General features: G+C 39.5%; 3 protein-coding genes across 6 annotated transcripts; 2 read left to right on the top strand and 1 right to left on the bottom strand.

The window, feature by feature from the left end:
• Window positions 1-5,112: 5,112 nt before the first annotated feature.
• Window positions 5,113-34,293, top strand: POLB (DNA polymerase beta). 4 transcript variants are annotated; one of them, XM_063079881.1, is made up of 15 exons: window positions 5,113-5,322; window positions 5,593-5,680; window positions 10,762-10,828; window positions 14,001-14,075; window positions 14,693-14,751; window positions 16,961-17,010; window positions 19,096-19,147; window positions 20,941-20,995; window positions 21,098-21,170; window positions 23,658-23,728; window positions 24,430-24,516; window positions 30,047-30,111; window positions 30,596-30,735; window positions 31,745-31,868; window positions 34,207-34,293. In XM_063079881.1, exons 1-14 carry the CDS (start codon window positions 5,262-5,264, stop codon window positions 31,837-31,839), a joined length of 1,038 nt encoding a protein of 345 aa, XP_062935951.1. In that variant the 5' UTR covers window positions 5,113-5,261; the 3' UTR covers window positions 31,840-31,868; window positions 34,207-34,293. The 4 variants fall into 4 exon arrangements, with proteins under 4 accessions (XP_062935951.1, XP_062935949.1, XP_062935952.1 ...); XM_063079879.1 differs by lacking the exon at window positions 34,207-34,293 and having other exon boundaries at window positions 31,745-31,989; XM_063079882.1 differs by lacking the exon at window positions 34,207-34,293 and having other exon boundaries at window positions 5,593-5,650; window positions 31,745-31,989.
• Window positions 33,286-36,310, bottom strand: DKK4 (dickkopf WNT signaling pathway inhibitor 4). Its single transcript, XM_063080077.1, has 4 exons — window positions 36,182-36,310; window positions 34,945-35,095; window positions 34,353-34,505; window positions 33,286-33,536 (listed from the first exon to the last, which is right to left on the bottom strand). Exons 1-4 carry the CDS (start codon window positions 36,308-36,310, stop codon window positions 33,286-33,288), a joined length of 684 nt encoding a protein of 227 aa, XP_062936147.1.
• A 12,288-nt stretch (window positions 36,311-48,598) lies between these two features.
• VDAC3 (voltage dependent anion channel 3) lies at window positions 48,599-60,678 on the top strand. The gene is made up of 10 exons (XM_063079125.1): window positions 48,599-48,806; window positions 50,965-51,033; window positions 51,843-51,892; window positions 52,831-52,833; window positions 54,804-54,956; window positions 55,880-55,932; window positions 57,094-57,321; window positions 58,644-58,794; window positions 59,651-59,708; window positions 60,143-60,678. The coding sequence occupies exons 2-10, from the start codon at window positions 50,967-50,969 to the stop codon at window positions 60,232-60,234; spliced, it is 855 nt and encodes a 284-aa protein (XP_062935195.1). The 5' UTR covers window positions 48,599-48,806; window positions 50,965-50,966; the 3' UTR covers window positions 60,235-60,678.
• Window positions 60,679-60,948: the final 270 nt, after the last annotated feature.

Genomic DNA, 60,948 nt, shown 5'->3' on the forward strand with positions numbered 1-60,948 from the left:
GAGGGCACACTCTGGTCTCGTCTTCTTATTAAGGACTGTGGTGTAAGAAATATAACCAGTCTTTGTCCCTGTTTCCTGGCACAGAGTTCCTAAAGTGCTTGGAATTTCCTGAGTGATAGGACTGTCTTTATTTATAAGGAGTACCTTTTGATGACAACACTTGAGTTTATGCTAATAAGGGGACTTAGGATGGGGACCCTAGATAGCCTCAAGATGTGGCTGGTCACCAGAAAGACCAAAAGATTAGAGAGTTGGAATTCTTTTTTACAGGGCATGCTCAGCTCCTGGCTGAGACTCCCTAAAATTGGTATCAAACTCATAGGTACAGCTGCCTGCCCCCAGACAAAAGCGAACCACTGAAAAGTCAAAAGTTGGTGAAAATGGAAGTCAGCTTTTATTCAGGAATACCAGTGATATGAAGAGAGATGGTAGGGTAACCCATCTCTTCGGTAAACCCGAAGGACAAAGGCCAGACTAAAACCATCTCCCCAGGAAACCTGAAAGAGAACGGCCAGGCTAAAGCCATCTCAAAGACTCAGGTTTACTGAGGGGTTTTTTAAGTGGGGGGTGAAGGGATGGAATGTGGGAAATGAACAGCAGGAGAGAGGGGCACATGAGCTACAGGGGGTCCATTTCTATGAGTCAGGAACAAGGTCTCACCAAGGCCTTGTCTGGTTTCTGTTCTCATCTTCGCTGTTATCTCAGGGCCCTGCAAGATTTTGATTCACTCCAGAGTAGAATCAACTCTTCTGCAAAGTCTTTTGAGTAGTTTCGCTTTGGAGAGATGTGGTTGACTTGGCTGGTAGCCAAAGTCAGCTTCTAGTCATTTGGCTTTGACCACTTCTCAAAATTCTACAAGTCTCAGAGAACTGTTAGCTTTTCAGCCTTGTTTTCCAATTTAGCAAGAAAGATTAGAAAGTCACGGGGTGGGAAGAAAGAGTGTAGAGAAGAAAAAATGTTCTTTTTAAAATCCTCTCCCCCACCATCCCAATGCAGCCCAGGAGGTTTTAGGTCCCAACATGGCTTTAGTCCTGCTCACTCCAACAATTTCAGTCCCACCCACTGACCTCTGGGAAGGCAATTGTGGGGAAGAAGTGCAGGAGATTAAGATTTATAAAAACTCTTGAATAACAAGATTTGACAAGCTTCTGGGATGGTGAACACAGGGAGGTGCTGGGTGTGTGGTGCACTGGAGAGGATATGGGAAGCTCTGTGGCCTTACCCCCATACCTTGTCCTATGCATCACTTCCACTTGGGTGTTCCTGAGTTGCAGCCTTTTAATAAACTGGTAAGCATAAGTGTTTTGCTGAGTTCTGAGAGGCCCCCCTCCCCTGCTTTTTTTTGGAGGCTGGCTGGTAATGGATCAGGACACCTTGACCTTCATGATATCAACAACACACTCTAACCAACTGAGCTAACTAGCCAGCCCCTGAGAGCCCTTGTAGCAAACTATCAAACCTGAGGAGAGTGTTGTGAAAACCTCCAATTTAAAACCTGCATCTGAAGTGGGGGTCAGTTTTGTGGGACAGAGCCCTTAACCTGTGGGGTCTACACTAACTCACAGTAGTTAATGTCAGAATTGAATTCAATTGTAGGACATTTGGTGTCTGCAGAAAATTGGAGAATGGTATGGTGTGGAAAACCTACATATTTGGTATCAGAAGTCTTAGGAGCAAAGGAACATTTTTCCTTTTAAGGACAATAGTCGCATGAAGGCAGCCCCACCCTCATGAACTTGTCTAAACTTAACTGCTTCCCAAGGGCCCCACCTCCAAATACCATCACATTGGGGGTTAGGACTTTAACATATTGATTTTGGGGGACACAAATTTCTAGTCCATAGCATTTATATATTGAGATAATCATGTGATGTATTTTCTTTTCTCTCGTTTATGTAAGAAATTGCATTGTTAGATTTTTCTGATGTTAAACTGTTCTTGTATTGTTAGGATTAAATCTACTTGCACATGGTAGTTTGTTTTTAAATTTAGTTAGCTAATATTTTACTTGAGATTTTTGTATTTATTTTTATATCTGAAATGGGTCCATACTTTTCCATTGGCACTTGAAATGTGTATTTATGAATTTGAAGGAAAATATTGACTTTCCAAGGTTGATGTTCTTGGTTTTAACTATTGTCTTTATATTCATGGCTCACAAGTCTGTACTTCTATCCCTGAACTTCCAATCTGCATATCTACCTGTGGCAAACATATCTAAACACCTCAGAAACCACTGAATGTGTTATCACCCCCCTCCCCCAAACCTGTTACATCTATATTTTTATTTCAAGTAATAGCATTGCTATCCACTAAGTCCTATAAGACAGAAGCTGGTGATCATGCTAGACTCTTCCATCTTCCTCTCTCCTATAACCCCAAACCTGCCTATTTTTCACCTCCTAATTTAAAAAAAAAAAAACTTTTTTCCCTTTCTCATGCTTTTTTGCCTTAGTTTCTTAAATAGTCTCCCTGCTTTTAACACCTCCCACCTAACAAAAAGTCATCCTCTACAGTGCTGTTAGAGTGATTTTACTAACAGAAAATTGGGAAATGTCACTAGGCTGTGTAAAACCTTCCGGCAAGTCTACATCACCCAGAGACTAAAATCTAGTCTCCATAGTCTGGCATACTTGTGTTCTAACCTTATATTTTACCAACCTCTATGCAATACTCTACTTTCCCTATATTCACCATGTGTTTCTTCTTTACGGAAAGCCTTTTACTCTCTTCATCCAATTTGATCCTTGTTCATCCTCATTAATGGCTCTTCCTGTTTTCTTGGCTGATTCCTTGACATCTACCTGACCTCTAAACTAGCGGGAGCTCCCTGGAGTTTTTCTTTTCTCTAACCTATCCTCCCAAAGTGAATTAATTCTGCCTCATGGCTTTAAGTACCATATAGATGCTGCTGATTTCAAATTTATACCTCTAGCCCAGACCTTCCACCATAGACCAGAATAATATATCCAGTTGCCTCTTCAACATGGTCAACTGGATGAGTGAGGAAAATAGAATAGTTTAGTCAGGCCCCACTCACCTCAGGTCTGGTTGGGGGTGGTGCAGTACATTCTTTGTAAACAAGTTGTATGTAGGAGGACTTAGTGCCATGTACCTTTTTTTAGTTTGTTGCTATTCTGGTGTGTTTCAGAGTTTGTGAAGCAGTGACTGGCCCACAGAGAGCTTGTGTTTAAAAATAGAGCATGTTTACTTTGCTGGCAGCTGCTCAGTTATTCTTTGGACTTTGCTGGTAGCAGCTCAGTGACTGAGTTTCTCTTTGGACTGCCTAGCTCTTAACCATGTGTGTGCTGAATAAAGACTACTCTTTCTTCAACTAAGGCTCCAAGGACCTTTTTTTTTTCTGGTTACCTAGCTTGTAGAACTGCATGTGAAGGGTCAGTGACCCAGTCTGGAAAATGGGCTTGAGGGGTCTGTGATGTATAATAGACATCTCATATTCCAAAATTGGTCCCCACAGTGTTCCCATCTCCAAAAATGGCAACTCTGTTCTTCTAGTTACTCAGTTAAATAACCATGGATTCACCCCTGACTTCTCTCTTTCTCTCATACCCCCATCCAAATCATTAGTGCCTTCTGTTGGCTCAGCTTTGAAAATATACCCAGAATCTGAATAACTTCTTACTATCTCCTTCAGCACCACCCTGGCCCAAGCCACCATCACCTCTTGCCAGGATTATTGCAATGGCCCTAACTTGTCTCTCTGCTCATGCTATATCCTTGCTCCCCTACATCAGCCAGAATAATTCTCTTAACAGCATTTTTTTGTTTTGTTTTGTGGCACAGGCCAGTAAAGGGATCTGAACCCTTGACCTTGGTGTTGTAAGCACCATGCCCTACCGACTGAGCTAACCCACCAGCACTGAATAACTCTTCTAAACATAAGTCAGATCAAGTCACTTGTCTGCTCAAAACCTTCCAAGGGTTCCCCCTCACTCACGCTGAACTGAGGTCCTCACGATGGCCTGCGGGGACCCCACCCTGGCACTGCCTCCCGCCACCTCTCCACCCTGTCCTCTGCGCTCTCTCTCCTCACGCGCCACCCGCACCCCTTCCCTGCTCATCCGCACACCAAGAAGCTCATTTAGATGTCGGTTCTGTCCCGTTATCCTGACCAAAATGAAGCAGATTTTCCAGAGCTCACCGCCTTGGGAGGAGCCTCATGGCCGCAGATGACACCTTCTCTGGGAAATGAACCGTGAACCGCACAAGGACCAGCTGCTTTGCTGCTGCAAGTGTGAAGAGCTGCAGCCGCAAGTTTCTGCCTCCAGCTGCACAGCTGTGCTCTCAGCCCTCAGGAGGGAATTTGTAACCGAGACAGAGTAAGGCAGGCCTGTGAACCAAACTGACTCCATTTTCCTTGCAGAGGACACTTTGTTACTTTCCCACTCCTCAGTCATGAGACACCCAGGGCACGTGATTACCCCATGGCCACCCTGATAAAATAAACTGAAATAAGAGGGGAATAGATATTCACTGAGTTGCAAGCAGATTGTAAATTTCTCAGATATAGGTCATCATATTACCAACGTTCCATTGATCATTATCTAGGTCAAATATTTTTCCCTTTCTTGTGGTCTTTTCATCACTTTGGCCCCTACCACAAAAGGCAGGGGAATTAAAAATAAAATATCTTTTGACATTGGTGGGCAGATGCGCTAAAAAGTTTTGTATGGCATGGTTCCCCTCCACCCCAGCTCCCGCCAGTGGCTGGCCAATAAGGAGATCTGAACCCTCGACCTTCGCATATTTCATTCCAGGCTCCTGCAGCACCTTAGCACAGAGCTCCACTGCAGTGTGGACTGCACTGTATTCTTACAGAAAGTTTGACAGTAAATATTTCACACAAAATCGGACTCCTGTTTTCCTCCTCTAGAGACAGGATTCCAAACAAACACTGGGAAAACAGATACAATCTCTTAGATGAAGAATCCAGGTCTTCCCATAATAACCTCATTCGGGTGTAACTCCCAGGCGCCCACTTCCAGCCTGCCTCTTGCAGGTTCTGGCCGCACCCCCAAGTGCCGCGGGAGCCCCGCCCCGGCCCCGCCCCGTCTCGTGACGTCACCACGCGCGCCCGGCGCCGCGCCTCCTGTCAAAGGCAGCCATTGTGTGCCGGTCGCGCCGGCCTGGCTGGGGCTGGGCTGTTCCCGCCCCTCTGCAAATCCTGGTGGCTCCTTCAAGCTAGCAGAGGGACCGGTCTCGGGTTCCGAACACTCTGGGGTCGTCGGGTGCAGGCCACCATGAGCAAACGGAAGGCGCCGCAGGAGACTCTCAACGGGGGAATCACCGACATGCTCACGGGTGAGCACCGGGCCTCGCCCCGCCGGCTTTCTTCTCCTTTCCTTCCACCCCCTTGCCTGCCCTTCTTCCTTCGCCCAGTGGGTGGGATCGTCTCCCTTGGGGACGTTCCGCTGGGCCGGTGGCCGATGGTCATCCTGCCGGGGACTCGTGGGTCACCGCTCGGGCTCCCTTTGGTATGGCCCGTGGAGGCTGCCACCTCCTCTTCCAGGAAACACTTCTTGTTTGTCTGCTCGTGGCTCTTGCTCACCGAGTCTCTCGTTGCCTTTTCAGAACTCGCGAACTTTGAGAAGAACGTGAGCCAGGCTATCCACAAGTACAATGCTTACAGGTGGGACAGCTCAGCACTTTCTGGAAGCATGTGCGTTCTGGGACGCCCCGAATTAGTGTGGCAATTAGCAAAGCTGAGGGTCCAGTGGATACTTGGGCCATCTACAGCAGAGCAAAAAAGCATGAACTGAGGGTGGTACCTTGTTCAATATTTCTGGAAGAATTTGATCCTCTCTGTAGGATCAATCAGATAATTCTGGTTGAAAACAGACGTAGCCTGATACGTGTTTTTCCCATCACTAAATGTGAACTACTGAAATGCATTGTGATTTTAAGCCATAATGAAAGACAGCAGATGACATACTGTGAAATAGATGTGGTTGAAGGAATGACATCTTTCCATCTGGTTGATCTGTGTCTGATCCTGTCGCCTTTGTGGGATCTTACCTTGTCCATCTCACTAGGGGCCTGAGCCATTACACATCCGCCTGTTTCTGCTCCTTAGCCTGTAAACCTGTCTAAGTCCCTCAGCTCTTAAAAACAAAAACAAAATAATCTTATCTTCCCTCTAGCTAGCACCTTATCTCTTTCCTCAAGTTACAGTTAGTCTTCTTGAATAGTCTGTGTTCCTTGCCTGGACTTCCTTGTCCCTAGTCATTCCTTATCCTGTTGCAATGTAATTCCCATCCTACCGTTTCTCTGAAAATGCTGTCGCCTACAGCTCATCTTATTGGACTCTTGGTGACATTCACCACTAGCTTATTCCATGAAAGTTTTTCCCTTGACTTCGGTGATGGCACTCCCTTATGTTCTTTCATCTCTTCTTCTAACCTTTTAAAGTTGGGAGTTCCCAGAAGTCTGCCTTTAGCCCTCTTTCTCACTTTCATACTTTCCCTGGCAATCTTACCACTTACGTCAGTGACTTCAAATCTGTGTCTCACTGGGATTTTCTCCAAATTTTTACCCCTGTATTCCCTTGATTTCTACTCAGCTCCCTTCCCACTCAACATAACTCAAAACTGATTATGCTCCCTCCTATGTAAAGTAATTGTGCTATCATGTATACATTTGATAATCTAGAAATCATAGAGATATTCAATCCTATATTCTATTTGGGTCACAGCAGTCTTCAGAGACGAAGTGTTTAGTCTTGAAGAAGTTCATCGATGACAAGTGAGAGGAGGGTCAATCTAGACAAAGGCATCGAGACATGAAGGGTATATCATTTTCTAGAAGTCAGTAATTATGTTTGCTTAAGGGCATATGGTCTGAGTGTGAAATAAGTCTGGAATACTCCTGCCTACCCCACATACATTTCTCTTTTATTTATTTATTTTTGTTTATCTTTAATTGTACATGTTTATGGGGCACAGTGTGTTGTTTCAATACATGCACGTATTGTATAATGATCCCCTTTGGGTAGTTAGCATATCCATTGTGGAATATACTTACATTTATAAAGCAAATATATTTCACAGGGCCTAGTTTCTTGTAGTTTCACGTTTAGCCTAACTTCTTAAAAGTACATATAAAATGTTAACCTTATAAAAGACAGGAAATTTTTCCCCAGGCTAGTCTCTTGTAAGATAAAGAATTGCAGCACAGCAAGGTTGCTGGCTAAAGGACAGACAGGTTACTGATTGATATGTAAAGATACTGGGAAATTGCTGTAAGGAGAGAGAATGTTTGCTAAGATCAAGCTTTTGTTGGTGGATTGACTTAACTTCTTGCAAATTGCATTATGGAATATCACCTTGCTTGTTTTACTGAATGTTACCAGCCTATATTGTTAAACTATAACCCCACCCATGTTCTCTTCCTGTAACTTCCTGGTCTGGAGAATAAATGTGGGAAGAGAACCCCAATTCGTGGTTAATTTCCCAAATGGGAGGAATGCCTCTCTCTTGAGAGTTCCGGGAGATTAACCCCTTCAGGGCTTCTCACTGCTCAGAAGAGATGGGCTTTGAGTAATCCTTTGCAGCTCTGTCACCCAGGGGAAGAGAGGTGACAAATCTGTGGGAGGCAAAGCAACCATCCATCACCTAAACATTTATCATTTCTTTGGGGCGATAACATTCAACATCTTTCCTAGCTATTTTGAACCCTATTCTTAGCTGTAGTCACACTAGAATACCGGAACTTATTCTTCCTATCTAACTAACTTTGTACCTGTTGACCAACCTCTTTTGCTCTCCTCCTCCCTCCTCCCCTCCCCATCCTCTGGTAGCCACCATTCTATTCTCTATTTCTATGAGAATCATTTTTTTTTAGGTTCCACGAGTGAGATCATGTGGTATTTATCTTTCTCTGCCTGGCTTATTTCACTTAACATAATGGTCTCCAGTTCCATCCATGTTGCTGCAAATGACAGGATTTTTTTCTTTTGTATAGCTGAATAGTATTCCATTCTGGACACATACCACTTTTTTTTTTATCCATCTGTTTGTTGAGTTAGGATCATTCGATCTCTTGGCTATTGTGAATATTGCTGTAGTGAACATGGGGGTGCAGGTGTCTCTTCAATATTCTGATTTCATTTCCTTTGTATACATACCCAGTAGCAGGATTGCTGGGTCATAAGGTAGTTCTATTTTTAGGTTTGTTTTTTTTTTTGGTGGCTGCCTGGTACTAGGATCCGAACCCTTGACCTTGGTGTTATGACACTGCTCTAACGGAGTGAGCTAACCTGGCCAGCCCTCTATTTTTAGTCTTTTGAGTAACCTTCACACTGTTTTCCATAATGGCTGCACTAATTTACATTCCCACCAACAGTATATGAGAGTTCCCTTTTCTCCACATCCTCACCAGCATTTGTTGCTTTCTCTCTTTTTGATAATAGCCATTCTAATTAGAATGATTAGTTATTTCATCGCGACTTTAATTTGTCTTTCCCTGATGATTCCCTGTGATGTTGAGTGTTTTTTCATATATCTTTACATTTCTCCTGTTAGTGGTCAAAATACGAGGGGTCTTCAAAAAGTATCTGGAAAATGTGTTATGAAAAAAATATACATGGATTTCTATTTTTTTTTTTTTTGCATCAAAATAAATTCATACTAACTTGTTGTAACATGTCCAAACAGGATCTAGTTTGAGGCATTAAGAAGGATAAGACATCAGTTTGTAAAGAGCTCCTATCAGAGCAACGTGAATCCTGCTAAAATTGAATTTAGATAAACAAACATTAAATTTATGGTGAAGTTTGGGTGGAAAATGGAGAAATCATTGATGCTGTACGAAAAGTTTATGGGGACAATGCCCCAAAGAAATCAGCAGTTCACAAATGGAGAACTTGTTTTAAGAAGGGACGAGACGATGTTGAAGATGAAGGCCATCCACATCCACGTCCGCCCACCTGACGGGCTGCAGCAGCGTCAGACCATCCACGTCAGCTTGCCAGGAAAAAGTTAATCGTGTTCCCGCCCTAACCGCAGAGGACTGATGATTAACAGCAGGAGCAACAGCCAGCACTATAGACATCTCAACTGGTTCAGCTGGCACAACTCTGACTGAAAAATGACAGCTGAGCAAACTCTCTGCCCCATGAGTGCCAAAACTGTCACACCCAGATCAGCTGCAGACAAGAGCAGAGCTTTCAATGGAGATTTTAAACAAGTGGCATCAAGATCCTGAAGCCTTTCTCCAAAGAATTGTAACAGGAAATGACACATGGCTTTAGTAGTGTGATCCTGAAGACAAAGCACAGTCAGAGAAATGGCAACCAAGAGGTGGAAGTGGTCCAGTCAAAGCAGAAGCAGGCCAGTCAGGAGCAGAGGTCATGGCAGCAGGTTTGGGGATGATCAAGGCATTTTGCTTGTTGACTCTCTGGAGGGCCAAAGAATGCTAATATCTGCTTATTAGGAGAATGTTTAAAGAAAGCCAAAGCTTTAGCAGAAAGATGCCCAGGAAAGCTTTACCAGAGAGTCTTTCTGCTACAATGATGCTCCTGCTCATTTCTCTTACTGAAGAAGGGCAATTTTGCAAGCGTTTCGATGGGAAACCATTAAGCATTCACCTTACGGTCCTGTTTTGGTTCCTTGTGACTTCTTTTTGCCTAATCTTAAAAAAGCTTTAAAGAGCATCCATTTTTCTTCAGTTAATAATGTAAAAAAGACTGCATTAACATGGTTAAATCCTCAGGACCTTCAGTTCTTTAGGGATGGACTAAACGGCTGGTATCATCACTTACAAAGTGTCTTGAGCTTGATGGAACTTATGTTGAGAAATAAAGTTTATATTTTTCATTTTCATCTTTTAGTTCCATTTTTCCATGAACTTTATGAATTCCCCTTGTATTCTTATGAAAATAGTTTTCTAATCTTGTCACTCTCCCATATAAAATAATTAAATATTTTCTCTACCTTGATAAAGCCCAGATCTATTATGGCATATGAAAGGCCTCTCATGATCCAAGTGTTCTTCTCTTTCAGGCTTTGCCTCAAAGTACCAATTATCAGGAACTACTTGCCTTTCCTGATAGAATCCTCTCCAGGTATAAGCCTGGTATATCTCCTGATTAAGTGTGCTCCTTACCCTGTAACTTGTCCTTTCCAGAGTCATCATCAGTCATATAGTAATAGTGAAGTTGAAATTTGAATCTAAAGGTTTATATGTGTTAGAATAGAATGGAAATCCAAGGTTCCAAAGACTGTCCAGTATTTATGCTTTAAACTTGGCTGAACAATCGCTTTTTATCAGCATCAACTCTAAACTACATTTAGCATTGAAATTATAGACAGGATACTATCAGTGAGCACCTAGGGTGTACCCAGTCTGCCACCAGATTACTGAGCCAGCTGTGTGTGGCTCTGTGATTACAGGCCACTGCTTTGTGCTGAACGGAAATAGGAGCTATTAAAAAAGAAAAGAACTGATATAAGGACGTAAGGGAATGCAGGTTGAAACCATTCTAAGACCCCAAGTGGATGCCTGAAACCATGCATAGTACCAAATACGGTTAAAATCATATTATCTTCAAATGTGAGGATTTTCAAGATACTTTAAAAAGTTAGTGATATAGTAGGTAGTCTGTTCGCTCATCTGAGTTTTAAGTTTTACATGGAAGTGGAAAATTAGTTATTTTGGTAAAAGTGTAAACTGGATATTTGCTTGAATATGTATAAGAAAAATTTAAGGTCTTGCTGGATTTCTGATTTTTTTTTTTTCTTATAGAAAAGCAGCATCTGTTATAGCGAAGTACCCACACAAAATAAAGAGTGGAGCAGAAGCTAAGAAATTGGTAAGTTTAGTGAGCAAGCTGACTGAAAAGTTCACATGTGTACAAATTTGGTGGGTTCCCACAAACTAAACTCACTCCTCTGAAGCTACTATGACTCACGCAGGGGGTTTCTTGGAATAATATTAATGCCGTTTCAAGCACACTTTTTCAAGCTTAAAATGTTTTTATTTGGGGAAGGGTGGATTTTTAAAACTTTAAATATATGCATTTACAATCTTTTTTCTCTTCTTTGACATATATAAATGTACTCACTTTCACATTGAATTTCAGCTTGAGTGTTGGTCTTTAAGAAAAGCGTGATGATGAAGTGGTACTAGCTTATCTGATACTAGCATATCACATAAGTATAGGAACTTATGTGAGATAGTGTTCCCCAAAGAGATGATTAAGCACCTCCTCTATGATGGCATTTAATCCTGTTCTCTATAAAGCAATTTCCATGAAACCCTGTGTGTTGGTAGTGTCACAATTTCTAGAGGATCTCATCTCTTGGTGATTCATAATAATCTCATCAGGAATATCCTGGGAAGGTCTATCTATTGATAGATTGTTCTCTTTCATCTAAATCTCACTAAATGATTAAAGCTTCTCACATTTAAGGACAATATCATGTTTTTGTTAAAGATGCCAAACTGACATAGCTTTGATTAGTCCAAGTCCTGATAGTGATAACTCCTTCTGTTGTTCTTTACCTATTTGTATTTCACAGAAGTCTTCTTGAATTTAAGTATTAATATTTGATTGTCCTTAACTTTCTCATGAGGGCCTTGAGAGTATATTTTCACCTTTCAAAGTCATAACATTACCATAAATCTTGTACATCTTGTGACTGAGTGACAAATTATCCATATTAATCATGTGCCATCTTAACCTTGAATTTGTTTCTCAGTACAAATCATACTGAGTTGTATAGGTTTTAAATCCTTGTGGCCATGAGCAGTTCTCAGCATCAGTATATTTTTCCCAAATAGGCTAGCAAAGAAAGTTAATAAATATGTTAGACTGTAATTCTGAGTTTCTATCTTGGTGAACTGACCCAATGTTAACCTCAGGAATCATTCCTCCTTCCATTCTGTTCCCCTTTTATCACTACTGAACTTCCTTTTTATGTTTATTGTAGATATCCTTCTCATTTATTAGGGAAAGACTTTTGAAAAGTTCTAATACACTTCATCCCAAATCCGAGTTTATGGTGAATCCCTAAAAAGAATACAAAAGTATTCAAAACTCCTTTTGCATAAGACTGGACTTAACATAAAAATCTCATCATTCTTTTTCACTATTATTTAAAGAATCAAGGTCAAGGATTCAAATCGCCTTAAAGGCCAGCCACCAAAACCAAAAAAAAAAAAAAAAAAAATCACAGATCTATCTAGCCCATATGAGTGCTTCTCAGTAATTCTAGAAATCTGAATGTTAGGTATTTAAGATAGCCTGGGTCTAAGTTGCTCCACGTTATGTTATTAAGTAAAATTATTGTAGTACTATATGTAAAGGAAAAAATAATTTCTTTCTTTTTATCTTCTGATATAGGGAATGAGAAGCCTGGACAGTTTCCCTTTCTATCTATTCTACTTCCTAAATCTTTTGTTCATTTCTATCTGGTAATTGCTATTTTCAGAACTTGAATATGCATTCAGTAATTTGAGGACATTTATTAAATAATAAATCAGGAATATGGAAGAGTGAACTTAGGACTAAGAGACTGTAGGAAATAACTGGCATGCATGTTATTATGCATGTTGAATGTTTAAAAAGGACCAGTAAACATGAGAAAAACTTCAACTTCACTAATAATCAAAGTTCCAAACTAAAACAAGATACTATATAGTGCCTGTCAAATAATCAAATATAACATACAATGTGGATGAGGATGTGAAGAGAAGGACCCTTATTTACCACGGATGGAAGCCTTTTTTTTTTTTTGTCTTTTTGTGACCGGTAAGGGGATTGGATTGCAACCCTTGGCGTGGTTTTGCCTGCACTGCGCTCAGCGCCGCTGCGCTCCCAAGCGCTGCACTCTCCCGAGTGCGCCACGGGGCTGGCCCCTGATGGAAGCCTTTCTGAAGGATCTTTGGGAGAATGTTGACAGGATGTATATATCCTTTGACCTAGCAATTCCACTTTGAAGAATTTGTCCTAAGGAATAAGGATTCATTAGTTTACAATATCTGAGCACCTAAACTCCAGACTTTAGGGATAAAACAATGAAAAGACAGGATCTCTGCTCCCTCACAGCTTATATTCTGGAGCCGTGCTGTCCTGTATGGCAACCATGAGCTACATTTGGCTATTGAGTTCTTGAAACATGGCTAGTGTGACTGAAGAATTGAATTTTTAATTTTAATTAATTTAAATTGTCACACGTGGCTAGTGTACCATGTTGGAATGTGCAGTTCTAGAGTTCTCAAAGTGTGGTGTCTAGACCAGCAGCTTCAGCAGCACCTGGAAAGTTACAAATGCACATCTTGGCCTCACACCAGATGTAGAGAACCAGAAGCTCTAGGGTGGGACTTGGCCTTGTGTTTAACGAGTACCCTAGGTGATGCTGATGTATGCAAAAGCTTGAGAACCTCTGATCTAAAGGCAGTTCATGACAGCATTGTTATGGTATCAAATAACTGGAAGCCATCTTAATGTTCACCTGTAAGATATTTGTTAAGTAAATTATTATACATTCATACAGTGATATGCTATGTACCCCGATAGTTTCATTTTTTGATTGCTATGGAAATTTGTTCATGATATATTAAGAAAAAAGTAGGTATATATAAACACACATTCTGTTTATATATATAAGCAGAAAAAAAGTCAAGTAGTAAATAACAAATGTTAGGGGATAAAATTACAGATGATTTTAATTTTCAGGGCAATGAGATTGACAAGTGATTTAATATTCTTTATGAAACTATATTTTTTAAATTTTTTACAACAAAAGTTAATTTTAAATAAACAAGAGACATTTACAATCATTAGGGTTTCTTTTTTTCAATCATTTAAGTATTTTGCCTCTGGGAGAATTCATTTTTCTTGGGGTTCAGTGTTCTGTGTCCCATGAAGACTTGTCATGTGATATTCATTTGTTTTTCATTTCCTACTTTTTACTCTATCTTTTAGTGATTTAGTAAACATTGTATTTGTATGACTTTTATACTTTCAATTTTCTATGTAGCCTGGAGTAGGAACGAAAATTGCTGAAAAGATTGATGAGTTTTTAGCGACTGGGAAATTGCGTAAATTGGAAAAGGTAAAATTTTAACTTATTTGTTTACTTATTTGATTATAGTGTCTGCCTTATGGCAACTATTATTTAGCATTATTGCTAAATAAAAAATAAATATTGGTGATTGATGTCACTCTAGTGAGACTCAAAAGAAAAAGAGATGAGCAGAGTTTATGGCTTTATTTTATTTAGAAAAATTTGAATATTGTTTCTATAAAATATTCACTTATTTTATGTGGCATTTAAGAGACTGTGAACATCTACAATGGAGTTAGCTCCATTTTCAGTACCATTCAGAAAAGAGATTATAAACTTTGACTAAAAGATTGTTATCTTTTAAAATTTTTATGCTTAAACTCTCCCAAACATTTTTATGGTTTTATTTCACCCTAATGATAGTAATTATATCATTTCTGGTCTTGTTAAATAGGTCTTGTAAAAAATTTGGATAAACTAGAGATCATTAGCACTGTTAGCTGCCTGTAAGCACCTAGCTTCTATATGAACATTCCTGTGTGTTATCCACACGTATGTGCGTAAACGGCTCTTTATGTCTCTCAGCATATTGCTGTATTTCCAGTAAGATTGTTTGAGTACTCAAAACATTCCTAAATTATCATTAGACTTTGTTTTTCTTAAAGATTCGGCAGGATGATACGAGTTCATCCATCAATTTCCTGACTCGAGTTAGTGGCATTGGGTAAGAACTATTTTTTAAGCAGACACAGTAGTACGTTGATTTTATTTTTCAGGTCAGCCAACTAAATTATGTGCTGTTTTTCTTCAAAATCTGTACTTTTCCACCTCTGTGCTTTAGCCCATACAATTCACCCTTCCATAGTTTATGTGTCTGAGGCCAGTTCTTCAGATACTGCCTCTACTGTAAAACCCCAGCCAAGGCAGATGTCAGCTCCTTCCTGAAACCAGTTGGATTCCCCAGCCAGAAATAACCTCTCCTTTCTCTTACCTCTACTGCACTTGCTCTGTGTGCTTGTTATTGCCTGCTCCAGATTGTGCCTCTTTTGTTTCTCTGAGCATATTTATCCTAAGCATTCACGCTTTTTTTCATAGCACTTCATGAATTTGGAGCAAGCACTCAAACGTTTTTTAATGAAGGAATCTTTATCTTAAAATTTGAGCTAACACCAAAGCGCGCTTCTTTAACACTGGACAAAGAAAGATTGACATTGAAATAATAAGGCTATAATGCTTTACTTATCTCTTATCTTTATGGAATGGGTCATTCCTTTAGATATATGATGATTGTCCCTTTAAATGGCAGCATTTTCAGTGAAAGTTATTACATACTGAAAATGACAACTTGTATACTGAAAATGACTCCTTGGGGACTCAAGGTCATTATAAAATTTTCATTAGAAGATGTTTGAAGGGCTGGCCAGTTAGCTCAGTTGGTTAGCGCTCAGCCTTATAACACCAGGTATGGGTTCTGATCCCCATACCCCATACTAGCCAGCCACCAAAAAAAAAAAAAAAAAAAAGGTGTTTTAGACAGCATCTATTATATTATTCTCTCTTTCCAGACAAGAAAACAGAAACTTGAATACAGAAAATGAGTAACCATGGCAGAGCCAGGATTAGAACCCACGTCTTCAGTTTTATTTTTTCTATGCCACGTTACCTTCCTAATCTCAGTATCAGTTTCTGTAACATCATGATGTTTGCACAAGGTTACTAAGTTGTATAGGGTTATTTGTCTCAAAACGCAGTGGCCCCAGACTGTTGTGCTTGTGTGTGTGTGTGTGTTTCTTTCTGTTTCATGCTCCCACTTCATTTTGCTGTACAGGGGGAAGAGCGAGGAAATCTGGGTACTGATCCCAGTGCTACCACCAGCTAGATCTGTGACCTGAGCAAGTCAGTTCATCTTTCTAAGATTGTTTCCTTCCCTGTAAAACAAGAGGGAGATTAGGTTAATTTCTAAGGGTCCTTCGGCATCTGCCATTCTATAAGAGCATCTTTAATCATTTTTGATGTCCTGAATTACTTATATAAACATAGCAGTCACAGTGATTTTTTTTTAAACCTAAATCAGATCTTATCACTGCTTTGCTCATTACTCTTCCATTCGTATTATTTTGAGTACTTCCCATTGCACTTAGAATAAAATACAAATTTACCAGCCTGACTTAAAACACATAATAGAGATTGCCCCCTGCATACTTCTCAATGGTGTCTCATAGCCATACTTACCATCACTTATGTCATTCTAGCCATGCAAGTTTTTCTCTTTTCTTGAACAAGACAAGCTCATGCCATCTTTTGGGCCTTTGTATTCATTATTTCCTTTGCCTGAAATACTTTTCACCCTGAATCCCCCAAGACTGGCTCTTTGTCATTCAAATCTCATCTTAAATATCATCTCACCCCTGTGCTTACCATCCAGTTTATAGGAGGACCCAGCCACTCTGTCCTGCCATCCTATTTTATTGCGTCTACCTGACATTTTTCCTGTTTGTATATGTATCTGTTTATTGTTTCTCTACCCGCTGGGATGTAAGTGGGTAAAGACCAGCACTCTTATTTGTCTTACTCCTGCCATATCTTCAGCACCTAGGAAAGTATCTGGCACATAACGGGCTCTCAGTAAACCCTAGTTGAATGAGTGAACAGTTTTCAAGTGCCCATATATATGTCTATACATGGGCATTATGACAGCTAGCTGCTTAGACTTCTTTTTCACGTCCAAGTTTATGGCTGTCTTCCTAATGATTGAAACTTCAAGAATTCTGGCTTTGGATAAAATTGAACATTACCAAGGTAACCATGTAACATTTTAGCAGGTCTTGTTTAACTCTTTTTAGCAGATTTTTGTTTGACAAGACATATTTATAGTTGCTTATTTGTTACAAGGATCCTGAATTTTACCTGATCTTGATAATTCTTTCTTATAGTCCATCTGCTGCGAGGAAGTTTGTAGATGAAGGAATTAAAACATTAGAAGGTAAGTATGACAATAGGTAACTAAATTCAGGTTAAATATGGTCCTGAAGGACTGTTAATACTCTAACAAAAATCGTTCTCGACTGGCTGGTTAGCTCAGTTGGTTAGAGCGCAGTGGTGTAACACCAAAACCAAAATCAAGGGTTTGGATCCCCATACAAGCCAGGTGAAAAAAGAAAAAACAGAAAAGAAAAGAAAAACCTATTCTCAATCTGTAGATACAGATGATAAGATTTTCTTTTTAACTCTGCAGTAGAGAATAGATATAGGATATAGTTTATATTCCCATCTTAAATATTTTTAGGTTTGTAACAGAAAGAAAATCAAGAAGAGTTAAGAAGTGACTTTTTATTTTAAAGGGAATGAAATAGTTACCATTAGCAGATTTTTAGAAGATTTAAATTACTTTTATTTCTTTAATAAAACTTTAGACAACAAAGTCTTACACATCAGACTAAAAGCTAAGATATATATTGAGAAAGATTTTTTAAGATATTTGCAGTGCTTATTGGAAGAATTTTTGCTTTCAAAGAAATGATAAAAATAGAGCCTAAGTCAAGTAATTATAATGTTTTCCTTAAACCTATATCAGTCCTTTAAGTATAATTTATCTCTTCATACTTTTCAAGGGCACATGCTATAATATGAATTCATTACAGTACATCTGTGGCATTTGGGATTTAGTATTTGTGAGTTTTCAACTATTTACAAGCAACCCAAATGGTTAAGTGGACAGGTTTTGGAGACTGATTTGGGTTTGAATCCCTCCTCCACTGCTCTTCAGAAGGGTGGCTTCAGTTCCTCAGCTGCAAAATGGGTATTTCTGCCTCATACGATTTAATGCAATAATGTATGTAAAGCACTTAGCAGAATGTTCGGTATATAATAAGTACTTAAAAATGGCAGCTGATTCTTATGAGGCATAATTAATTAGTAATATTACCAAGTTAAGTATTTGTGTCATTCACATAGCAAGAGAATGAACTTTACATGTGCATTTCAGAGGGAGTTTGTGCTTTTCTGCTTGTGGCGTATACAGTTTTTCTGAGTGAAACGATTGGCTAAAGAGCTCAAGAATTTGTGGGTTTCTCAAAGGTATTTGGTTGCACCTCTTGGTAATGTCAGGGATCTACTGTTCTGGTTTTTATATTATTTCACAATTCACAGATATGTAATATAGCTATTGTTGTCTGTCTATATATGTCTATAAAACAAACAATATTTCCATTTCATTTTTAGTTATATACTTTAGTGTTTTCAGAGTGCACACAACCGTGCGAAATATTAAGTGCTCCATGTATCATAAAGATGTTTATTTTTCTCCATTTTTATCTCCAGAGGGAATTTATACATTTGTAAATATGAGGGTGATTATGCAATTTGCTTTTGAAGCATACTCGTACTTTCCTTGCTGTTCTTTAACAAGGCTTGCTATTGTGTTCATGCCCAGTAAAGGAACACCCAAATGGAGCCAAGTCACTTTTAGACTTAAGACAGGAAGTCGTGACAGTTTTTTTTTTAATTAAAAACGAAAATATCTCTTCTCGGCCTTTTGGCTAAGATCAAGTGTAAAAAATGAAGATAAAACCTCTCAACAGGATTTTTAGCACAATGCCTACAAAAATCAGTACTCAGTACTGATTGAAGGAAGGAGTGAATAAACAAAAGAACATGAATGAAGTAGTTAATTGTAAAACATTCAGAACTGTGGTGACTACTGTTGCTATTAACAGTAAATTAAACAATATTGGTTCTTGTAAGATGGGTTTTTGTAATTGCCAGTGAAATTTGTAGTCTACTATGTTTTATCTTGTTTCATGTAACTGAAATTGAAATTTTGATTTAATAAATAAAAATGATCATGAAATCAACTGTTAGGTTCACTACATTGAAGCGTCACTTTTTTTTTTTTTGGAAGAGTTACTGTAATCTAGTTCTTAATATCTGAAATTTTTTCTGACTTTTGTGTTTTTAAAGTCATTTCAATAAATTTTTCCCCAGGTAGTTCTTTGTGAAAAGGGTCATTGAGTTTAGCATTTTTTCCAAAAAGTATTTAACACTTCAATTTTATTTATTTTCTTTGCAGATCTCAGAAAAAATGAAGATAAATTGAACCATCATCAGCGAATTGGGCTGAAGTAAGACAGCAAGTGTTCTTTTGACACTTGAGATACAAAAGTAAAAAAATTTTTTTTTTTTTTTGACCGGTAAGGGGATCACAACCCTCAGCATAGTGTGGTCTGCACCACACTCAGCCAGTGAGCACACCAGCCATCCCTATATAGGATCCGAACCTGTGGCCTCAGCGCTACCAGCGCCGCACTCTCCCAAGTGAGCCACGGGGCCGGCCCTAAAAATTTTTATAAACATTCTTTCACACACAATAACTCTTTATACTTACTTTAATGCAACCATTTTTCTATTCAGAAATGCTAAGATTTATTGCAGATTCTTGTAGAGTATATGCCTCTGTTTACATGTTTTATTATTGCTTTCTAATTTGTTTACTTGTTTTGAGGATTTCCCTCATTCTCTTGGCTTTAGCAGGGAACTTCCTCTTAAAATACATACAACTGAGTGTATCAGGCAGTGATGCTTATGTTGTACAGAGCTCTGCACTAGGTCTAGGGTAAGGATATATAATAGGTTCTGTGTAGCTGTTAAGGAGTTTATAGTATACCTGAGAAGATAAGACATGAAAATGAAAAACTAAATTTAAAAAAAGGAAAAACTGCAAACACCTAAATAACAGTATAGAAATAACTAGTAGGCATGTTTCTATATCAGCATCAATAATTATTTTGTGTGGCAGATATAATCTGGGAACCCTCATTTCTAAAAATTGATTATTTACAATTACAGTGCATAGCACTATGTATATCCACTCTGGTATTATATAGTCTGGTTGGTGATTCAGTTCTAATAACCTTCTGAACTTTTTATGTTGATGCCTTACCATAAAATTTTTGGAGTTATACTACCATTCCAAAATTTTGAGCCAGAAAGAGACCAGGATGGTTTGGTTCTTACTTTCCTTGTATTTGCATAGTAAATAGGGGTCTTCGACAAACTTGGTTGTTGTGGGAATTGGCTTTGAACAGGCACTTCATTCTCAGACATATGCTTACACATTATTTCTTACTGAGATATTTTCATAATAGTCTTATTGAGATATAATTCATACACCATAGAATTTACTCATTTAAAGTGTACAATTCAATGTCTTTTAGTATATTCACAGAGCTGTAGCAACATCACTACAGTCAGTTTTAGGACATTTTTTGTTATCCCAAAAAGAACTTTGTACCTATCAGCAGTCATTCTCCATTTCCTCCCAGTGCCTTCCTCAGCCCTAGACAACCACTAATCTACTTTCTGTCTCTACAGATTTGCCTGTTCTGAACATTTCATGTAAATGAAATTGTACAGTTTCTGGTCTTTTGTGACTGTCTCCTTTTACTTAGCATATTGTTGATTAGGTTCATCCATGTGTTAGGATAATATTTTAAAATATGATAATTTTGCAGAATTTAAGAGCAGCAAACTATAACCCCTTGACTTGCCAGTAAAGAGCAATCTACTTTGAAAACATGCACTAACTTAAATATATTTATTTACTCTTTTTACATGAATATGAAGCTTATTTACAGATAAGTTTAGATGGAGTCTCTGGAATATTACAAAGGATAACACTTAAGGATTTTGATCTAATAACTCCCTCCCCTCCCCACCCTCCCGCAAATTTTGCTATTGTCTTTTCAACGAATTTTAGTCTTGATTTTTGAGAATGTTCTGCTCGTATGAGGACACTTGTTATGGTAGGCAATTTAATTTTTAAGGAGATTTAAAAAAAAATTTTTTTTTGGTGGCTGGCCAATGAGGAGATTTAAATTTTACAAAAATATTTTGTCTACTTATTCTGTCTTTATAGATATTTTGAGGACTTTGAGAAAAGAATTCCTCGTGAAGAGATGTTACAAATGCAAGTAAGAGTGTGCTGAATTTTATTTTTATTTTTTTATTAGAATTGAGAATGTCACTTGGTGAAAGCCATTTTTGGAATACTGACTTAATTTTTCTTTTATTAGGATATTGTACTAAATGAAGTTAAAAAAGTAGATTCTGAATACATTGCTACGGTCTGTGGCAGTTTCAGAAGAGGTAACATACTTCCTAATCTTGGGTTATTCATGCCTTGATGTTAAAAATTGCCTAATGTAAATGAAAAACTTAGATTTAACAGACATACTTTGTGTTACCTTTTAGACTTACTAAGACCCAGTAGTATTAGCTAAGTTTGTTTATAGATAAGAATATGTATTCATAGCTAGGGGAAATTCATCCTGATTTGATTATAGGATGATACTTTAATGACTAGTTCAGCAAAATTTTTAAATGATTTTAGGCATATTAAAATGCTAATAATGGTTGTATTGGGCTAGATGCTAGTGAAGCTGTGGGTAGTTTTGTTTATTTACTCTTTATTTTCCAAGTTTTCTATGATGGACCTAGGAATAATGTCTCAGAAGCATCAGTTCAAAACCAATTATTACGACAATCAGGTTCTTTAGAAGATCTCCACTAACTATACAAATACAAGGAAAGTGAGAGCCACATGATCCTGTTCTCTTACTGGCTGAAAATATTAACTTTTGAAATTAGAATAGGAAAACTTTATTTAAAACTTTTTAGAATAGGCACCTAGACTGAATCTCTGGCCACCTACGGAGTTTTGCCTGGGAAATAGGTGATGGGCTATTAGAAATACTCCAGGTAGCTTACGTAAGAAGCTAGAGTTGAGGAGAGAGAAGAACTAAATTCATGACTGCTGATAAGTAGAAAGAACATTTGATTGGGGTCAAAAGTCCTGTGTGCTGAGGCCAAATCTACTACCATCATATGATTTCAGGTAAATCTGTCTCCCTTTTGCAAAATGAGACGATTGGAGTTAACCAGTTGTTCAAGTATGTCTGCATCAGAAATACCCAGGAAGTTTTAAAAATATACACACGTTGTTGTACCCTGCTACAAACCTTTAAATAAGAATCTTCTTAGGTGGGAACTTAGATTCTATACTTTTGAAATGTAGATTTTGATGCACAGCAAGTCAAATACATGCTGTGTTGAATATGACAACCTTCCTGGATTTGTATATTTCTATTTTGTTTTTACTTTTATTATAAGTATGTCACATGGTTACATGCTTTAATATAAAAAAAAGTACACACTAAGAAATCTCACTTCTAACCTGACCCTGATTATTCTATCCACTACCCGCCACTGTCTCATTAATAACTACTTTCTTGTGTACCCCGTCAGTGCTTCTGCATGACAGTACAACTCAGTATGAGTACACACTCTTGATTTCCCCATCCCACTCCCTCTCTTTCACAGGGTAACATAACATGTACACAATATTCTACCTTTCTTTTTTCACTTAAAAATATATTCTGGAGCTCTTTCCATATCAGGTAACTTTCTTATTCTTTTTTATAGCTGTATAACATTCCATGTGTATGTACCATACTTTACTTATCCAGTCTCCTATTAATAGATGCTTGGGTTTTTTCTCTTTTTTTGCTCACTTAGTTTTTTTTGTTTGTTTCTTAAGTAGATTAAACACTTTTGGTGGTAGGTGGGTGGTGAAAGACATCCAGCTTTCAGGAAAAAGAAATGAGAAGAAGAGAAGATAATAGGATTTTCTTTGTTTAAATAGCTTCCATGGATGTCCTGAGATCAGTTGACATTCAGTATAGTCTTCTTTGTATTTACATATCTGATAAAAAATTATTGACGTATAGGATGATGATCCAAAGACACTGCAAGATCTCCAGTCACCAAAAGTATGTTTGGCATACTGTACTTATCAAAATGAAGAGAGGAGAGAGACAGGATTATTTTGTGCTGTGTACCAGGCACCATAGTAGGTACTTTTACATATGTTTTTAATTAGTTGTATAATAGTCTATGAAGCAGTTTTTAGTAGATTACAGACAAGAAAACTAGGTCTAGAGGAATGTAGAGTCCTCACTGGCAACACACGAAAAAAAAAAAAAGACATTTAAAATGAAAAAAATAAGTATATAGTAAAAGAAAGATTTAAATAGCTACATATAACTTGCCTGAAGTTGTATAGATCTAAACCAAAACTTAAGTCACTATAAAGTGCTATATTTTTATCTATAATACTGTAATAGTAATTTTTGCCAATATTTATTCAATGAGTTCAATCATAAGAATTGAAGTGAGTTTTCTGATTAATCTTTACAGAGTTAGAGTATATTTGAGATTTTTAGATATATAGTTGTTCATAGGTGTATTTTAAAGTTATTTTTAAATATTGTTTTTATTTATTATTGAGTAATTTCTTAGGTGCATTTTTAACACATTAAATTAACTAGTTATATGCAATGTATATATCTAATGCCAATTACTGTTGTTATCCCAGATACTTCTGTCTACATCAGTATACCTGAATAGCTGGACAGAAAATTGAAATCTTTTAACTAACTGAATATGAAGCACGGTGAAATAGAAAGTTAGGCTGTAAGAAGTAAGGCTCTTCTGTGTGTGTTATCAGCGTGGTTCTGTGTTTGCCTAATGGATATGTTTCTGTGAGAACTTCCTACATGTCCTTTGTCCTCACAGGTGCGGCGTCTAGTGGCGACATGGACGTTCTTCTGACCCATCCAAGCTTTACCTCGGAATCAACCAAACAGGTACCTCAGAATTGATAATCAAGCGTGGTCAGGTCAGTCTTATGCAGCAGGGGATATATCATTTTCTAATGATAGGTGGGTATTTTCATAGTAAGTTTTAATCTTTCTAAAAAGTCAGCTGAAGTGTTTTGTGCTGATTGAATTCTGTGAACGGCAAAGTAAGTTGTTGAAAGGAAAGTTGTTGAACGTATTGTTTTTCCTCCAGGAATTGGGAGGACAGTCTAACATTTGAAAGAGATAAATTTAATAAAAATTTCCAGAGTTATTTACTGTCCATCATAGATATTTTAGAAATACTAAGTATAAGATTCGGGTTTTCATTGAAGAAATGTTTTTCTATTAAAAAATAAAGTATTGAGGAACCTTACTCTATTAGAAAACCCATGAAGGCAAAACATTTTTGATGTTACAATATATATATACCTTTTAAAGATGAAGTAGCTAACTCTTTGATTTAATGAATCATATAAATACACATGATATTTGTTTTAGGATAATGGTGAAAAACAGTGGTTTCTAAAAGTATGTTTCATTTGATAAGATGAATTTTCTGTTAGAGGGGAAAAGTAGTTACTCAGAACATTAATAAAAAAGGGGAGGAGGATTTCTCCATAGATAATCAGAAAATTCATGTTAAGAATGTTTTCTTGTCATAACAGAGAAATTGCTCTTTTTCTTATTTCCTAATTATGATTCTACAGCCAAAGCTGTTACATCAGGTTGTGGAGCAGTTACAAAAGGTCCATTTTATTACAGATACTCTATCAAAGGGTGAAACAAAGTTCATGGTAAGTATCTGTTTAACACATCTAAAAAAATCTTGGAGACTGTTCAGCAGCCATTCTGAGTGTGTGACTTCACTGTAGCTTTGTATTACAGTCAACAAATAGCATATCCGTGAGACCTTAGAGAAAAATAATTAATAGGATGCCTGATTCTCATAGCTGCTCTCAGAATATTTTTAAAGAACTTTCTTTTTTCTTTTTTTTGGCGGCTGCCCAGTTTGGGGGATCTGAACCCTTGACCTTGATGTTACAACACCATGTTCTAACCATCTGAGCTAACCTGCCAGCCCAAGAACTTTTTAAAAATTTCCTTGTTTATAGATAATCTATATCATTGGAATAAATAATTAGGCATAATCTGCTTTTTAAAAATATTCATAATGACCTTGACACACAGTAAGTTTTTCCCTAAAATAGCAAATTTTCATATTCCTTGACTCAGAATTCTTCAATAAATGAGGTTATAGTTGATTGATGAGTACTAATCTATTACAACACCGAAGGAAGAAAAGGAATCAGGATGTAGTAGAACACACACGGGACAGAAAAACTGTGTGGAATGATAGATAAGGAATTTAATAGAGGGGGACACTGGCAGAGATTTCACAGTGAAACCCATCATGAGGAACTGTCAAAATCCTGTAGCCTTCCGAGAGAATTAAGATTTAAAGATTCAAGACAAATGGCAAATGGATTACCATTCATAACAGATTAATAGATGGCCCTGCATAAAAACCAACATGAGGACAAATACAAGTCTAGGATCAGCATTCTTGTTTCTTTCTTGGGTTTACCTTTATTCTTCTGGTTACTTTCCATGCCCTTTTTTTTTTTATTTTTTAAAGTTTTTTATTGAATCATAATTGATTATACATATTTTGGGGGTTCAACGTTGACATATGTTGGTCAAATCAATATTACTAGCATATATATTGTTACAAATTGTATCCATGCCCTTCTTTCCCCAAGATAAATGTCTGAAAGGAAAGAGACTGTGTTTTCACACAGTGAACATGCAAAAATGAGTAAGAGTCTCAATGCAGAGACTTGACAGGAGTTTTAGCCAAAAGTAGAAGATGGTTGAGAAAGATAAGTGAAATATCATGTCACTTAGAAAGTAGAATGGTGGTTGCCCGGGCCTGGGGGAGCGAGAGTCAAACACCAGTTTGCTGGGCGCAGAGCTTCAGTAGAGGAAGATGAAAGCGTTCTGGAGATGGATGGTGGCAATGGCCGCACGACACGTGAGCGCACTTATGCCACGTCACGATTAAAGATAAATAAAACTAAAATGTATAACTACACTCTGCATTTCCCACATGAAAAATAATAAAATGATGCCACAGAGTTGCACACTTACGATCGAGGTGGGAAGCACTATGTCATGTATATTTAACCGCGCACACGTGCTCACAGTCGCGCCACTAGGTTCAGCAGCGTGACTTTAATTGGCTGTGAAAGTGCATTGCCTAAATTGGTTGAACTTTAACAATGTTTTCAAAAGAACTTTGGGAAAGATAAAAATAAAAGTTCTAGTTAGGTGTAGGGAATTAAATCTGTGATTTGTTCTCTTGAATCTGTCAGGTCTTTGAGGTCTTACTCTGTGCCCCAAAGTATATACATCAGATGGTATTTAAAATAGGATTTGTATATGCCCAATGGACATTCTTTTTAAATTTAATTCACTGAAAATGAATGTGAATGAATCTTACATTTAAGGAGCATTCAGTCCGGTAAAATCCTAAAAACAATATGTGCTAGACAAGTTGGATTTTTGCATAGTAGAAAAGTGTCTTCATATGCCTGGGCATATTCTGGGGACCCCTCTGGCCTAAATCTCATGAAAGATACTGGAACTCCTTACTGGAGAAGTGTATTAACTGTTTTCAGACTTAGTGACCAGGAAGATGTTTACAGTACAATACAATACAGTGCAATACAATAGCAGAAGCTTTTTTTTCATAGTTGTAAGTGTTCTGCATGCTCAAAGAGAGATCCAGAGGTAAAACCAACAGAGGCTATAGTAATTCAGCCAGCAATAACATAAGGAAAAATTACAAGCTACTGGCTGTTACAACCTCAGAAGGAAAGTTGGGTAGCCAAGTATGTATGCATGCCAAGAGTTGTCAATAGTGGTGAGATTAAGTTATCCTAGTAGCTGTTCAATCAAAGAAAGAGAAGACCTTTGCCTAGGAAGTGCATGGGCAGCCAAATCCCAGTGACTGCTGGAGGTTAGGCCAGTTCAGACCTTACTGTGTGTGTGATGCGGGAAAGACTAAGGCCACTTGCCCATCCTGGGACAGAGCTGGGGTTGTGGGATACTTTGCCCTGTGTTGCCTTCTCATTCTCCTAGTCGTGTATCTGGCAGCAGATCTACAGGTATTACCAGAAAAGGAATCCCTGAGACCTATTTCCAGAAGGAAACAGGTTAAAAAACAAGAAAGCAGGTTTGTTTCTTTTTAAAGTATAGAGATTCAGATGACAACAAGAGCAAAAAACTAAGCCTTTATATTGTGACATAGGAATCCATCTTTGTTAGTGGTTTTTGATGAAGTCTGGATATTATACATGTGGTTCACAGTCCCCGAAGCTTAAAAAATGCCATGTTAAGCCTGCTGTTTTGACATTTGTGCTCAACATTTTATTTGTGAGGAAAAGAAGCACTCCAGGTCAACTTTCAAATCGATTTATTTTGAAGGCAATGAAAGGTGATTTGTGTCATGATACAGAGGAGTGGTGGGAGTTGATATGTTGCACTGCAGAAGAACAGATTTGGATACAGGAGATATCGGATCCTATTCTGGCTCCGTTACTAATTCGTTGTGTGGCTATAGAGCTAGGGCTGGGTCTGGAGCTCACAGACCCCTCAAACCTGTTCACAGACTAGGTCACAAACCCTTCACACGCCAGGCTGGGTCCCCAGCCCTCTCACGCACCAGCCAGGCTTGGTCACCAGACCCCTCACACACCAGGTCTGTGAGCTAGGTAACCAGCAAACAGGTCCTTGGAAGCCACAGGTTGGAGAGCATGGCTGCGTGGGGTGGACGCCCGAGGCAGCCAGCGCCAGCCAAGTGGTGCCATGAATGCGCACTAACTCCACCCACACATAACTTATTTACAAAGAATGTGCCGCACCACCCCCAACTGGACCCAAGGCGAGGGGGCCTGATCAAGTTATTCTGTTTTCCCAACAGTGGCATTAGGCAAGTTGATTTACTTTTGTAAGGCCTAATTTCCTTATCTGTAAAATGAAAATGTTTGCCCTATGTCAGGGGACTATTATGCAGATCCAATTAAATAATATACATGGAAACTTTGAAGAATTTGTACAGATATTTGATGTACAAATAAGAGTTTGTACAGCTTCAAAGATATTGAATCTTCCAAGAGTTATACAGAGTGCTGCACAAGTATAAGGTATTATCTCTTTGGAAATAGATCAGTAGAGGAAGGTGATCTGGTAAAGATTAGATTGGGAAACAAAAAAAGGGATGGAAAAGAAGAGAAAGTGGTAATATAAAAGGAGAACAGAATGAGGAGAATGAGCACCACTAGGATGAGAAGATGCATTCGGTCAGTCCAGCAAATAGGCGTTAAGCATCCGCTACTTTCCAGGCACTGTCCTAGGAGCTTGGACTGTATCAGTGAATTTAAGTAGAACTTCTGTTTGGGAGTGGTGGGAAGGGACTGATAGTTAACAATGAACATAATAATTAGGTAAATTATATAGTATATTCTGTTAAGATAGTATGTGCTATAAAAGGAAAGGAAGGAGAGCAGGGTATGGAGGAGTCGGGTATGTAGAAGGCAGTATCAAATGGAGTGGTAGAGGCAGCCTCATGGAGAAAATGAGGTTTAGGGAGTTAGCTAAGCAGGTAATGTGGGGAAAGACAGCACCAGGTCAGGAGTCAGAGCAGTGACCCTGAGTGAATAAACATTAGCAGAGAGATTCAAAGAAGGTTTCCAAAGGAGATGGGCTGCTAAATGAATTCACCTATAAAGTGGGAAAAGAAACATTCTCATTCCATAAACCTCCTGTTGCCATAGCCACTGGCTAGTGTGTTTCAAGATATTTTCAAACATGAGTTCCTTTAAGCTAATAGTAATTATACTTTAGAAAATCCAGAGTTATTCAGGATTACCTTGTAAAATCATGGTCTTTAGATAATTGAGGTGTTCTTCCTATGAATATAGTAATATTTGGAAGAAAAAAAGTTTGTCCTGCATTTAACTCTCTATTAGTTTTATACATGATGAATGCCATTCAAATTTTAGTATTTTGTACAACTTTGGCCTTGGGTGATTTTCTCTGAAATCCTATAGTAAGAATTCAAGGGACAATAGGTGATACCTTGACTACCCCGAGGAACTCAACATGAAGCCACCTAATTGAAATGCCAAACAAAACTAATTCACTCAATCTAATAACGAATTTACAATAATACAGAGAAATTCTTTAACATTAGCACTTTAGAAAAAGCACAGGAAGTAGAATTGGCCTTGAGGAAGGGAACGAAGCCCGTCAGATGAAATCCTGTTACATATGTGACAAACTGCAAGGTCACTGCCTGTGGCATCCAGACAGCCATATTCTCAAGGTACTGCCTCCTGGTAATTCCAGATGGAAATCATTTCTGATTCATTCGAAGGTGGAAGTTGAATTGGAACTTGTTAATGCCTAAGAAGGTAGATTTCATATTTTGAAGGTAAACATATTTTATTAATCTTTCACCCATAGGAACAGCTAGAGAAAATACTCATTTTAGATTTTAAGTTTTCTATTTTGCTGAGTGAAAAGGTTTGGCTTTTAATGACATGTGTATTAACTTGACTACTCTGTAGGAACAGAAGCTTGTCACTTGTGTATTTTTCTTAGAACGTGGCATTTGACACTTTAACTTGAAATTTTGTGACATATTATAGCTCTTTTTACATATGTATGGGCTGCTACCCAGTCCAGAATTTTTGCTCATTTTTCTGGAGAGGGAGAAGATGACAAAATGGACTTCGATAATTTTTGTTTGAAAACTATAGAAGTATAATGAAAACACCAGTAGAGAATGATCAGAAAATGATCCTCTGATTTTCTTATCTTTTAAATTTTTCTCATTTTCCTTCTCTCTCCTGATTTCTGAGAGGTTTTTCTCAATTTCAAATTTTTCTACTTCTGCTATCATATTTTTTATTTTGATTTAAACCCTTCCCGAGTGTTCTTTTTCTGTAGTATTCTGCCCTTGTGGATGCAACATCTTCTGCTGTCTGAGAACTGCTGGCAGCTTTTTTGTTTGTTTTCTCCTTCCTACATAATCATTGTTTCTTCCAAGTTGCTCTTTTCTGTTTGTTTGGTCTTTCACATTTGTTGCTTCCTTGATTAATTTCTTGTTTACAATCACATAAAGGCCAGATCCTCACAACCAGAGTCCTTGTTTGCTGTTCATGTAGTTCTTTTTTTTTTTCGGTTCTGTTTAACATTTGATTAAGATTGAGCCTTAAGTTTAAAAACATCCTTAAACATTCTTTAAAATGTCCATTTTAGGGTGTTTGCCAGCTTCCCAGTAAAAATGATGAAAAGGAATACCCACACAGAAGAATCGATGTCAGGTATTACTCAAACTTTGTTGTTGACCAGTTAACTTTTCCCTTCTTGTTTCCTTTTCTTCCCTCTCTCTCCATATCTCAGATATGTCTGGAACCCCTTTTTATTCTTAAAGGCCATATGTTTCTGCCAAGTACAATGTTTAGCCTGAAAATATGTAAAGAATAATTACTGTCTATAGATTCTAATTTATTTTCTCTAGATTTGTATCTCACCATGATGCCTTCTACAGCTCAAAAGTAAGGACAGTTAGTTGTAATAAGTGATAATGCTTTTCATTCCTCTACGCAGAGAAAAGTATACTGAAACCTAAACAAATTGCAAGGTTGGGGTGATTTGAATGGTTCACCGGGTAATGGTCTCCTCTTCAGATTTTTAGACCACCTCGCTTTATTTTAGGTATTTTGTTCCCTACTGATTTTAGGAGTCCTATATTTGCTAAATTTGAAATGTGTAGTAAGAAATTTATCTACTGTTCTTTTTTTTTAGGTTGATACCCAAAGATCAGTATTACTGTGGTGTTCTCTATTTCACCGGGAGTGATATTTTCAATAAGAACATGAGAGCTCACGCCCTAGAACAGGGCTTCACAATCAATGAATACACCATCCGTCCCTTGGGAGTCACTGGTGAGTGTTTGTGTCTGTGTCACGGAATCCCTGTCATCTGGAGAGAAAGTTATTTTGAAAAATTCACAGATATTTTGCCTTAGCAAATGTAGTTTCTCTAAAGAGCCTTTTGGTAACTGTACCAGTTAATTGTTATTTCTTTGTATTATTGGCCTCTAGATAGCAAAAGGGGCTTTGATCCGTGAGGTGCTCTCGGGCCCTCAGTGAAGGCCATTGAGGCAAGAGTGCTTTCTAGTTCTTTCGGAACGGATTAAATCCTTTCTGCCTGTGGTGCTCAGTAAAAAGTCTTAGTGACACAAAGGGTTGTTTTTGCTTTTTAATGTATCTCCAAGATTTGTGAAGAACTCAGGTATCATTGCTTTTAATGCCACACAAAACTGGGTAGCTTTGGCCCCATGCCATTAAAGCTTAAAGAATAAGAATTGCTTAATTTATATATTATGGATCTTATTAACATTTCACAAAGTACTGTTCTCTACTAGGAGAATGAATTTTTTGTCCTGAAAGTATAAGGATAAGCTTTCATCCCTGGTAGACCAGGGCAGTGCGTCTCACATTTCCACATGTACACAAATTGTTTGGCACCCTCACTGAAGTGGATTGTAAGTAGGGCTCCAGAGTCTGCATGTCTACTAAGCTTCCAGTAATATCAACGCTGCTAGTCCAATGGCCACATTTTGAGTTGCAAAGGAACCAATTTGAATATTTTATGTAATACATGATGTCCTCATAATATGTGGACATCCACTAGAGAGGAAAATCATGAATTAGGATCGCTTCAATGGCCCTAGTTGGGATACTCAGGTGCCTTTTTGTAGAACTGGTAATATATGTGACAAAGCTCATGTGGGAGGACAGAGGTGGTCAATGTCTTTGTTTTTAGTGGCTTGGTTACCATTTTCTTTTTTTTTTCTGAAAGTGAGTCCCATACAACTCTAAATCCATAACTTTCTATAACTAAATTCCAAAACTGGTTCTTAAAATAAGTTTCTTTTCTCTTTACTTGCAGGAGTTGCTGGAGAACCTCTGCCAGTGGATAGTGAGAAAGATATCTTTGATTACATACAATGGAAATACCGAGAACCCAAGGATCGTAGTGAATGAGGCCTATCCTTCCTTGCAAGCACGGCCCAGTAGGAGTCTTAATTTATTTCTTAACCTTTGCTATGTAAGGGTTTTTGGTGTTTTTAAATGATTTTTTTCTTCGTCATGCTTTAGCTTGCATTGTAGTCAATAAAACCTCATGTACTATTATTGGATGATGTTCTTATTTTCTTAGAAAGTATGTTTAGTTTAAATTTACGTATTATGTTCATGATCACACTTCACTATGCGTTTAGTAGAAATAAGAGATGAGGTGATAGCAAATCTTTGATGGGAATTTTTATTTTCTCATTTTCTGCCTTGTGCTATAAACCATATTACCCACCTACCTTTCCTCTTATTTACAGATTACAAATTTGTCAATTAAGGTACACTCAGAGGCCTCTGGGAGATGGTTCAATATTTTTTAGAAACTAGGGAACTATATAAATTTAATTTTTTTCTTTGGCTCATATTCAATTTTGTAATATATACTTACAACTTATATAGAAGAACAAGTGTATGGTTTATCTCTTAAATGAAATTGGTAGCACTGGGTTGTAATCCTTTAGAAAGAGCCTCCTTATGCAAAACCACTTTTAATATGCACAAAATATGGCCTCTTAAACTTCAGTCACAAACTTCATTATTTGCCTTAGTTTTCCTCCAAGGTAGTTTTGAAGTAAAAATGACCAAAATATATAAATAAGAACACTCCTTGAAAGCCATAGCTTTCAAATATAAAAATTATATAAATATAAAATGTAAAAATTATGAAATGGTAAGTAAAGCTATTGAAAACAAAATATGTGAAAGTGCTTTGTAACTGGCAGAGGACTATACAAACATAAAATATTATTACCTTTTGAATCATTTATTAACCAAATTATTTTGCAGAGAAATGCATTTCTCTTCCAAAAAATGGAAGAAAATAAACAATAGGATTTTTAAAGGAAAAATATAGTATTTGCTGTGATAATTTCTCCTGGTAAGATTCAAGAATTCATTTACTTTTAACTTCAGATACTACCACTTTTTTTCCGCTAAGATGCTGTCAGGTACCAGCCCTTCACCAGAAATTAAAGATTTGTTTGGATATGGATACATTATTTAGCTTGGCTGCAGTAATCAATGTAGTATATGTATATCAAGACGTCAAACGGTCCACCTTAAATATCTACGATTTCAACTTTTAGAAAAGATTTATTTGAACTGGGTCACTAGATAAGGATTAAATTTTTTGTAATACATCAGTTTTCTGGAGAAACAGACAAAAAACCAAAGCTGGTTTCCATCATCACAAGGCAGCATCTAACAATTCTCTAGTTTTGGTCTATTTCTGTTGCCACAAGATTTGACTTTAAGAGATATTTGTAAGGAAGTATTTTAAAATTAGTAAATTTAAAGAGATTTGAGATTCTGCTTGAGTACAAGGAGGATTCTTTATTTTCAAATATTTACAGTTTTTTATGTTTTTTGGCACACTCTTAACCGTGTGTGTTGTTGATTGCCAGCTGCTTGACTTTGACATGACAGTCCAGGGCCACAGTCACAGCGCTGGAAGATTTCTGGGGCTTGAGCAGTGTCTTTATGCCCCCTCCTAGAGCAGACCTGTCCCTCCAGGAGGACTGGTTTACAAATTTTAGTCCAAAAATGACGAGCACAGCAAAGTCCAAGGCCACAGTCCAAAGTTCTAAGACAGCTTTCTCCCTCTTGTCCTGTAATGATATTAACACAGGCGTTAGTGGTTAATGGTAAAGTGGCAGGGTGGGGGGACAGGCATGAGGTCTAGGACTGAGGGCCACGAAGTAGAAACAGAAATGGCACGCAAGTCTCTGAGAGCTAGGTCTGTGCTAAAAGTAATAATGCAATGGAAATTATTCTAGCCCTACCTAACAGAACTTATTGCTTGTTTTATAAAGTTAAAACATTCATCAAAGAAAGATGGGCTTTCCAGTCTGGAGAAATGAAATAAGTATCATTCAGCATTGTTTTTTTAATAAATGGGATTTATTCTGATACAAAAAGAGACCACTACTTACAGAGGGGCCAGTAAACTTGAAGATAGACAAAAACGGCCAGTTCATCACTTTCAAATATTCTGGCTGTGTTTTGTATTTAAAAAAAAAAAAAAAAAAAAAAAAAAAGCTTTATCTTAGTGATTTTGTATTTTGTACAAGCTGAAAAGTTAATGCATCTACTTCTACCTCTATTTTGTATCGTGAGGATCTAGAAAGAGAAACTGCCATTTGTTAAACTGTAGGCTGCAGAAATGTGTGTGTGTGTAAAACTGAATTAAACAATTAAAGGCTTTCTTGCTAACCAGTCTGTTATGATAGCTATTCCCCTGTCCTCCTATCTCACTGAGTACCTACATGGTCTCCACAGCCTCTGCTGGAAAGAGACTGCAGTAGGACGTGCTCCCTGTGTCTGTGCCGGGCGGAGAGGAATAAAGTCCGTTTCAGCCTCTCCTTAAGAGGCCAGGAGGAGAAATGGTTTTCTTAAATAAAATGTTCTCAGAATGCTGCTCTTACCGTTACTGCCTTGTGATTTCTTAATACTTAGCTTCCTCTTGGGTTTGTTCTCCTGAATTGGATGCTCAGTTGTCCCCTTCTTGTCTGTGCCATCATGGTCTTTGATCTGTCTGTCTATTATTGGGGTTGCATCTTCCATCATAGTACAAACATCTGAGGGACAACCAGGTGTGACTAGAGTTACTAACTACAAGGATTAGAACGACAGAGCAGACATGCTAATTATTGTACCGTTACACACTTTGGCAGCACTTCTGCCTTCAGTTTATATATAACTTTCTAGATTTCTGGGACATGCACTAAATGTTTACATGCTCACACATGGCAAAGAAGATAAGTAATTAATGGAATCCAAGTGTTAAACGGAAGAATCTGAGCGATTCCAACTTGAATCTTTCCTTTAAAATCATTACCTTCAAGTCATTGTCAAGAATTACTGCCAGCAAAAACATTATTTTTCTTAATCAAGAAAAAGCAGCTGCATAAATTTACTTCAAGCATGAATCCAGGAAATCGTTACAGTGCCTATCTTGGAACATTCTAGTTTATGAGATTCAGTGGAGCAGTCCTGCAAAACTTGATGGTCACTCACCGTTCATGCAGAGCATTCCTGGGCAGCACATGGCCTTACGCTGGCATCTCCTCCGGAACCCATGACACGTGGCACAGAATGGCTTCTCATTGCGGGGCTTGAGGCAGAATGTTCTGGTACTGCAGTTCCTGTCAGATAAGCACTGTGAACCCTGTGAAGGGAAACTGTTGTCACAAGGCTTAGGAGTCCAACAAGGTGGAAAAAGACTTCTCCCTCAACGTGGGAGGTGGAGGAAGCCAAATCATGGCAGCACTTTTGAGTGCGGTGGCAAACCTCAGGCTGCACCTTAGTTTTCCGGTGGAATTGGTTTCCTCTCACAAAGGGGAGATCAAACTACCTGGGAGAACACCCAGGCGCTGCAAAGGTTCTGCGTTTGAAAAACTGTCTTACTTTTAAAACTCAGAGTTTAATTTTCTCATGCTGTTTGTGAAAATAGGAGAAAATGTTTTCCTATGTATGTCTTTCAGATGATTACGAGATTTTCAATATATACTAACTCTGGAAGTTTATTAAATGTGAGGCTGGTGTTTGTGGCATTCCTATTTGATTTTTTACCCTGGTGAATCACCGCAATCACCTCCAGGAGCCCTACCCATGTGAACCCCCCTTTGATTTTTAAGGATGCCTCATTCACACAGAAAAAGATGCCAAAGGTCAAGTTCTCTCATCCACAGTAGATGCTTTTTCATATTTCTATAAATGTATATTTTACATATATGTATGTTATATATAGAATATACAATATGTAATGTATATAATAATATACATATATTAAAAATGATCCCTAAAACAATTCTGTGACATGCACTGGTGACAATGACAATCGCCATGGCATTGTGAGTTTAAATCTTAACTCCCATGTTTACTGACTGTGTGCCCTTGGTTAAATTCCTCAACATCTCTGAGTCATTTTCTTCACCTATAATTAGAAGGTGTGATACCTACCTTAAGTTGTAAGAAAAATTAAGTCAGATACATATACAGGGCTTGGCACATTGTAGAGCGTTCTAAATGTTAGTCTCTGCCTTACAAGCAAATTTCTATCTGGATGTCCTGAAAAGCCACTTTGCCAGTTTAATGTTAATGATAAGGCAATTGATCCTACCAGGTGCCTTCCCAAAGCCTAAATCAATTCAGCTTACCTTCTCCATGCGACATTTCTCACAGTCACGTGAACTTGACCCTGAATACAGCCCCACCCACGCGTTCACGGCGGCCCCGCCCCCGCGCGCTGCACCTGGCGAGCCCCGTGCACGTGGGCCGGGCTCCCGACGGTGTTGACGTCCAGGACCGGCGCGCCCAGCGGACCGCAGAGCCCGCAGAGCCCGCAGAGCAAGCAGAGCCCCCGCAGCACCGCCGCGCCCATGCTGCAGGCGGAGCGTGGCCAGCCGTCCGCGCCGCTTTGAGTCTGAGCGACGTCTGACGGCAGGTGCCTTCTGGAACGCTTTATAGCAAGGGCTGCCCCTCTCTCTCGGTTTCCTTCCTTCCTCCCCCCGGCAGGCTTCAACAGATCCCTCCAACTCTGTTTGATCAATAGTTCAAAACGGGGCTCAATGGAAGAAGAGAAGAGGCAGGATACTCCTCCAGGGCTTGGATGCCTCTCAATTATCACATATCAAAGTTAGTTCAAAGGGCCAGCCGAGCAGCAGGATGTCGGTACCAAAGGCGACCTACCACAATCACCTGCCTCTCTTACCTTCAGAAACCCTCTGGGGTTGGGGAGAGTCTGTTCTAAGATCTGTTTCCACAGTGAATTATGCCCAAACAAAGAATGAATCACACTGGCCAATATGCATGCCAAAAACCAATGAGCCACAAAATATACTGAGAAGCTTTAAAGTGTGCTTCGGATAGTGAAGGCAGGTAGAACAGAGAGAAAATGCCTTCCCACTAGCTCTGGCATCCAGCTGTAAAAATCCCAATAGCTTAAAAGTCGTGAACATGATAGCACCTGTTCTGACGAATTATCAATTGGGAAATTACTGTCCTTATAAATGAAAATGAACTGTTTGAAGTGGGAGTTATTTAATTAGGAAAATAAGGGGATTTATAAAAATCCAATTTTTCTTTTGATGATGGGGACAACCACAGAAAGCCTATTTTATATAGATTTATACAGTTTAGGAGGAAGTTTGGATCCACTTTATGATCACTGCATTTCACTCATATTGCATTATGTTCCATTGACTTGAGCAGAATAGGTGTCAAGCCTCCAGCTGATTTCAGATGGACTTTCATGGATTTCCAATTTTCCTAACTGAATTTTTAAAAACTTTCTGCTTCATCCCTTTTTTGTCAGATTTTTTTTTTTTTCTAGCCAGACTGTTAGAGAACTCAAGTAATGTAGACATGTGCTTATCACTGCCTTAAGTACATTATGGGTAGAACAATCTAGATCTAGGTTGAAAAAGTTCCTTTTTTCTCTCTTCATTGCTTTTATTCTCAGTGTAGATGCATCCCCGTACCTCAAGTGTGAGATACTGTTTAAAATTTGAAAATTCATCTTTTCAATGCCATAAATGACAATCTTGGGGCCTGGCCAGTTAGCTTACTTGGTTAGAGCATGGTGCTGATGACACCAAGGTCAAGGGTTCGTTTGGACCCCCATACCAGCCAGCCACCAAAAAACCCACAATAAAACAAAACAAAAAAACCCTGATGATCTTCTTATCACTGGATCTTCCCCCAGAACAACCTAACATCAGTTAGGACATTCCGTGGGAATGCATCTGGACATTCCGTGGGACAAAAGCAGTCTGTTTGTTGACATGCGCAGGGTCGTTCAGAAGCTGGTGTGGGTGGCCTGGGTTTTCCACTACTCGGCTCTCTTCCTGGTGTTGCTTGTCTACTATCCACATGGTGCAACGAAGTTACTTTTTAAAGTGCCATTTCTTATCGCTTAAACTGACAACATCCAACACCCTTTGATAGTATGATAAGACTGGGGACTAGAGGTGTTACAGAATTTATTTTGAGTTGGACAGTTATGACCAGTAATAAAGGAGAGAGCCTCAGGGTTCCCTCTCTGCTGGGTTTCTCTGCTTCCTGTTGCCTCAGTGTAGAGAATTCCAGGGAACCAGATGGCTTGGGCAACAGACACAGACCAGAGAACTGATGCGGAAACCCTTTAGCACAGTACAAACACTCATCGAGGGCTTAGTATGAAGCAGAACCTGTGCTCAGATGTTGGTGATAAAATAGAAAACACTGAGGATCTAGAGTCCAGACAAAAGATGCCAATGGATAGCTGACCTCAATATGACAAGCACTAAAATAAAGGTGAATTGGCAGGGCTGGAGGACTTTTAAAGGTATAAATACAGAGGAGGGCATGATTTAGACCTTCGGGAGAAATAGAGAAATGTGTTTACAAAGGAGGTAATATTTGAGCTGGGTTTTGTGGGATAAGTAGAAGTTTCCTAGGTTGAGAAGCAGAGGGTGGTCTCACCCCTCAGAGGGTAAAGCATGTGCAGCGCAGGGAGGTGCGTCTAAGTCCAAGGGAGAGATTCTGTGCGGCTGGAGTAGTGGGTGGAGAGAGGAGGCGAGGCTAAACTGTAAGGAACCTGATACACAATGCTAAGAAAACTGAATTTTATTCTCCATGCATCGGAAGGTCACTGGAGGTATTTGAGCTTGAACATGGCATGATCTAATTTGCTTTTTAGGAAGACAGTGCTGTGTGAAGCCAGGGTTGCAGGGGGTGAGAGGGAACACTGGAGTCACTCAGGACTCAGTTGCGATTGTCCTGATGGTGAAGAGGGCCAGGCTGAGGCAGCGACATAGAGACAGTGACAACCAAGTAGAGGATTCCACATTATTTGATGGGGGTGAGGGTGTGTGAGATGGAGGAGCTGACGCTCATGATGTGGCACACTGGGTGTACGGTGATGGCACTTGAGTGGGAACTCAGGATGGAAAGCAGGCTGGGGGAGGCAGGACAACAGTCTGCCATGAGAAAAGCTATTCAAAGAACCAAGTATTTGCTGGAGAGCTAGAATCGAGACATAAGATTATCCACCATGTCTTCCATGAATGACACTGTCCAATTTGCCTCCCAGAGACAACAGACAGGAGCCAGTGCAGCCCCCAGACACCAGAGTGACAGGAGGTGCAGACTCCTCCCTGTCTGCGTCTCTCTCAGCACTGAAGGAGCACAGGCTTTGGGGCCAGGCTTGCTCCCCCTCCCCTGTGCACCCACCTGCCTGTCGTGGTGCTTGCTAAACTCTGCTGTAATTGTCCTACTTATTTGTCTCTCCAACTAGACAGTACACTCCGTGAGGGCAGGGCTGCAGTAGTCCATCTTTGTATCCTCATGCTTTGAGTGCCTGGCACACAATAAAAGCTTCTCGTGTTTTTTATGTGATGGATGAATGCACGAAGAAATGGATTTATAGTAACTCAGTAATCCTGGGCAAGTTAGTTCACCTTTCTAGGCTGCAATCTCTTCAACTGTAAAACTGGTTCTACCTACCCCACAATGACAACATTTTGAGGGTTCAATATGTAAATACATGTATAGGACCCGCTAGAATAACGGGCAGTCATAAAGAACTAAACAGACGTCTGTCGTCCATTTTCCAGGACAGAACTTTCCATCATCACTTAAACTAGTACCTAGCTTCTTGCGTGGCCCTACCGTGACAGGCTGTCAATAGATGTTTGTTCAATACAATTCATCAAGGTAAAATCTCCCCTCACCTGAGGCCTCATTTTGCAGTAACACTATTTCTATATCTCTAAAAAGCCAGAGCAACTTTGAGGAAAGCAGGTATGTGAAGTATGCCATGGAAAATGACTTTTGGTATATTTTCAAATCTGCCAAGGCTGCTTGCCCATTAATAATCACAGTGTTCCTCAGCTAGGATGCTGGTAACCAAAATTAGGTGCACCATGGCAGCATCTACCGTCATAAGCTGGCATCTCAAGGACTTGGGGATTCCAAAACAGTGGGGCAGTGGGAAGACGATGGCAGGGAGAGGAAAGCATTCGCCAAAGTTCACGACACAGACTGCAGCAGCAAGTTTTGAAAAGACACTGCAATGCAATTCCCTCAGCTGCAGAACAAAGGAAGAAGCCCTCCCGTGCGATTTTGGCAGAGATGTTGCCATTTCAATGCCCCTGGCAAGCATTATGGGTTAACTGAAAATCTTAAGCTGATCCTCTTAATTTTGTAGCGAGCACCTGGGCCAAAGGAACATTAAATTGAGCAATATGGATTAGGCTTAGAGGAAATGAAAATTCCCGGAAGAAAATTTCTAAAGGTCCCAGTTTCAGCTTTGTAGGCCTGATTCCCCCGTGGGTGATTCACACTGCAGGTAAAAATTTGGATGTGCGTTTGAGAGCTGACACCTGTATCCTCCCGAGTACAGCTGCTGTGGTTCAAGTCAAAGACAGGGTGTCGCAACTGATGATTTATACTCACTCAGGAATGAAAATTTTTATTTGTTATTGCTCCTGGGTCAAAACCAGTTTGATTTCCATAAATTTTACTTTTCTTAAGTGAAAATCAAAGTAAGTGAAACAAGCAGGTTCTTTGGCAGAATCTCACAGGAAACATTCAAAAAAATAAAAGATGAGAAGGGGCACATTGAAGGGAGCAGAAAAGACTTCAGGGTTGATGTAAGTGTGACCGCTTGGTCAGCTGCGGTCAGAAGGTCAAGCGGACCACTCATGACGTCTGGGCCGCAGTGCTGTCAGGTGTCTGCAGCTGAGCAGCATGGGCTGGGAACCAGGGCAACTGATGTGGACTGGTGTCAACACTGCTCTGACTCTGATGGAGCTCTACCTAGTCTCTCCACTGACTGCGTGGCCTTGGGTGGGTCATGTCACCTCTCAGCCTCATTCTGCATGATCTTGGGGGGCTCCTAGAGACCAGTTTTCTGGAAGCTCAGGATGGATCTGCCCTGGCCCCATGCTTTGCAGACCATGTCCTGCGTGCATGGTGTGACTTCGCAGTGGCACTGTGTGCTGGCACTGGGACCTCCCTTTTCTAGTGCGATCGCCTTGGCCTCCTCCTGACTCCACACCAGCTGGCACAGCACCAGGCTCCTGGAACTTCTCTCCTCAAGAAGAGGTTCTGCCATCTTTCAGTTTGGAACCTGCCATCTGTGACTTCATCCATCCTAAATGCCTTGCTCTTCCTACCCTGCTCCTGGCAACTTCCCTCTTGCTCCTCTATGCCATGCCATCACTACATGCCAAGGTTGCACAAACACCGGGTGACAGCAGATGCAGGGGCGAAGGAGAGAGAAGACCTGGCTGTGTCTTGGTACATGTTAGTTGGAAGACATAGTGATGCTCTTGGTTTGGTCAGTGAAGGAGTCGGTGAGCTGAGGAGTCACAGGTGCACCTGCATGGGCTGGTGTCAACACTGTGGCTGTGGGGTCCCTCCATCAGTGACTGTGTACCCTAACAGTGTTCTACAGATCACTACGTGACATTTTTTTCTTTTCGAATTATAATGTTTCCAGAGTAATTTATAGTTGACTTTTTAAGTCCCTTTCAGCCTTATGGTTCTATGAAATTTTTTCATATAAAGTAACAAACTGTAAATTTCACTTCATTCTCTTTACTGACTACAATTCAAGAGGAAATACACTGTAGGAGGTGGACGGCCTCAGAAAGAGGACAGAAACCTGTACAACTGCATGGAGTCCCGGGGCCTGCCTTCCATTTCATTAAACTCTGTCTGCAAACCTTTATCTCCCATATTCTTTTACATTATTTGGGTCTTTCTCTTTTGCCTCATTTCTCTCCATTATCTTAATTTTTTTCTCTTCCCTTTGCATCCCCATAACTGACCCCGCATATTCTTTCTCTTTTCTTTTAATGCAAATGTGCTCTCAAATGTAATGATGTTCTGATTTTGAGCCTCAAGGGTGTGGGGTGAGGTCAGGTCTGCCTCTGCTGCCCTGTGGTGTCTGTCTGTGTTGAGGCAGTGGCCTCTTCCATGTAGGTTTGGGGTCTGAAGTGTCTCCAAGAAACCTAGTCAGGGCCATTCTGGGCTGTCTGGTAAGTGGGAGGCTGAAGGGTTGTGGAGGGAGGGCAAGGGATATAGACCGCACAGCAACACCGTCTATGACTTTGGAGGACAGAGAAATGGACATTACTGGGAGATCCATGTATTCCAGGAAGCCTGTTTCAGCGAAGGAGCAAGCAAAGAGGAATCCTACATGCCTGTGGCCTCCTCCCCAGCAACAAAGCAGGTTCTGCCGTCTTTTGGTCTGGATCCTAATATACAGACCAAACTGGGTCTGATTCTTTTCCTCAAAAGTAAGGGATGAATCCCATTACATTAGGAAACTCCAAACCTGCCTGGAGTCCTAGTTCTGAAGAAGCAAAATTTTAATAATTAATGGCTACCCATGAGCTCTGCACACCTGAGCTCTGGAGTCTCCTGCTGGAGGAAAGAGGCTGTGTGCCTTGAATGTCCCTGTGGTACTCTCCAGAGGCCTACGTGGTTCTCATACCCCTCTCCGGTAGAGTCTCCACGGCCCTCCACTCCTCATCAGGGCAAGCCTTTGTTTCATTACTCTGTCCTCCTGGATGAGATCTTGTCTCCTCTGTTCCAGTCTCCTACCCAGCTGTGGTCCGAGCCTCCTCAGGACTTTGGCCAAGGAAAGCTATCTGTGGCAGAAGCCTCCCTCTGGGTGGGCCGTGTCAACCTGGAAAAAGATCCTGAGGCACTGAGAAAGTATCAAGAGAGTTTATCTGAGCCAATATGTGTGACTGTAGCCCAGGAAAAACATCACCAACTTGCCTTGGGAAGTGCTTTCCAAAGGGCTGGCAGGATTTTAGCATTTTTATAACCACACAGCAAGGAAGGGCAAAAAGGAAGGGGGTGATACTGTGAAGATGTGTATTCGGTCTTCGTCCCAGTCTCCTGACATACAAGTCCTAAAATCCTTAGAATCCCCAAAGTGCTGAGTCTTTTTGTATGTTAATGATGGCTGGCAACCCCTAGGTAGCTTCAGGATGGGGGCTGGTCACAGGAAACAGCAAAATGGGACTGAAACTTCTGGGGAAGGGCGAGGGGCTGATCACCAGTGGCCAATGACTTAATCAATCACGCCTATGTAATGAAGCCTTTGTAAAAACCCAAAATGCCTGGGTTGGGAGAGCTTCTGCACAGCTGAGCACGTGGAGGTTCCTGAAGGGTGGTGCACCTGGGGAGGGCATGGGAGCTCTGTGCCCCTTCCCCATACCTCACCCTGTGCATCTCTTCATCTGTATTCTTTGTAATATACTTTATAATAAACCAGTGAACATAAATATGTGCTTTCCTGAGTTCTGTGAGCCACTCAAGCAAACTAACCAAACCCAAGGCAGGGATTGTGGGAACCCTGATTTATGGTTTGTTAGTGTTGGGAAAATGGAACAATTTGGTGAGCCTCCCCTCGCCTCAGAGCCGGTTCAGGGTGGTTTGGTAACATTGTGTGGGTGGAGTGAGTGCGCCCACACAGCGTGGCTTTGGCTGGTGTTTACTGCCTTGGGCACCTGCCCTGCGTGGCCATATTTTTCCAGACCTGCAGTTTCCAAGAACCATGTGGCCAGTTGCCTAGCTTATAGACCTGCAGGAAGGGGTCTGGTGACCCAGCCTGGCGTGTGAAGGGTTTGTGACCCAGTCTGTGAAGGGGCTTGAGGGGTCTGGGAGCTCCAGACCCAGCCCTAGTTCAACCATCGGCCCAGTCCGTGACAGGATTGTGAGCAGGATAAGCGACATTGGCCTTAGCCTTCGCCTCGCAGTAGCCAGATAGTTGGTCAGAAGTTCCAGAGGCCTGGACATGCAACTGGCACCTGAAGTGGGAGGCAGTCTTGGGGACTGAGTCCTCACCCTGTGGGATCTGACGCTATCTCTAGGTAGACAGTGTCAGAATTCAACTGGAGGATACTCCACTGAAGAATTGCTGGCTTTCTTGCCAGTGGGGAGAAATCCCCACACATTTGTCACAGAATTCGGTCTTCTGTGTTGATTGTGCTGTGAGAGCAGAGGAAAGACAGTGTGTTTTCCCCACTCACTCTTACAAGGGGACAGCCCCTTTATCAGTGTATCAGGCTTTTCATTGGTTCCATAGCATCACATAGGCTAATGACTGGTTCTTGGTTACATCCTATGTACAAATGTATTTGTAAGGGTCACAAGATACATTTTCAGCATTCCTAAGTTAATACAAATTCTTTAGGCATTGATAAGTCTGGTGTTAGGTTAAAAATAATCTTGTGGTAACAGTTCCAGAATGTGTGGAACCCCATTCCAGATCCCTGAAGGCTTTTAGGAACTTAGTTGACCTTAGAGCAGGTTTCAGGTTTATCAGCTCCATTGACTAGTTTACTTCCTGGGATCTCCATTTTAAAAATGAAGACAGTGAGGCTCAGGAGCTAAGTAATTTGCCCAAGATCACGCAGCTAATGAGATGCAGATCTAGGATATGAACATAAGTTTTCTGGCTCCAAAGTTTATTCTTTCCTATACCACATATACAGCTCACGAGCTGAAGTCCATTCCCAAACATATCCAGTTGCTTGAAGCATAGCTAAATATTCACTAAAATGCAAAGGGAACACTCCTTGCTGCTGTTTTCAGATTACACTCAACTGTAGGAGTATGTCACCTTTTCCCCTAAATTATCCTTTATGTAAACGAGATTCTAGTGCTTTACTAGGAAGTGTTTAAGACTAAATAACTTGTAGGTTACATCAGCCAGGCTGTCCCCTAATCTACACGTGGACAAAATTGGTTTCTTCATAAAACCAACTTTGTAAACATTTGCTGCCCTTTTAACATTCAGATGACTCTGACTTTGGTAGGAAGCCCCCAGACGTAACGTCCAATCCTAATTCATAACTGTATTCACCATCTTATGAAGATCTTGGCTGAGGCTCTGGGGATCACCCTTGGGAGCCCGATGCCCCACAGCAGGTTCAGTTTTTTTACCTTGTCTCCTTGCTCCCCCTTGTGATCAAGAATGAAGTGAGCACTCAGGCCCAACGGAAATTCTAAGTATGTAAGTCCAGAAGCATTTCCCAATTTCTGGTGGCAATTCCCCATGGAACTGCATTCCCCTTCTTAAAAATCTAGGTACTTCTCCACCTTATAAAAACTTCTCTAATTATAAAAGAAATACATATTTCCAAATTTTAGAAATTTCTGAAAATACAGAAAAATGTGAAGAAGAAAATAAAAATCACATATACTCTGACCTAGCAGAGACAGTCATTGTCAAATTTTGGTAAAATTTTCCCATTTTTTCTTTGTATGCAGGTACATATACATGCATTTTTAATTTATTTAATGTGCAATATAATTAGGGGCTGGACAGTTAGCTCAGTTGGTTAGAGCGTGCTGCTGATAACACTAAGTTCCAGGGTTCGATCCCTGTACCAGCCAGCCACTCGAAAAAAACCCACAAAAATAATCTATTACCAGCTCCAGCACTAGCCATTACAATCCCTACAACTACTCTGGTGAACCTCCCTTGCCCAGTCCTTTTCTCTGCCTTCCCATTAGAATGATACGCCGATGCTTATGTTTATCACTCCCTTGCTGCTGCTTAAACTACAACACGCACACATATAACTGTACATATTTTTTCTTCCTGTTTTTTTTCCTTCCTGTTTTTTTTCCAGAGCCTTTCTCCCAGATCTTCAAATGTTATCAAAACACATGGCTGTACCATAACCCAGAAGATGGGTATACTACAGCTTATTTAATGAATCCTCTAAATGTTGGGCATTTATGTTTTCATTTTTTGCTGCATTAAATCACTCAAGCTATTCAAGATAAGTCTTTGCACAAATATATGATTATTTCCTTGAGATGAGTCTTTAGATATGGAATTTCAGGGCATGAATTCAGTCTTCTATCATTCTGTCCCTCTGCTCGGGAAACCATTTCCCTCTTGTCCACCTGAGCTGTTCTGAGACATCATTTCCCCTGAGAAGCCATCAGTCCCCTCCCAGACACAGTAGGTGCTTTTACTGCTGTGTCCCTGTGTTCTGCTGCCTTTTGTAGAAGGCCTAGGGACATGCTTTTATCTCCTCCTTTCAAAGATGCCATCAGCTGCTCGGATCCTTAGGCCTCATAAGAATTTGGGAGTCCTTGAAAAAAAGCAAGTGGTACCTTTTTCTTTAAAGAAATGGAATTAACTAACACTGCTGTTTTTAGAATCTTATAATATTCTTACATTTAGGGTAATTAAGCTACCAATATTCACAGTTGAGCTTCTGTTCTCAGTTAATTTCTGATAGTAAAACTACATTTTCTGAGAGTAAAACTACACTAACCTGAGATTTTTCTCTCAGAAAGACAAGATGGTCAAGTAATCTTGTCTTGAGCAGGGTGACCAGTACTGTGAACCTGCCCGCTAGGGAACACTGTCTCCATGGGCATCTGGACCCCATGGCTCTAACACTTTGGGTGTTTCCTCACACATCAGCTCTGAGCATGGTGCCCTGCACATAGTAAGCAATTAGCAAATGTCTCTCAAAGAAGGAGTCTAAAGTCCCTTTCCTGCACTAAAATTCTATGATTCTATCTATTTTATAGGAGCAAAATGCTCCTATAAATGCTCCTACAATGGAGACTTTAGATTCCAGTGTGGGTGGGAAATAAGAACTGACTGTAGCTGTGAGGTGGTGAAGGCTGGAGTCTTGAAGTGGACATCTGGGTCCAGCTAACGACAGGGCCAGAGGGGCAGGAAGCAGAGAAAGGATTCCTTCCAGCAGCAGCTGTTTTCCTTAACAGTTTCTTTCATTGTCTACCTGTTTCAGGCATTGAGAGAGAAAGTAGGTCCCTCTGAATGACCTGGGAATGGTGTCAGGTCCTTTCAGAAGAAAGACCTTTGGTTAACAGACAATGAAGGAAGGAATGTTGCCAAATTCCCTTTCCAAGTGCTCTTGACAGCCTTTAAAGGTCTGCTGTATTTGACAAAAGGTCAGGTCTGAGCCAAAGCACAGGCTTAAGTTGTGGCTCTAATGTTCATCAGTATATGAATAAATGTGTTTTGCCTGTATAGCTGCTAAATTCCTATAGCATATTAATTTTTATGTGTTTTTTATCAATGAATATTTTCCATATGCCAGGCAGATGATGTGCCATGGATACATTATTTAATATCCACTACTATGCTCTGAGATAAATATTACGTAGTTCTGTTTTGCAGATGTGGAGAGAGTAAGTTGCTTGCTTAAGACCACAGAGTTGGCAGAGGTGAGATACAAACCCAGCCTCTTCTGACTCCAGAGCTCATTTTATTTGGGCTACTAGGTTATATTGCTTTACTTATTACATTTACCATATTCTGCCTCATTTGGCAGATATTTGTCTAAGTCTTACATTATAAGTCCCTTGGGGCATTTATTTTATCTTTTTTTTTTAATCTTTTAAAAATTACTTTTAAAGTTTTTTTATTAATATTATTTTTTTTTACATCTAAGATGTTGTGGAGCAGTTGGTGGGGAAGGGAACGGGGAGAGGGGGAGGGAAATAGGGTGGGAGGTGGTGGAGGGAGGGGGTGTGGTCGTATTGGCATGAAATGTCTTACAAGCAGTAGGCAAGTAACGGTATTTGCTTATCGGTTCAAGAAGCAAGCTGGTATTGTGTACTGAGCATCGCAGACCTTGTGGGGATTTTTTCTGCCTTTTTATTTTGAAATTTTTAAAAGTTATTGAAGTTTCACGGATAGTGCAATGAACTCAGATTCACCAATCGTTAACATTTTGTCATGTTTGTTTTTTCTGGACCATTTGAGTTTCACTTCTAAATACTTCAGCATGTATCTCCTTAAGGCCATTCTAGCATAACCAAGATACAGCACCCTCAGGAAATTTTACGTTGTTACAATACTAATACAGTCTCTAGTCACATTTCTTCAATTGTCCCCATCATTTTTTGTTTGTTTGTTCGTTTGTTTTTTTTTTCTAGAACAATTTCCTAGCCTTTCTTAATCTCTCGGAAAATTGACATGTGGGGGCAGCTGTTTGGCAGAAGTTCCCTCAATGCGGACTTGTCTGTTTCCTCGTGAACAGAACAAATCACACACTTTTGGCGAGAACGTCGTCTGTCCTCGTGCGTGACATCCGAAGGCGCCTCGTCGTCTGTCCCACGCGGCGATGCTCCGCTGGACCACCTGGGTGAGTGACTCCTCTGATGTGAAGTCACCTCTGCTCCTCAGTAAGTAATCTATGCGGTGACACCGTGAAACCAGACTGATGTCCTCAACAGTCCCCTGATACTTTGCCTGAATCCTTTATTCGTCTGGTGGTTCCACAGTGGTGATTTTCTGTTTCTGTCATTTCCTCTGCGTCTGTCGGTCGGTCTCCTCCTCTAAAGAAGAGCTCTCCCCCCCCGAATTACAATGTCCGCCTACCTGTGTGCCCTTAAATCACTCATCCTCTGGGGCCCTGTCTTCTCACCCTCAGGATGAGACGACCTGCGGGACACATTCCTGCATGTTGGTCGGTGTGAGATGAAGAGGCCGCGCCCCACCCACCGGAGACCGAGCGTCCGGGCCCCACGTGAGGCGCGACCCCCCTGCTAGGAGCTCCCGCGCGGCCTCGCGACAACGAGCGCCTCCAGGACACAGGCCCGCCCCCGGCCGCCGGCTGTGTGCCCGGCCTCCTGCGCACGCGCGCCGGCGTAGCCAGACGTTAGAGGAGTTGGTCGCCCCCGCCGCCCCCTGCGGCGGCCAGGCCGGCGGCGCGAGACCGCGGCGGGACACCACAGCGCAGACGCGAACGGGCGGAGCGGGCGGAGCGGGGGCGCGCAGGCGCGCGGGGGCATCGGGCCGCGCAGGCGCGTCGGCGTTGGTGGAGGAGACCTTCGGCGGCGCCGGGGCGGAGCGGACGCGGGCCCTGCGACTGGAGGTGAGGCTTCGGCGGCGGCGGTGGCGGTGGAGGGGCCAGGCGGGGCCGCGGCCGCGCAGGGGACCCGGCGGGGACCCGCGGAAGGGTCGGAGGCCGAAACGCCTGACGGGGCGCGGCCAGGGGCGGGGCGCCGGCCCTGCGCGACCTGCCGCCGCCTCGGGCTGGGCCCGCGCGGCGCCGACCTGACTCCGCCGGCGGGTGCGGCGAGCGTGCCCGGTGTCAGGCGGGGAGGAGTCGGGTCCTGGGCCCCGAGCCCGGCCCGCTTCGTCCCGCGGGTGCACCTTAGGACGCTGGGGCGAGCGACAGCAGGGGCTCGCCGCCGACTCTCACGTTAGTACCGCCCAGTTAGCGCCTCGGTGCGTGGTGCTTGTGTGTCTGCAAACAAGTGCATGTCGTAGAGCTGTCGGACGTGTGACTACAGCTCTCCTCTTGAGTAACGTGCAGCCCCTGCGTGCTCTCGATTTTTGCTTGATCACCCCAGCAGTGCATTTCCCATCAGACTCCTGGGCCTGAGAAAGTGAGCTCGAACTAGGCAGAAGTGATGTCCGTTAAACTAAACGAGCCACACGGCTTTTGCGTAGCATCTGGTACTGTTTTGAAAAATTAGAAAGCAAAATGCTAAAAGGCCTTTAATTAGTCTCCAGACGTGTATATGGTGCTTCGGAACATTTAAGTATGCCTTTTCTCTTGTCATTGTGAAAAACCAGACTGTAGAGCTTTAACATTTCTGTTTGAGTATGTATTACCTGTATTTATATACTCCCAAATTATAGACTTCTAGCAAAATTTCAACAGATACCAGCGTCAATTTGGATCATAAAGAGTAATGACATCAAATTGGAATTGGGAATATGTAAAAAATCTAGCTTCGATAATTTGAGTACGAGAAATTGAATTGTAAAATAATTGCTGTGGAAGTGAACTATGAAACCTTGTAGTTCACAGCAAACTTCTATTATGTCATGAAGTCAGTACATTTATACTACTGTTTCTTAACTTCATATATAGTTTTTATACAATACTCTTTCCCCTTAATTTTATATCATGGTGTCTGTCATATTTGACAGGTTTACGTTAAGGAACAAATTTTAAGTGAATTCCCAGTTAAGTGCATCGTAAGTGTATGTTCAGGTGTGATGGTATAGGCCGAAATTTAGCAGAAGTCTGGACTAAGAGTTGGGCTGCATATAAGTAAATATTAGTTTGAATGTGTAGATCAGGCATAGTAATTGCGAGCGCTAACTGGTACTCTGGATTTTTCTGGTATAGTAATTGGGCTAATGGGACTGCTTAAAGTGGTTCTATTACTGGTTAGTTATGGCTTTTGAGTCTGCAGTAAGGACACAACAGAACCTGCTGCAGGTAAAGATTCCACGCTATACAAAGAGGGCAAGGAATGGTGTATTCCGCAGTGTTCATAGCTTCTATGAATTTGATGTGAGGGCCGTAGTGGAATTAGAAAAGTTGGGTGAGTAGACAAGGCGAAAAGTCAGAGCGCTTTGGGATTTTGAAGGCTTTTACTTCAGAGTTTACATCAGTTTTTTTTTTTTTTTTTTTTTTTTAGCAAGCAGGCTACTGCAGGTGGAATCTGTCCTATTTCTGGTTAATGGGTACAGTTATAGCACCTTAAGAAAAGCTTTGAGAAGGAGCAAATTTCTCAGTTAATATGGTAATTCTTATTTTAGGAACTGAATTTCAGAGTAGTAGAATGTTAACCCTTGAGGATTTTGATTGCATCTATTCTTATGGTTCCTTAAAAATTTTACTTTGTTGCTTTATACAGCTGTTTGGCTTTATAACAGCCCAGAGAAAATTTTTCTAAGGTAATTTTTGCATTAGAAGAAAACAATAAGTCCAATTTCAAAGCATCTCCTTCAGCTTGCGAGAACTTTCTTTTCTTTGAAATGCAATCAGAAAGATGACCACTGTGAATCTCGTGGGAAAAGCCTTTATTCTCCAGTGTTCTGGAAAACTCTTTTTAAAGGAGCAGAATGCCTCCTCTTAACTTTGAGTGCATAGAGTATAAGCATAAATGATGCAAAGAAAGAGAAAGCTGTACTCATATACCTCTTCCCACAGGATGAACAGTGGAAGAACTATGGGTGAATAAATACCAAACGGTTATTTTTATTCCTTTATCCCCATTTTTCTTTATAAGCTATGTGTAACACACCGACTTACTGTGACCTAGGAAAGGCTGCCAAGGATGTCTTCAACAAAGGATATGGTAAGTATGCTATAGTAAATTTCCAATTTTGGGTAAGGGTTAGTGTTGAGTGCTTGCTTACTTTGTGCAAGATGCTGTGCTAGTAAAATATGGGTAAGTCTACGTTAATCTACTTCATGAGACATAAGGGGTAACTATTAACAGGCTATTAGACTTCCTTCTTTAGAGGTAGATTCCCTTACAAGCATTAAAAGCAATTATATACATATATACATGCATATACATATTTAATATTATCTGTAACATAAAATCATATAAATCTATAGTATTTGTGCATCTTTTGGCTAGCCTTGGAGACAGTTAAAGTAGGGGGTACTTTTCCCCCCTCCAAATAATGGCATTGTTTTATGAAAGTGAAGACACAATTTGTGACTTCTTTGGAGTAACATATATTCTTGGATTCCCATATACACATTTACTTTTGTGTTTTAAAGTTTAATCTTTAAAGTTTAAATTTTTGTGCTGTACACATTTGATTATTTTCTTATTAGGTAGTAATGTTAAATGTATATTTTAAGCTTGTATGTATATTGGCATAATATTTTCTAGTAATTTTGATAACTTGGAATAGTGCATATTTCTTTCATGCATTTTTTCTTTAACTTATATTTTAAAAGTTATGTCCTTATTCATTTTTAGGGACTTATTTGATTGTAATTTAGTTTCTTGTGGAACTCTTGCCTAATGAGAGTATTATGTATTTTCCATATGGAACGTATGGACTATTTCATAATTTCTGAGTTGCATAAAGTAGAGTGAATGTCAGTCACATTTTGTACATTACTTTGTTTTTGTGTGTGTGTGTCTAGGGTTTGGCATGGTCAAAATAGATCTGAGAACCAAGTCTTGTAGTGGAGTGGTGAGTACCTAAGATAGTTTTAATATCTTAAAATTATATATTAATAGCATGATTAAGTTAAAGGAACCCATTTAAAGATCAGTGTTTAGTTATGTGAAACTTCGTCCTGTAAAACCCGTAGACCACCAGGTTGGATTTTTATCGAGACCCTTTGTCATAATGATTATTCTGTGTCTTACTCTGAGAAGATAGGGAATATATGTTTTCTGACCATGTCATATTTTCTGACCATATACATACTTTCATGAGTGTGTATATGGGTACTAAAAACTTTATTTCCATTATAATAGGTTCATGTAAATTTTACTGCCTTTTTATAAAAGTAAATTTTGTCTCTGTCCCCTTTATGATTAGTTGAAACAAAATGTAGAAATAAAATGTATTTCTACATGTATGCATTTAAAATATTATTCTACAGTTTTTAACTGATGTTCATAAAGTCTTTTTTACTGTTAGTTAAGAATATAGTAAAAGATATGTTGTCATGCTTTCAAAGCATCATTAACCAGAGCTTTTATTCAGTAAATCTCAACAAGTGGATTCACTTTTCATTCATTTAATTCTCTGATTTCTCCTCATTGGCCACATATTTTTTTGGTATTTACCCATTCAGACCTGTGCAAATTTTATTTCTGGTTATGATTTAAATAGAAGAACAAAAGGCATGTGGAATTCTTACAGTACTTTGCCTTGTACTCTGTATAGTCCTGGTTTGTCACTATCATTCTTCCCTTGGATTTCTCTAGTGTAAATAAATATATGTGTACCTACCTTACTGAGATGGGCTTATTCTATATATGGTTCTGTTAAAATAGAAAAATCACTATACTCATATTGAGGAGGTTTCAGAATTCGCTCAGGTTAGGTTTGTGTTACAAAAATTATCAACTAAACTTTTTTGTCTCCCTTTCATGCTGCTGTGTTGTGGTAATATTCAGATGGTAAGGAAAAAAAGCTTATTTGTGTGCTAGTTTCTGTGCCTGCTTTTGGTCTCTGGTATTGATTTAGGATAAATTTTATTCATTGTTCCAAATTTCTTAAAGTGTGTCTTGATATTTTTATCATCTGCCATCTATTTAACATTTTTGTTTGTTTTATTGTTTACTAACATTTAGTGTAGAGCTGTGGATATTATATGCATGTTATAAATGTACTTTACACTTGTTTTGACCTAATTATGAAATTAGACAAAAACTGAAGCAATTATAAGCCTGGAACTCAACTTTACAGCATTTTTAGCCTTCTCTTTCAGATTTGTACCTCTAGTATTTTATTTAATTTATTTTTTGGTGGCTGGCTGGTACAGGGATTGGACCTGGGACCTTAGTGTTAATCATCACCACGCTCTAACCAACTGAGCTAACTGGCCAGCCTCTTCTATCTCTAGTATTTTAGCTTTTTTGGGGGGGGGGGGGTTGCTGGCTGGTATAGGGACCTGAACCCATGACCCTAGTGTTAGAAGGCCATAATCTAACCAAGTGAGCTAACCGGCCAGCCTCTTTTAGATTCTTGATGGAGCTTCACACTTAGATATGATGACGATAACAAGGAAGAAATGTAGACTACTTGTTTGCCTTAATTTTGTGCGTAAAGTTTCCCTAACACCAAAATTAAGATTTATATTTGTTATACTTGTCAAGTTTGTAAAAGGTAAATGTAAAAAGTAAAACATTGGATAGTTGGATCTACTAAAAGAAAACGATTGCCACATTAAAGAATTATGAGAACTGTTAAACATGACTAATGTTTAATCTTTTTTCTTTTTCTTTTTTTTTTTTTTTTACTAAGGCCTTGTCTTTAATGTGCAGCATGATATTCTCTTTGAAGCTTTCTGTGTGGTGTTGATAAACAGATGATAGTTTCCCAGTTTCATCTGCCCATAGAACTAGAGTTAGGAAGCAGGGTATTTGTGAAAGGGAGGATTTGTATTGCAGGTGGTGAAAGAGAACTGGTCAGGGTTGGCAGCACTTCGTTACTGTTGGCAGTATTTCAGAAATGCTCCTTAAAAACAGGGCCAATCGGAATGCTTTTTTCTTGGCCGTTCATAGACTGTCAGTGACAGGTGTTGACTGCTTCCCCTTAGATGGAGATCTTTTTCTAATTGCTTATTGTCCTATGACTGAAAGGATACTTAACTAGGAAGGAGGATCTATAGTAAAGCATTTATAATAGCTATTTGAGAAAGCACTTTAAAAGGTAGACAGGATGGAGAAGGGGGAAAGAGGAATATATTACAGCATTCCATTTTATTGTGAAAAATGGGTAGATACTTTCAAATATTGAGATTGTTTATGTTGAAAGTTTTACAGATAGTTTTGTGGACAAAAGCAATGTGCATGTACTCAATGCCACTTCGCTGTACACTTAAAAACTGTTAAAATGGTAAATTTTATGTTGTCTATTTTACCACAATAAAAATTTTTTAAATGTTTTAAAAAAGTAATAAAGTGTTGACCCTATTAAAGGGGGGTAGGGGATAGTGTTTTGGGATTTTTAAGAATCCTTAAATTAACTAATAATATGAAAGGTATCTTAGAGAATTGATCATCTTTTTCATTCATGAAAGTAAAATGTTTAAGATTCAATATTTTTGTCTTTTTAGTAAAGGCATTTATATTCAGTAAAGATATTTCTCTTTTAAGGAAAGAATTTAAGATTCCCAATTAATAAGAGAGCATATGGAACAAAAAAATACCAGTGAGAGCAGTGGAGTAATGGAAAGATCTAAAACTGGTTAAAATACTTAGAGATTGGAAAGATAGAAGAAAAGTGGAAATGAGTTGCTGTAGAGTAGGGCTGTGGTAAAAAGTAGATTGTATTTGTTTGAGATGCATTGAACACTACTTTCTGAAATGAATATTTTCTAGTTGATGAGCTAGTTTTAAAGTTATTATTTTTTCTTGATTACCAGGAATTTTCTACGTCTGGTCATGCTTACACTGATACAGGAAAAGCATCAGGCAACCTAGAGACCAAATATAAGATCTGTAACTATGGACTTACCTTCACCCAAAAATGGAACACAGACAATACTCTTGGGACAGAAATCTCTTGGGAGAATAAGGTAAGAGAAAGCACTAGAAGTTTTTTTTTCTTTAGGTTTGATTTACCTTGCTGACTGAATGATGAACAAACTCCAAATATAATCTGAACAAGATTTTTATATTTGTGGCCTTTTTTGATATGTCTTAATGTTTCCAGAAAATAAGCCTTTGTTTGTGAGTATTCTAATGATCACATCACATCTTTGTTCTGACCATTTCTCTTTATTCTGTTATACAGCTGAGCCTCTCCTGGGTAGAACAAACTATTTGTAGTAATTTAGTTTTGTAATTATTGCAAAATTGGCTCCGCAGAAAAGTGTTTTGACAAATCTCTGATGTTTTCAAGGAGAAAAATGTATTAGCAATATTTGTGAAGTGCCTACTATGTACAGGGCACTGTTTTTTGTGTTATGTCTATATGCTCATTACCATATATAGATATTATACATGTATAGCTGAGTAAATTACTTAGGTGGGCTTGTTATCTCATTATAATAATTTCAAGAAATATCAAGATTATTTTGTTGTCTTATAATTCTGTTGTTTTTGTACTGTAATTTATGTTATTTGCTGTAATGTGATTTGACCTATACATATGAACCCATTTTTTGGTGGGAGAACCAGGATGAAGGCTAGGGGTGAGGGGAGAGGAGGGAGGGGACGGGAGAGGATAGGGAGGTAATTTGTTATGTAATTTAATATTTGGCTTTTTTAATGACTTCTTTTTTCATTAAAGAGGAAGAGGAAGCTTTTCTTTTTTTAAAATTGTAACATAGTTGATTGTACATATCTGTGCGGTTGACTATCAATATGTACTGCTCAAATCAGGATAATTAGTATATTCAACACTAGACAAAGGAAGAGGAAACTTTAGAATTAGTTTCTTGAGTTGAATAAAGAATTGAAAATTACTAATTGTCCATTTTAAATCTTTATTTTTCAGTTGGCTGAAGGGTTGAAACTGACTCTTGATACCATATTTGTACCGAATACAGGGTAATTATCCAAATCCTATTTTCTGAAATGTTTTTGGAGTTTGAAGGGATAGAGAGCTTTAGAATAAGGAGATGCAATGAAAAGTTTGAGGCAGGAAGAAGTTAGGAGGTTGCTGTTTGGAATACAAGAGGCCTGTGTATGTGGTGAGGATAGAGGAAGACCCCCTTGAGGCAGAATAAAATTTCGATTTGAAAATTCAACAGACGAACAAAAATTTAGGAATTTTTTTTTGGCGGCTGGCCGATATGGGGATCCGAACCCTTGACCTTAGAGTTACAACACCACAAAAATTTATAAATTTATTACAAAGGGTATAAAAAGTTTAGGAGCTTGAAGAGTCTTGAGACCGTAGATATATTTTAAGCTATTCTGAAGATTGTGGAAGTGGTGGTATTCTGCTGAGAAGTTAATTTCTAGAACACTGCTACCAACTTGATTCCTTAGCCTCTTTAAATCCTCCAACTTCTCAGCCTCAGTTTCCTCATGTGAAAATGGGGATTGTGTCATTTCCTATCTGCCTAACATGGGTCCATGCTATCTGAAGGACAGATAATAATGATAAATAATATCAATGCAAATTGGCATTTCTTATCAGCTGTAACAAGTGTGTCCTTCCTGCCACACACTTTGTTATGTAAATGACAAATATTCTTGTAAGAGGCTCGATTGGAATAGGATAAAGACTATTAAGAATTAATTTTGTGTTTTCAGTATTGTCCTTAAAAAATGTACACTTCTCTCCATGGTAGGTTAATAATGTGCGTTGGGTGTTACTTTCTGTGGCATTTGGCATTTGGCAACATTTAAAGAGATTTGATTTCTCATATGCCTGTATACATACATCTTCAGATTATTAATTTGTTACTGAAATATCTTATTCCTCCTTGTGCTTTTGTTCATGCCTTTATGAAATTATGAAGTACCCTAACATTTGAATTTACAGTGAGGAATAGATAATAATATATGCACTTCTAATCCTAACAAAATTATTTTTGTAGAGCTAGGTCATTTGAAACATTTTTACCAAATGTATGCCATGTACCAAAGTAATATTTACTTTGGGGGAAAGAGAGGCTCTTACCCTAAAGATTCCTGGACAGTAGTAGAAACTCACGTTGTTTACATTGTGTTGTTTTTATTTGTTTGTTTGTTTTTTTACAGAAAGAAGAGTGGGAAATTGAAGGCCTCCTATAGAAGGGATTGTTTCAGTCTTGGCAGTAACGTTGATATAGATTTTGCAGGACCAACCATCTATGGTTGGGCTGTGTTGGCCTTTGAAGGTTGGCTTGCAGGATATCAGATGAGTTTTGACACGGCCAAATCCAAACTGTCACAGAATAATTTTGCCCTGGGTTACAAGGCTGCAGACTTCCAGCTGCACACTCATGTGTGAGTGTTCATAATTCATTTCTTCTTCAGTGTCAGTGCAGTCATTCAAAAATGTGGTGGCCATTAGCATGAGAAGAAGATTAGAAGTGATGGCACTTGCATGTAGTATTCCTTGGTGGACAACCTTGTGCTGTTCTCATAGTCAGCAGAACATTGCCAGGAGGCTAGTGCACTTCATGCATGGTGCTGTGCTGCTGGTAGTTACTGGCCTCTCAGCCTTTACCCCAAACTTCAGAAAGCTCTAAAATTTGTAGAAGAACCACTGGGTTGGAGAGAGCTCAGAGCATGGTTTACCTCTTGGTAAAAGGGATCTGTAGGAGATGTCTCTGCTTTCTCTGGTGCCCCACTCATCTTGGCAGTATCTGGAAGCAGGTCTGTTTGGATCACCAAGAAAACCACCAAATTGATTTGAGCATCCTAGAGCATCCCCAGTAATTCTCTGGAGGTTTTCGGGTATCCCTGGTTGGAACCGCTACACTTATCACATTCAGATGTAACAGGAGTCCACAAAGCATTCCTGGGAGTCAGTTATGTAGGCTGCACCCTGTTGTCCGAATGAATCTGAACTTTAAATTGTATTTTATGTCTTGGCCTACTGGAAACTGCTGCTATACCAGGAAGAAAAAGCAAAGGGTGAGCTATGTGTTTTTGAAGTGTTGCAGATTGCTCTCTGCTAGGTATTCTAATTCACTTATGATGGCTAAAATAAAGTTAGTGGTATAGACACAAGTATTAAAATTGATGAAACAAAATTTATGAAACAATATTATCAGGAAAACCATGAAAACTCAAGGACTAACATCTGGGATGCTTTGAAGCAATAATTTAGGTACTTCTCTGGAGCAGTGTTCCCTAGGTATTGTAGGGAGAGTGCTTTCTAACTCTAGGATTGTGTTTTAAATGAAATCTAGAATTGGCTTTATTCTTGTACATCTGTCTCTTTCCGTCTGTATCTATTTTTGCAGAATCTTTACTGAACTCTACTTTGAAGTTTCTAAATTCTATGAAAGTCCCAAGGAGACCTGTAGATTATATTTACCTGAGGTGTCTGCCTTTGTGCGTAATTGAATTGTCTAAGAAATTTACGTAATGTGGAAAAGCCAAATAAATGAATCAAGTGTTACTACATTTTAATTAGGTGGTTATAAATTGCATAACTGGATTTAGTTCCTTGTTCAGTACTCATTTATCCTAGACATTTGCTGAAGTCTGTAGTTTTACAAAATGGGATCCTTGTTTAGATAGTCTTACAATTTGTTTCCTTATTCATAATAGTGGTACAAACTAAATATTTATGACTTTTTCTTACACTATGAAAATAGGAATGATGGCACTGAATTTGGAGGTTCTATCTACCAGAAGGTGAATGAGAAGATTGAAACATCAATAAACCTTGCTTGGACAGCTGGCAGTAACAACACCCGTTTTGGCATTGCTGCTAAATACAAGCTGGACTGTAGAACTTCTCTATCTGTAAGAATGTGAATGTGCTGCCAGATTGGATCCGCCCTTATGTTTTCATCTGAGTTGTAAATGAATGTTGGTATATGGTTGTAGATTGCATGTTCTTTATTCTCTTTAATGAGCTAGCTCTTTTGTGCAACAAAAAGAGTATTATACCTGTAGTCGGGAAATGTGGGATCTAGTCCTAGCTCCTCCTGTATTTAGCTGTTGTCTGACCTTGTCAAGTCCTTTTATCTCTGTGGCCTCAGAATTTTCTTATCTGCAAATTCATGGGATTGGATTACTATTCCTGTTGCTATTAATAATTCTTATTAATAATAACACTAATTGAGCTCTTAAATTTTAGGTACTATGCCAAGGGCTTTACATGTATTATTAGCTCATTTAATTCTCACAACTACTCTGTGGTGAGTAGTGTTATCCTTATCCCTGTTTTATAAATGAGCAAACTGAGGCATAGAAAGGTCAGGTAACTAGCCCAAGGTCACTTAGTAAATGGTAGTGCCAAGATTTGAACCCAGATCTGTTTTCCTGACACCAGAGTTCATGCTGTAACCACTGTCGGATGTTATATACTGGCATCTCAAAGAATTCAGTACACAGGAGTATTTGGCTGCACAGTGTTTTTGAAAAACTTGCTGGAAGCCTTGAGCATACATTCTTAAGGTCCTCACCATCCCTACCTGTCCTATTGAATTTTTAAAGGATTTATCTTTTTATTTATTAAATTTTCAGCTTCAGTAGTACTAGATTGGCTCTAGGGTTCGTTTAGCTTTGGAAATCTAATGCATAAAGTGGTGGTTGTATTGGACTTATGTATTTGAAATTTATTGTTTTCTGTTTCTATTCCATCTCTTAATCTTAGGCTAAAGTAAATAATGCCAGCCTGATTGGACTGGGTTATACTCAGACCCTTCGACCAGGTGAGTAAAAGAACTAATAACAGAGGTTGGGGTAGAAAGCGATAAAGGAATATGAAAATAGCCTGCAGAACAGTCCATAATCACTATAGGTTGATTCAGACCATTTTGTAACATTTGGTGGTTCAGACAGAAAGTAAAACAGATCAAGTACTTTCCCTTTAAAAATATTTACATATTTGTAACTATAATTTCATCACTCTGGCCTTTGAGTTTGGTTGATCACTCATTGTTCGTAACCCTGAACTCAAAGTTTGTCCTGATCATGCTTTACTCATTACAGATCAGATGATTATAGGTAACCCTGTGCTGATTTAGTGATAGCTTGTAACTCTTGCACCCAGCTATAATCTGTGCCATTGACTCTGTCCATTGTTTCTAGAAAATTCAGATCTGATTGTAATACTTGTTATAAGTGACTCTTGTTTTCTTCCTAGGAGTCAAACTGACCTTATCAGCTTTAATTGATGGAAAGAACTTCAATGCAGGAGGCCACAAAGTTGGGTTGGGATTTGAACTGGAAGCTTAATGTGGTTTTGAGTAAAGCATCAGGTTTGTCCCTGGAAGTGAAGAGAAATGAACCCACTGTTTTAGCCTTAAAATTCTTCTGTGAAATTTCAAAAGTGTGAACTTTTTATTCTTCCAAAGAATTGTAATCCTCCCCACACTGAAGTCTAGAGATTGCAAGTCCATCCTAAGGGAGGTACTTGAAGGCTGCCTGGAAGTTGTCATGTTTGTGCCACATTTCAGTTCAGTTCTGCAGTGTTAATTTAAATGTGTTCCTCAGCAACAATGTAGTGTCATGTTAAAGGAAACAACCCGACTCTCCAGTTGTACATCACGTCCTGCATGTCCCACACCTTTTTCATGACCTTTTAATATATTGGTCTCTGTGCTGTAGTGGAATCTTTGGTTTTGCATCAGAGTAAAATAAAATAAACCCATCACATTTGGAACATAATTGCTCATCTGACATGCTAGTGGTGGTCTTCTATTTGATGTGGTTTGTTCTGAGACTTACTTTCATAGATGGGATTTGTGTTTAAAGTGGTGTCTAAAATGTCTGTGCTGCTGCCTGTCCCTTCCAGTTTGTTTCCCTCATTCTTACTGCTCCCATGGATCAGGCTGAGGGCAAAACAGTGCTTTGTTCTGCTGGGGAGAGGCACATCTGCTGAGACGCTCCTTCCTTTTGCGGTGTGAGAGGGCAGTGTCATCTTGGTAGGTTTGTAAAGGTGTGAGAAAG

Source organism: Cynocephalus volans, chromosome 15 (genome assembly GCF_027409185.1).
Source record: "Cynocephalus volans isolate mCynVol1 chromosome 15, mCynVol1.pri, whole genome shotgun sequence".
NCBI classification, from domain to species: Eukaryota; Metazoa; Chordata; class Mammalia; order Dermoptera; family Cynocephalidae; genus Cynocephalus; species Cynocephalus volans.

Excerpts from the sequence above, each read along its gene's own strand:
- POLB (XM_063079881.1), top strand. The coding sequence starts at position 5,262 with ATGAGCAAACGGAAGGCGCCGCAGGAGACTCTCAACGGGGGAATCACC. Across the intron at positions 21,171-23,657 it reads CTGTGGCAGTTTCAGAAGAG|GTGCGGCGTCTAGTGGCGAC; the intron begins GTAACATACTTC and ends TTGTCCTCACAG. Across the intron at positions 23,729-24,429 it reads CCTCGGAATCAACCAAACAG|CCAAAGCTGTTACATCAGGT; the intron begins GTACCTCAGAAT and ends ATGATTCTACAG.
- DKK4 (XM_063080077.1), bottom strand. The coding sequence starts at position 36,310 with ATGGGCGCGGCGGTGCTGCGGGGGCTCTGCTTGCTCTGCGGGCTCTGC. Across the intron at positions 35,096-36,181 it reads ACGTGCACGGGGCTCGCCAG|GGTTCACAGTGCTTATCTGA; the intron begins GTGCAGCGCGCG and ends TTCCCTTCACAG. Across the intron at positions 34,506-34,944 it reads AGGAATGCTCTGCATGAACG|ATGTTTGTACTATGATGGAA; the intron begins GTGAGTGACCAT and ends GTTGTCCCTCAG.
- VDAC3 (XM_063079125.1), top strand. The coding sequence starts at position 50,967 with ATGTGTAACACACCGACTTACTGTGACCTAGGAAAGGCTGCCAAGGAT. Across the intron at positions 58,795-59,650 it reads ACTGTAGAACTTCTCTATCT|GCTAAAGTAAATAATGCCAG; the intron begins GTAAGAATGTGA and ends TCTTAATCTTAG. Across the intron at positions 59,709-60,142 it reads TACTCAGACCCTTCGACCAG|GAGTCAAACTGACCTTATCA; the intron begins GTGAGTAAAAGA and ends TTTTCTTCCTAG.